The 67115-nt window shown below is 59.3% G+C and overlaps 4 protein-coding genes across 7 annotated transcripts in view; 2 read left to right on the forward strand and 2 right to left on the reverse strand.

Annotated features, from left to right (window-relative positions):
* The first annotated feature begins 205 nt into the window (after positions 1 to 205).
* ADCY1 (adenylate cyclase 1) lies at positions 206 to 38393 on the forward strand. 4 transcript variants are annotated; one of them, XM_037041048.1, is made up of 20 exons: positions 206 to 889; positions 4698 to 4847; positions 8158 to 8276; positions 9777 to 9888; positions 15142 to 15269; positions 16519 to 16677; positions 17449 to 17590; positions 18036 to 18191; positions 21269 to 21463; positions 21614 to 21711; positions 22725 to 22809; positions 25084 to 25173; positions 25571 to 25827; positions 26104 to 26230; positions 27224 to 27340; positions 27873 to 28019; positions 28477 to 28575; positions 31086 to 31200; positions 32712 to 32836; positions 32965 to 38393. In XM_037041048.1, the coding sequence occupies exons 1-20, from the start codon at positions 221 to 223 to the stop codon at positions 33301 to 33303; spliced, it is 3429 nt and encodes a 1142-aa protein (XP_036896943.1). In that variant the 5' UTR covers positions 206 to 220; the 3' UTR covers positions 33304 to 38393. The 4 variants fall into 4 exon arrangements, with proteins under 4 accessions (XP_036896943.1, XP_036896944.1, XP_036896945.1 ...); XM_037041050.1 differs by lacking the exon at positions 206 to 889 and adding an exon at positions 1113 to 1183; XM_037041051.1 differs by lacking the exon at positions 206 to 889 and adding an exon at positions 1132 to 1171.
* A 2346-nt stretch (positions 38394 to 40739) lies between these two features.
* CCDC201 (coiled-coil domain containing 201) lies at positions 40740 to 43536 on the reverse strand. The gene is made up of 2 exons (XM_037041053.1): positions 43426 to 43536; positions 40740 to 41722 (listed from the first exon to the last, which is right to left on the reverse strand). The coding sequence occupies exons 1-2, from the start codon at positions 43441 to 43443 to the stop codon at positions 41243 to 41245; spliced, it is 498 nt and encodes a 165-aa protein (XP_036896948.1). The 5' UTR covers positions 43444 to 43536; the 3' UTR covers positions 40740 to 41242.
* A 10735-nt stretch (positions 43537 to 54271) lies between these two features.
* IGFBP1 (insulin like growth factor binding protein 1) lies at positions 54272 to 58637 on the forward strand. Its single transcript, XM_037041052.1, has 4 exons — positions 54272 to 54748; positions 55879 to 56072; positions 57135 to 57263; positions 57986 to 58637. Exons 1-4 carry the CDS (start codon positions 54388 to 54390, stop codon positions 58106 to 58108), a joined length of 807 nt encoding a protein of 268 aa, XP_036896947.1. The 5' UTR covers positions 54272 to 54387; the 3' UTR covers positions 58109 to 58637.
* A 2181-nt stretch (positions 58638 to 60818) lies between these two features.
* Positions 60819 to 67115, reverse strand: part of IGFBP3 (insulin like growth factor binding protein 3) — a 6923-nt gene continuing 626 nt past the window's right edge. The window contains exons 2-5 of the mRNA XM_037041054.1: positions 64167 to 64387; positions 63537 to 63656; positions 62744 to 62878; positions 60819 to 61974 (exon numbers count right to left, since the gene is read on the reverse strand). Coding sequence (XP_036896949.1) covers positions 62753 to 62878; positions 63537 to 63656; positions 64167 to 64387 — 467 coding nt within the window. The 3' untranslated portion in view covers positions 60819 to 61974; positions 62744 to 62752. The remainder of the gene's footprint in view (positions 61975 to 62743; positions 62879 to 63536; positions 63657 to 64166; positions 64388 to 67115) is intronic.

Consider the following 67115-nt stretch of genomic DNA (forward strand, 5'->3'; position numbering starts at 1 on the left):
GGCGGCTCCGGGCTCGGCTGTCGCAGCGCGGTCGCCGGAGGATCGCGACGGGGGCGCGGGCGGCACCAGTGCGCAGGCGCGGCAGGCTGGAGGGGACGCGCTCGGGGCGCGCGCGCGGGGCAGCAGGCGCCCCAAATCGGCCCGCCCGCCCCGGCGCCTCGCCGCCCGCCCGCCCCGGCGCCCCGGCCGGCGAGGGGCGCGCCCGCTGCATGGCGCTGAGATGGCGGGGGCGCCGCGCGGCCGTGGCGGCGGCGGAGGCGGAGGCGGAGGCAGCGGCAGCGGCGGAGGCGGTGGGGGCGAGCCCCGGGGCGCCGAGCGGTCGGCCGAGTCCGGCTGCCGGCGCGGGCTGCGGGCGTGCGACGAGGAGTTCGCGTGCCCCGAGCTGGAGGCGCTGTTCCGAGGCTACACGCTACGGCTGGAGCAGGCGGCCACGCTGAAGGCGCTGGCCATGCTCAGTCTGCTGGCGGGCGCGCTGGCGCTAGCTGAGCTGCTGGGCGCTCCGGGGCCCGCGCCTGGCCTGGCCAAGGGCTCGCACCCCGTGCACTGCGTGCTTTTCTTGGCGCTGCTCGTGGTCACCAACGTCCGCTCGCTGCAGGTGCCGCAGCTGCAGCAGGTCGGCCAGCTGGCGCTGTTCTTCAGCCTCACCTTTGCGCTGTTCTGCTGCCCCTTCGCGCTCGGTGGCCCCTCCGGGTTCCACGCCGGGACGGCTGCGGGGCCCGCGGCCGCGGACCAGGGTGTCTGGCAGCTCCTCCTTGTCACCTTCGTGTCCTACGCCCTGCTGCCTGTGCGCAGCCTGCTGGCCATTGGCTTCGGGCTTGTGGTGGCAGCCTCGCACTTGCTGGTCACAGCCACCTTGGTCCCCGCCAAGCGCCCACGTCTCTGGAGGACAGTAAGTGCCGCCGCGCGTTCCCCCTCGAGTCTGGGACACACCTGCCAGAGAGGGGCTGGGAACGCTGGAAACCAGGCGCGCATCTACCTGCTGGGCAGGTGGGGAACTGAAGCCCAGATCTTTTGGGGGGCGGAGGCGTTCAAGGTCACTCAGTGAGTTGGGGACACAGTGGGGCTGGCATCCTGGGGCTGGGCTCTTTTCTGAGTCACAGTCCACAAAGCACCTCTGGGTGTGGGACGTGGGGACGGGAGACGGGCGTGGAGAGCGCAGGATTGCCCCAAGGTCAGTCAGCTGGTGAGCAGCCAGGTGGGGCGGGAGCCGGGTCCGGGGTTCTGGATGTCACCGCAGGAGGGGTGGAAACTGGGCGCAGAGCGGGTCCGGGCGGACAGGGCTCCTCGCGGGCTCTGCGCACAGCCCGGGGCTCCTCTCCTGGGTGCGCCTGGGGCGAGCGCGCGCGCGCGCCAGGTTCTCAGAGTCCCCTCCCGGCACTGAGGCTCCCCGGGGGCGTGGGCGAGGAAGGGGAAAGGGATTTTGGCCCTTTGGTGGACCCCTCTCGGGTCCAGAAGGACGGAGTTTGCCAAGGTCGCACATAGCTTTGGTCTCCACGGCCCCCGGTTCACTGGTCCGCGGTCCGCCGCGGCTCCAGCCTCGCTCGTAACGCCGAACTTTGTCACCGTCGCCGTCTGGGCTGGGTGGGCGAGCTGGTGGCGAGGATGCGCGGTCTCTTCCCGCCGGCTCCTCCTTTGCCGTGTGCAGCTTTCGGAGCTTCTCCAGCTTTTCCGCGGGGTGCAGCCCCCCTTTTGTGTCTGCCTCGGGTTTCGTTTTGCCCAGAGGGTGGTGGGAACACGAGGGGTAGGGGAGAGAAGGTGTCAGGTGGAGGAGGAGGTGGGGGAAAAGGGGTGAGGAGGGGAAGCCGGACGTATAAGACACCTGGTGGGGGATGGGAATCAGGCAGCTGGGGCTGGGGCCAAGAGAGGGAAGCCCCCCCCCCCCCGCCGCCCCGGGCGGTGGTGCCCTGGTCACTCCCTCGATGCACGTGGTCGGAGGAGCCACAGGACCCAGTGGAGAGACAATTTTGGACCTGGATTTCGGGGCGGAGAGGGGGCGGGGCTGGGAGGGCCTGGGGGAGAGGAAAGGAAGTAGGGACAAGACAGAGAAGGGAAAATGGCCAGGGCTGCTAGCCCAGAGGAATGGGGGAGGGGGTTGGGTAGGTTCAGAAGCCGCGTTCACAGGCCCCGCCCCCTTGCCGCCTGTGGGTAGCACCTGGCCTTGCTTGACCTTCTGGGAAGAGTCACTCCTGCAGCTTTCCCTCCACCACCCTCCTGTCCATTGTGTTTGGCCCCCACGGCCGGCTTCCTGCCCCCTCGTGGTCTCCCCACCCCCCGAAAACCTCCCCAGGAGGACCGGATGGGAGGCACAGAGGCCAGGTCGCTGGGGGGGCGGAGGGCCCGCCCCCAGTCCTGCCCTGCCCTGAGTGTGGCCGCAGGGGTGGCAGGTACTGTGGGTGGCAGGTGCTGTGAAGGGCTCCCAGTCGGCCACCGCGTTTCCAGTGAAAAATGGCTGTGTAGTCTCCAGCGCCTCTTTCATAAAGATTTTATTTATTTATCTTCAGAGGGGAAGGGAAGGAGAGAGGGAGAGAAATATCAACGTGTGGTTGCCTCTCACGCGTCCCCTGCTGGGAACTGGCCTGCAACCCAGGCATGTGCCCTGATTGGGAATCCAACCACAATCTTTTGGTTTGCAGGCCCCTCAATCCACAGAGCCACACCAGCCAGGGCTAGAGCCTCTTTTAGAGAATTGAGGGTTAAAGGGAAGAGGAGACGGTCTGCCTCCCAGAGGTGGGGCACCCCCTGCGTTCTAGGGGAGGCCTGTCCTGCTCTTAGGAACCAGCCACCTGGACCCACAGCCCCCCTCCCCCGCCCTCCTGGGCAGTGCAGGCCTTTCCCTGGCTGAGCTTCAGCACCATCGCCCCCAGTAAAGAGCACCACAGCTGCCTGCTTGTGGCGAAAGACGAGGGCTTCGCATTGGAAAAGCTCATATGGGAGTCTCCTGCCACTTCTTTAGAGCATGTCCGGATTCAAAGTGGACGCAGGTGGTGGTGACAGTGGTGACCGGTGTAGGGTGGGCTCAGAGGAACCGGTGGCGAGGGGACTGGGCGACTGTCGTGAGGCCAGTGAAGATGGCGGCTCCCATATGGCACCCCTATTTATGGGGCAGGTCCCTGCCCCTGTCCCCTCCCCACCACCCATAGTGCTCACCTGCTGAGAGCACCCCTCCCCAAGCACCCAGTCTTGCCCACACCTGCTGGCAGGTGGCCTCTCCTGCGTTGTCTCCCTCATCCCTGCAGGCGCCCCCACCTTGGGGCTGTGTGAGTGGAGGAGGCTGGGGAGCAGGTGAGCAGCAGTCTCCTGGGGGCAGGGTGGAGAGGTGCAGGGAAGCCCCTGGGTGTGTGAATACAGGCACCAATGGGGGGAGACGCCCCCCTTGCCCACTGGACGCTGACCCTGGGGCAGGTCATGGGGCTCCCTCTCCAGGAGAGCGGCTTAGAGAGTATTCACTGGGTGGCAGGTGCTCAGGGCCCACCCAGCTGGAGTGGAGGGAAGGTGGGATGCAGGTGGGCATGCGGCATGACAAGATTGGGCTCCTGGCTGACCCGCCCCAACTCAACTAGCGATTTCTCTCTTGACCACACTGTCCTGCTTCCCCCAGCCCTTGTGCCCCCTTCCTGGTCTGTCCCTCAGCCCCTCTGTCCCACCCGACCTCAGTGGGGATGCCGGCCCTCCCCCATTCCTGCCCCTCTGGCCAGCTGAGGTCTTGCTTTCTGGAAAGGCCACGGCTGCCTGGCCCAGGATTGATCTTCAGCATCTGGCCCCCTGGGCTGCCCAGGCCCCTCCATGCTCCTCCACCTGACAGTGCCCACCTGAGGCGACAACAGCTGAGAGTGCCAGGCAGGGGCCCTCAGGCACCGGGGTGCCGGGCAGGGAGGCATCTTGGGGGGGTTGCTGCTGCCTCAAAGGAGAACTGAGGTCCCACGTGTCCTATGTTCTGCATGTTCAAGACATTAAGTGGAGGCTGGGAGCTGAAATGGTCATGTGTCCCCTGGGAAGGTGTGTTCTCTGTGTGGAATGTGTCCCACTGGGCACTGTAAGCCTGCTCAGCACAGTTCAAATATTGACTCTGCAAAATGCGTTTTATTGTTTCATCCGTGCTGGCCTTCCACCTGCTGCCAGCGCCTCCGAAAATGACTGGCTTGAGCGTGTGTCCAAACACAGCAGATGGCCGGTCTCAGCACGAAGAGCTCCCCTGGTCACGGGGACCCGGGCCTCCGGCACAGCTGCCAGCCTGGCCAGCAGTGACAGGAACCGGCCCCATGGTGGCTCCCTGGCACCCGGCTCCAGACCTGTGCCCGATGCCCATGGGGAGCGTCCAGCTGGGAGACAGCGCCCAGGGTTAGAGGGACTGGAGGTGTCTGAAGCCACAGGGAAGGTGACCAGGGTCTGCTAGAGAGGACAGGGTCTCATGGGGGTGTTCAGGGTCAAGGTGGCCACTGTGTGTCCATCAGCGGGGGCGGCTGGCCCTCTGTTCGGCTGGCAGAGGGTGTTTGTGCGGCGGTCTCCAGGAGGCTCCCTCTCATGTCTGTCTGAGGTGAGCAGGCCTGTGCTCCGCTCTGGCAGGGTCCAGACTGAGCTGGCTCTGTCTAGCTCACTGATGACAACCCCCTGCACAACAGGTTGGTGTTAACAGGAGGGGCTCCGGCACATCTGCCGAGCGGGGCCCCTGCCTACTGGCCTTGCTCTCTCCCTTCCAGCTCGGCGCCAACGCCCTGCTCTTTGTGGGCGTGAACATGTATGGGGTGTGTGCCAGGGTGCTGGCCCAGCGCTCCCAGCGGAGGGCCTTCCTGCAGGCGCGAACCTGCATCGAGGACCGGCTGCGGCTGGAGGACGAGAATGAGAAGCAGGTGGGTGTGCCCAGCCTCGAGTCCCGGGCCTCTGGGTAAAAGTGTGGCCTTTCGAGGTGTCAGGCACCTGGGTCGTTCTCCTCACTGGTCTCACCTGGGGCTTCATGGCAGAGCATTTCGAGGTGAGACCGTGAGCCAGGTCACTCATTTCCCAGGAGGTCATTGGTGGGTCCTGGGCGTGGGCCAGTCAGCTTGGCGGCTTTGCCACTTGTTGCCACTGCTCAAGCCCACTCCTGCCGAATGGGCCCCACGCCTTCACCTGGGCTTTGTGGGGCGATGCTTGGGCTCTGATGGGGCCGGACCACCTCTCAGTGCCCTGGGGCACCTGTAGGCTCAGGCCAAGGCTCCCTGGCAGGGGATGAGGGTGCTTAGGTGCACGGAGCAGGTATTTGGCAGGGCAGGTCTGCACCTGTGTGGCCACCATGGGCCGACAGGGTTTGTGGGGGGGAACACCGAGGGACCCTCCCTGAAGTTCAGACACCCAGTGTTGGGCGCTGAGTCTGTCCCAGTGGCTAGACTGTATTGCTTGAGGACAGGATTTGGCGTCTGCGGCCGGGATCACCCTGCGCGTCCTGGGCCTGTCCAGGCTGAGTCTGGGGCAACCCCATGAGGAAGGGGTGTCTGCAGCAGTACTAGGCCCCCCCTTGGTTTAGAAGGCAGAGTGCTGTTGTTGAGGGAAGTCACGTGAGAAGGGGGTCTGAGCTCTTTGGCTGCAGACCCTGTGTTTGGATTGGCCTCGCAGCCTGGGCCCCACGGTCCAGATGGGCACGGCCTCCCTCAGTGTCTCGCCATGAAAATACCCCAGATGGACAGTGGAAAATACCACCATCCATCTTCCAGGGCAGCCTTGGGACCGGGGGCTGGGCGGGGCTTGTCTGCCCACCAGAGACTCCACCTCTGGGAGGTTCTCTGCTCCATGTGGGAAAAGCTGCCCATGTTGTCAGTGTCCCTGTGGCTGAGCCCCATGACAGGGCCTTGGTCCTTGATGCTGAAGTGACCCCTCCTCCTGAGTGTCGGGCTGCAGGACACAGTCCTGGCGGGACAGACGAGCTCTTCCTTCTGGCTGGGTTCTGGGCTCTGTCAGCTCATTCAGGCCTCTGCTTCATCACTGAGTCCCTGCTTCATGAAGGGACTCGGTTCTGCCTTGTGTCTGGGAATGGAGCTTTCCTGACTTGGGGGCAGAAGGAAGCCAGCGAGGAGAGGGCACAGTGGAGGCTGGACCCCAGGGCCTACATCTCAGGTCGCCTCACTCTAAAAAGCGCTCCCAGGGCTCTAGGTTGAAGGACACCCCAGGGAAACTGTCCCACAAGCTGTGGAGGCCTGGGAGCCTCTGTCCATTTGGGAACAGAATGTCAGCGTGGGCTCTTTGAAGTGGGAAGACGCCTTGGAGCCTGGATCTAGAAGAAAGAGCGGCAGAAATAAGAGCCTCAGGGACAGGGCCGAGCGGCCGCAGGTAAAGGCAGGTTAAAAATAGATAACAGGGAGACACTGGGAATGATCAGACGCCAGGCAACTTGAAAGCCGCGACATGTGGACAGATTCCCAGAACGGGGTCAGTTACCACAGCCGACTCTGGGAGAGAGGGAAGCCTGGAGTATGCTGGGACTCAGAGGCAGAAAGTGTATGGAAACGGTGTCGTTTTGGGAACGGTCTAGAGATGGAACCACCTAGGAGGCAGACCTGTGGGACTGGTGTTTGTTAGGGCCCGAGTGGAGGTCAGGCTGGGCCACCCTTGGCTTAATTTCCTTTTCTTTCCTGCACTGGTCGGACCGCCAGGGCCGCTCGGACAGTGCTTACCAGTGCGGTATTAGCTGGGGCCTCTTGCCGGGTGTCCCTCCCTCAGACGAAGAAGTCCCCTCTCTTCTTCATTTCCTGAGACTTTCCATCGTGAGTGGGTTTTGCTGAGTTTCTACCAGCAGCGATTGCCATGTGAATGGTGTTGGTGTGCTGTGGGCACGTCGTATGACGGGGACTGATGTTTTGGTGTTGAACCAGCACAGCATCCCTGAGGCAGGTTTTTAGGTCTTGCTGAAAGGCTGACAATTGTGTTACACGTTTTGTATCTATATTCTTCAGGGACATCGGTCTGCAGGTTTCTTTTTCTGTCTTTGTGTGATTTTGGCGTCAGGTAATACTAACTTTACCAAATGAATTGGGATGTATTCCTTCATCTTTTATGGGAGACTTAATGTAGAATTAGTGTTAGTTAATTCTTTTTTAAGTGCTTGGTGTATATGTCCAGTAGAGCCATTTGGCTCTGGAGAGTTCTTTCTTTCGAGTTTTTATATTAAGCATTCAATTTCCTTAATAGGTATACAGCTACTCAAATATTTTACTCATAGTGCTTGTTTCACATTCAGGGAATTGTCATAATTTACGCTTTTAGAGACATTGGTGTATTTCTTCTGAATTTATGTGTGAAGAGCCGTTACTGCTCCCTCTGGCCTGTGATGTCTTTGGGGTCAGTAGTGACGTGTCACCCCTGACCCCCTGCGTCTCGGTCTTTCTGTGCTGATTTTGATGCACTGAGGGGCTGCTGGAGAGGCAGAGTGAGGCAGGGACTTGTCCGAGTCCCTGCTGGGCCCACCCTTCTCGGGAGGACAGCCTCTCTGATTCCATGTGGGGTCTGAACTCCTTTCTTTGGTTTTCTTCCCAAAGCTGGGGGAAGGGGGTGTGAGAACTGAGGGAGGAGCAGGTCTCAGACCCCGTGCGGCCGGACCACCAAGGCTAGTAGGGCAAGTCCGAGGCTGGGGGAGAAAGCTGTGGCCCAGGCGGGTGGCAGAGTCCTGGTGGTGCCCCTGCAGAGCAGCCCAGGCCTTGCTCCTGTCCCCCGGGGAAAGAACATATGACCCCTGGGGCCAGAGAGAAATCAGAGGATGAGGCTGGGAGAAAATGCCACGTAGCCTCCAAAGCTGCTTATCTCTGCAAGAATAGGGCTCCTTTCTGCCCCAGAGATGGGGCCTCTCAGTGGTCCTCTCAGTGTGGGCGAGGGGGCAGCGAGCACAGGGATGGCGACCTGGGCCCCATCCTGTGACCAGCTGCCTTGGAGAAGCTGGGGCACACCGTGGGTGACTGGGCTGGGGCAGGTGGGGTGCTGTGAGCGGCTGGTGTTCTGGGGGCGCCTGCCCCGCACTCCGGGATTGAGTTCCCTGGGCAGTGACTGTCCAGGCCCGGGATTCTGGGGCCAAGAAGGGGCTGCAGGGCTGGGCCCCATTCAGGCCACGCGTGAGGAGGGCTGCAGGCCTCGGGGGTGCCTTGAGGATAGGCAGAGTGGGTCCCATGTGGCATACCACGCATCTCTCTCATCCAGGAGCGGCTGCTCATGAGCCTTCTGCCCCGGAATGTTGCCATGGAGATGAAGGAGGACTTTCTGAAGCCCCCTGAGAGGATTTTCCACAAGATTTACATCCAGCGGCACGACAACGTGAGGTGGGGTGTGCTGGCTGGGGACTGTGGGCCTGGGAGCAGATGTGGTGTTGATGCAGGTCAGGGTGATGCAGGTGGGGGTGATGCAGGTGGGGATGATGCAGGTGGGTGGTGATGCAGGTGGGGGTGATGCAGGTGGGGGTGATGCAGCTGGGGGTGATGCAGGTGGGAGGTAATGCAGGTGGGTGGTGATGCAGGTGGGGGCAATGGAGGAGGTTGGGTAATGGTGGGGATGGTGGAGGAGGTGGGGAGTGGCTGAGGTGGTCAGAGGGATCTAGTCTGAGGGCAGGAGGGGCAGGTGGGGTTCAGCAGCCCCAGGTGAGCACCTGCTTGGTGGGGAAACGGGTCCCACAGGCGTGGAGTGGTGCCTTTCCCGATGACGCGTGCCATAGCCGCTTTCCCAGACTCAGCACCTCTCTTTCCCTTTGCTGGGGGAGGTGAAGCTCTGTCCTGGGGCTGGGTGTGGGCATGGCTTTGGGCTGGCAGTGTCCTGCGTCAGGCTTATCACTGAGCCTGTTGCAGTTGGTGCCAGGCCCAGGGTGGGGGCTCTGTTCCTCTGTTCTTCCGTCTGTCCATCCACGGTGGCGTTGGGTGGGGCTTGTTGTCCCTGTGTTACAAGTGAGGAATGGCCCTCGAGAGAGCCAGCTCACCCCACATACCCTCCTGTTTGCTTGCTTGTTTTTAAAGTCAGTTTGTTAGAGTATTTTATTCTAATCAATGGTGCATTTCCCTTTCAAGTACTTAGAACAGCTGAGTGTTGCCTGTCGGAAGTAACAGTGTACCCACCTGTCACTCAGGCAGGAGGGGGCAGCTCTCTATGGTGGGTCTGGGGCCAGGCCACCCTGCTCGCTGGGCCCCAGGACACAGACGGACGAGAAAACCTGTCATGTCTCTGTCCAGTGCCGCAGACCGGGTCCCTCGAGCTGGTGCTTGCTCATCGAGGGCCCAGCTGTCTCTGTGTATGGCCTGCGCGTCTCACTGCCATGTGGCCGAGCTCAGGCCCACTGCCATGCCCCTCAGGGAGGAACGGAGCTGTCCTCCTAGAGAGGGGCCATTGAAGACTGGGGGTGCCCCCAGTGTGGGGCCAGCATCTGAGCCCAGGCAGGAGGAGCTTCCTGTGGACACTCAGTTCCAAGTAACGCAATCGCACCCTGTGGTCCCTGCCTGCATTGCCACTCAGCTTTGTGGGTGAGGGGACTGGGGTCCCGCAACAGCCCCTGGCTGTGAGTGGTGCGGCTAAGGGGACCAGGGTCGGCGGGGCTCTGTGTGGCTGTAGTGTCTCCTGCCTCTGGGACCACCAGGAATCCGTGCCACCTTCCTGCCTCAGTCTTTTCACCTGTAAAATGGGAACAAGAGAGCTTTGCTCTGTAGCCTGAGCTGAGGAATAAACAGGGAGAGTTGCTTTGAGGTGACCTGCCCAGGGTGAGTGTAGGCAGTGGCAGGGTCATCCCTTTTCTGAGGCAGGCGCGCCGGGTGGATGGACAGCACACCTGTGTCTTGCAGCATCCTCTTCGCAGACATCGTGGGCTTCACGAGCTTGGCGTCGCAGTGCACGGCCCAGGAGCTGGTCAAGCTGCTCAATGAGCTCTTCGGCAAGTTTGATGAGCTAGCCACGGTAAGAGCAGCCCCTGCACCGCTGGCCCTGGACCTGGGCCTGGCGTCACCCCTGTGCCAGCGCACTGCTCGCCAACTCGCTGCTGGGGCTGGGCGTGGGGTCTGCAGATGGGGGAGCGCCCGCACCTGCCCCGCCAGGAAGTCGAGGCAATGGCCCACCTGGTCAGCACAGCCCTGGGCTGCGGACCCACCTGCCCTGACCTCTGGGGGAATCTACCAGAGTTTCCTTTGCAGGAAAGTGACCATCTTCATCCCTCAGTGTGATTTTAGTGCTCTGGCGTTTGGGATGCTTTTTACCACGTTGAGGACATTTCCTTCTATTCTCGGTTTGCAGAGTTTCTGCCGGAAACAGATGCTGGCTTTTGTCCAGCGCTTGATTGCGTCCACGGGACGCTCACGTGGATTTTTGTTGGCAGTCTGCTGACGCCGGAAACTGCGCGGACGTGTGCGGGCTGTGGGAATGACCTTGGGTCCTGGGACAGCCCGACGCTGTTGTTCTGGTGGGCTGTTGGCTTTGATTCGCTCGGATTTTATTTAGAATTCCCCGTTCATGCTCCTGAAGGCTGTTCTCCCGCAGCTTCTCACACTGTTGGTGCAGGTGGGGGTAGAGGGGGCTCCTGTCGTGGATGGGCCGCGGGGTACCCCTCCTGCCACATTTTTGGGGGGAGTTTGTGCAGAACTGGTGTGGTGTCTTCCCTCGCGTGTGTCAGAGTTGGCAATGGATCCGTCTGGGTCGGGAGTCTTATTTGTGACAGTTTCTAACTGCAAACCCAGTGTCTTTAAATAGGGCCAGTCAGGTTACCTCTTTCCTTCTTCCTTGGATGAGCTTTCGTAGTTCCATTTTTCCAGTTGTTACAGCCATAAGAATAAAGTCACTCCCCGTACTCCCCGTACTCCCAATCACCCTGGGACCCACAGACGCCATGGTGACACCATCGCTCCCGTTGCTGGTTTCGGGAGCTTGTGTCTTCCTGGTCTTTCTGGGCACAGGTTTGTCAATTGTATTGATTTTCTTCAAGTGGTTTCCTTTGGTTTCATTGATTTCTCTACTCTATTTGAATGAATTCCTGTCTGGCTTGTTTTACTTTGTTTCTTTTGCTTATTTTGGTCTTAGATTGCTCTTCTTGTTGTAGTTTCTGACACTAGAAACTGAAGCTGTTGATTTGAGATTGCTCTCCCCGCTGACATAGACAGGCAGCTGTGAATGTCCCCTGACACACTGTGGCGGCAGAATCCCCAAATCTCTGCGTTGTGCTTTCGCTTTTATTGGGCTCAAAATACTTCCTGGTTTCCCTTTCAATTTTCTTAGACCCGTGGATTATTTAGAGGTATATTTTTGGAGAGATTTTTTTCAAGGAACCTTTGTGTTTTTTACTTCAAATTTAAGTCCCCTGTGGTCAGAAAACACACTTTTTGACTTGAATCCTCTTAAATTTATGCACCAAAGTTCAGTTTGGACCCTTCCCCTTATTGGGGCAACAGTGAGGGGGCCACATGCCAAGATGCCTCACCCCCTTGCTTATACTGTTCCTCATTTCCTTCGTGTGTGGGTTGTATCTTCCTCGCTGTGCCCTGTCTGCAGGCTTGGGAAAGCACACCCTCACCCTTCCCGGACGCCGCAGCGGTTAGACAAACACGAGCGTGTTTGCCTTAGTCTCCAGAGCGGCGGGTAGTGTGTTTGTCCCTTATCCCCGGCTGGTGGCTGCGGGCGTGCACAGATTTCTGACCTTTCCCCGACTTATTAGGCCTGTTTTAGATCTGTGTTTGCACACGTGTTTGGGAAGCTGGTCATGTCCTTCTGTGCCGATGGGGCAGCACCTGTCTGGGGCTTGGTCTCGCTCTCGTTCTACTGCCCATGGCGGGTTGGGCCTGCCTGGATGTCAGCTTTCTTCACAGGAAAGTGAACGAGATGGACAAAGCAGATGTCTGTCTGGCCAGTTCCCAGAGGCTGTGGAGCAGCGAGGAGAGTTCTCCATATGCTGGCTGCAGGGATGAGCCTGACCCCGGCTTGGCCTCAGTCTGAGGGCCACCTGGGCTGGCCCAGCCCTGACCCTCAGTGTGATACGCAACAGGAACCTCTCTGCAGCTCTGGGCATGACCCCACACTTCAGGGGCTGTTTTCAGTGGGAACATGTCGCTCTGCTGTGTGACCTCAGCTCCAAGGTGGTTGTTGGCACACAGAGGTGCGTGGGACCCAGGATGGTGCAGGTGGCACATGCATGGGGGGCCCATTGCTTGTGTCCCCGGGCAGGTAGGAGGGTGGACGGCAGCAGAGGAATCTACCAGCATGTCGCTGCCGTCGCCCAGTTTCAGGTGCACAACATAGGGTTAGACGTCTGTACTCCCTGGAAGTGACCCCCAAAGTCCGATGTTCACCCGACACCTTCCGTGCTCATTGCATTACTGTTGATGGTCTCTGCGCCCCCACTGTGAACCTGTGTTTCTGGGACTGACCCCCCCCCCACAGCAGGAAATAGACGGTTGACTGAAAAGTGGGCAGACGTTTGGAAGTCTGAGTGCCCGTCATTGGTGGGGGTCACTTGTAGACACCCCACTGCGACTGCCAGGAAATTGTTTCCTCAGCTGCTGGGCCCGAATGGGGTAATTCCAGCTCTCCTGCACCTGCCCACCCCCCAGGTGCCCCAGGTTCCAGAGCTGACCGCCTTCCCAGAATTCGGTTCACCTGTTGGCCTCTAGACCCCCACCTGCTTCAGAAGGGGCTGGGGCACCTTTGGGCTCTTCCTCCTGGGCCTGGACAGGCAGACAGGTCAGGCCTGTGTGTGGGGGGGCTCTCTGCCTGGAAGGGAGGGAGGGGCAGGGTACCCAGAGCCTGCAGACCACACCTGAGAGGCAGAGCACGAGGCCTTTCCGCCTGTCCCGCCCCCCCCCCCCGACCCCGCACCTGGCTGACACTCCTGTCACCTCTTTCCCCTCCTGCCCCATCCCCAGCAAATCCCTCCCACAGCTTCCTCCCTCCTCTCTTTGCTTTGTTTGGGAACAGCTGTCTAGGCAACACGACGCTGCCCCTGGGGACCCCGGGGGCACTGAGTCCAGTACTTATAGGGAGGCTTTTGAACTAAAACATTGACCCTGTGAAAAGCACGTTGTTTGGTCTCTGAAGCCTGGTAGCAGATGTTGGGACACTTGAGATTAATAAAACCAGGGGATGCATTTCACTTCTCCAGTCTGTTTTGGGCCGTGTGGGGCTGGCCAGGGAGGGGCGTGGCCCTGCTCTCAGGACAGCCTGACACCCAAGAGCGGCGGCTTGGTGTCCGTCATCTGGGGGGACTGCCCTGCTGGGGGGGCTGCTGTCTCAGAACCGCAACCAAGAGCGCGGTGGACCCTGGCATGTTGGGATCATTGCCGGCCTGCAGCTCTCTTCTGGGGTGGGGGGGGGTCCCTGGGCTCCCGGAGGGACAGGTCCCGGGAGGTCTCTCGGCTGCTCCCTGGGCCTGGTGAGGCCGCCCACCTGTGATGACAGGGAGAAGGCGCCCAAGGGGTCGCCCCTCATGATGGACAGTGACGATGGGGACAGGTGGGAGTAGACATTCTAGATGTGCCAGGAAAGAGCCTTCTGCTGCCCGCTGGCCTGGAGCCTTGGGTGAGCATGGCCCCCAGGGGCCCAGTGCTGGCTCTGCAGGTTGGATGTCTGCCCTGGCCGTCTGGCCCCAGGCTCCCAGACACTGTCACAGGCCAGGCCAACCACAGCACAGCATGTCCTGGGGCAGCGTGAGAGGGAAAGCCACTGTAGCACGTGGTGATTAAGTGGCCCCTGTGGTCACAGGAGGCTGGGCAGCCAGGCCCCACCCTCCCTGTGGCCAGCTTACCATGCTGGGGACTGCCTTTGGGGTTTGGGAGGAAGTAGACCCAGTGCCTGGGCTTCCCAAGGCCCCACCTGATGGCAGCACATGTGTTCCCCTCGCCCCCTCTGTCTGCATGTCCCTGGTGTCCTCAAGCTAAGGGAGGCACAGGGCTGAGGGGAGCAGATGTTGGGTGGTGGCCTGGGCTATCCCTCAGGACGGCAGTGGGGTCGTGCCCCTGGTTCCTTCTGCATCGTGCGACCGGCAGAGTGTCATAGGACTGAGGCGCGTGGGAGCCTGTGGGACCCAGAGCCGAGTGCTTACCCTATGCCCGGTGGTGGGGGGGGGGGCTCACAGATTCGAGGACACTGGTGACAGCTCGTTTGCGTGTGCACAGGGGACAGCATGAAGTGGGTGTCACGGTGCGTTCTCAGAACAGGGTGTGGAGCTCCAACTCTGTGAGGCCATCTTGGGCACCGTCACAGGTGAGCAGAGCAGGGGCAGACGTGGGGGACAGTGGACAGATCACAGAGAAAATCGGCAAAGGCCATGCTGCTCACCAGCGGTTGCTTTGAGAAATGTCATCATTGTTTCTCATAAGAGGTGTTACTTTTGTTAACACCTAGCATGTTTGCTATTTTGTTTTGGATACATTTCACACGGTTCACACGGATACGCTTTAAAGACTCTCCCAGCTGTGTCTGCTCAGGTGGTGGGTCCCCACAGCTGTGATGCCGACAGGGGAGCTCTAAACTGTCAGGTGCTTGGAGAGGGCAATGCGGAGCAGGCAGGCTAGTGATTTCCCGGGACAAAGCTCCGGCCATAACCCAGTGACAGCTGAGCCTGCCCCACAGCCTGGGACGGGTGTGGGAGGCTCTGACCTCTCTCTTGCCATCCCCAACCCGGCAGCCAGCGGGGTCCTGAGATTCTTACTGTTGCAAAAATGTGAGAGCGGGCTTCCTGCGGCATCCCTGGGTAGGTAGGGGTGAGGTCAGGGTTCAGCCCAGCAGGTGAATCCCTAGGGAGAGCTGCTCCCACGCCCGTGGACTTAGACGTGGGGCTGGGAGCTGTGGGGCGTGCAGATGCGTGTGGCCTCCCCTTCTCAGGGTGGGTGGGGGAATCTAGCGTGTTCTAGAAGCATCACAGGGCGATCCTTGTTGCTGGTCCAGAGGGGCCTCTGCCAGCCCCTCTTGGGGGAGGAGCTGGCTCCCGGCTTAGGCGGGGTCTGCCACTTGGCCCAGCTTGCTGAGGGACCTGTGGATGGATCCCTGCCTGGGGTAGGCAGAGGGCGGCTGTGGGAGAAGTGGGGTACCCCAGGGTGACCCTGCTCACCTCCATGGGGGCCGCCCCCCCGCATATCCCCTTGCGAGGGGTGCTGTGGTCGTCAGCGCTGGGCCGTGCGGGAGGTGCAGGGGCCGGCCCCAGCGCATCCCTAACGTGTCGTCTGCCTGCAGGAGAACCACTGCCGGCGCATCAAGATCCTCGGGGACTGCTACTACTGCGTGTGCGGCCTGACCCAGCCCAAGAGTGACCACGCCCACTGCTGCGTGGAGATGGGCCTGGACATGATCGACACCATCACGTGAGTGCCCCTGGAGACCTTGGCCTGGATGCCCTGCCTGCTCTGCCCTGAGAGACCCTGAGGGCCTGGGCTGCCCCTCTGTCCCATGGTCACCTCTGCCGTGGCTACAGAGAACCAGCCCGAAGGGTGAGGGGACCAGCAGAGGAGGTCCTGGCTGCCTTGTGGAGTGTCCATGACCTGCCTTTGAACTTTGTGGGGACTGAGTTTCTTTGTCCCTGGTCACCCTGGGGGTTGCCAGGTGTGAGTTGGCTCTGTAAGGAGAAGTCACCTTCATAGTGGAGCTGGTTGAGACGTGTGGCGTGGGAAAGCTGGCTTGGACCCCGAGGAGTTCCCTTGCCCTTGGGTTTCTGGGGCAGGTGGTCGGGGCACAGGGCCTCTCTGTGTGGAGTGTTGCTGGAATGCCATAGGCCTGACCTACCCTGTCTCATTCCACCTTGTCTGGTCCTCTGATGGGGGCAAAGAGCCAGGACCTTCTGTTCAGTGAGGGGTGGCCTGGAGCTGGGAGCCTTTTTGCCATCTCCAACTCCTGGCTTCTCCCATGGGGTCTGGGCCTTCTGGGTGCCACCCTTCCCTTCCCTTCTGTTTCTTTGGCTGTTCTGACCCCTGTGGATCAGTAAATGATTTTGGGGGAGGCCTGACCTGGCTCCTGCTGGGAACTCTCTGGTGCTGTTCCCGCCTCCCTGGGTGGTCTCCCCAGGAGGGCCTCTCAGCCTTGCCTGTCAGGTCCCATAGCTGGGCAGGAGTCGGGTCAGTTGGCCTGTCACTGGCTGGGAGGGGGTCAGGGTACCTGGGTCTGTGGTTTGATCTCAGTGTCCACATGGGAGGCATATGGACCCTGGGGCTCCTCGCAGGCCATTCTGGAGCTTGGGGTCACACCGGGTCTGTTCCCAGGGCTCCTGGGCCATGAGATTGTCAGGTGTCACTGTGGCTGTTGCACTGGCCTTGGCCAGCAAGCAGGTGGGAAGGCCCCTGCCAGGTCACAGCACATAGGGCAGCATCCTCTCTCTCTGGGGCTGACTGGGCGGGCCAGGTGCAATGCAGTGTGACCTGGCCAGTGGTCGGGAGCTGGGGGACCTGCCTGGGGTCACAGCTGCGGCCTGGGCTGACCAGGCTAGGAGACCCCGTGCTCCTGGCCATCCAGGGGCCCCCGCTGGCCCTGCAGCAAGGACGGCACGAGGCCTGGACCCGAGCTCGGGGCCCTGTGGGACTGATGACCAGGCTGCCGCCCATACCCGGGTCTGTGTTGCAGGTCCGTGGCTGAGGCCACTGAGGTGGACTTGAACATGCGTGTGGGGCTGCACACAGGCCGGGTGCTCTGCGGCGTCCTGGGCCTGCGCAAGTGGCAGTATGACGTGTGGTCCAACGACGTGACCCTGGCCAATGTCATGGAGGCCGCAGGCCTGCCTGGGTATGTCTCGGCCCCGAGGGGGTGCTGGGACTGGCAGCCTGTGCCTACAGCTGCTGGCTAACCAGCTAACCCAGACAGGAAGGGACTGAAGCGAGGGCTGCACCCCCCCATCCTGGGGGCTGGGCGCTGTCCAAGGTGCTGACTCTGGCTCCAATTCTGCTTCTTTCCTTCCCTGGGCAGGGTCCACGCCCCCAGGGTGCCGTCCCCTCTGGATCCCCACTCCACACTCTCCAATCACAGCCCCCAGCTTTGGCCTTATGCTCGTCACACTGTGCACAAAGCCAAGGCTTGACATTTCGTAAAGTCACTGAGAACAGTTTGGGAGGGTGGCCGGATGTGCCCGTGGTGGCTGTAGGTACGGGCTGTGGTGTCGAGGGTGTCAGGGAGGCCAGATACCTGCACACCCACATTGTGGGGACTTGGGGAGACCCCATGCCCCTTGCTGCCGATGCTTTGCCAGATGCTGGGGCCGGGGCCTCCTGGCCTGGGGGCTCGGGGACAGGCTTGTGTCTCTGTCATCTCCCCGCCACTCCTTTCCCCACCTGCCCTGCTGCAGGCCTGGTGCTCTCTCCTTTCCTCTCAGTGCCTCTCATCCCCCCACCCCCCGCTGCAGCCATCCTGCAGTCCCTCCCTGCCTGTCCCCAGCGTTCCTCATACCGCTTGCCCCTGGCCAGGGACACTTGTGCCACCTCCCGCAGGACCTCAGCCCCACGTGGACCCCAGGCCTCAGGGCAGGTCCTGCCATGACTTCGAGCTGCCCCCTGTCTGCAGGAAGGTGCACATCACGGAGGCGACGCTGGCCTGCCTGAATGGCGACTACGAGGTGGAGCCCGGCCACGGGCAGGAGAGGAACAGCTTCCTGAAAGCGCACAACATCGAGACCTTCTTCATTGTGCCCTCGCACCGGCGCAAGGTGCTTCCCCGAGCTGCCTCTCCAGTCTGGGGCTCCGCTCATCAGGGAGACCCCGCCTCCAGTTCTGGGCCTGGCTTTGGCGTGTGTTGTGGGGAGGGGCCAGCATTCTGGGTCACCTCTGAGCCATGCGACCTCAGTGGCAGGGCTGTCCTTTATCCTCCTGGGGCCTTCATTGTGTCTTGTACAAAACAGGTGTGAGACCCCTACAGGGGCCAGGCCTGTGGGGGCATGTGGATGGAGGGTCATGTGCACACGGCAGGGCTGTGGCTGTCTTAGGTGGGCCACCCAAGGGCACTGTGTCCAGGGAGTGTGATGTGGGCAGGATTGAGGGTGACCAAGCCACTTCTGGGCTAAAGGAAGGGGCAGACGCCCCACCCCCTGACAGCCACGCTGTGCCGAGAGGCAAGGAGCCTGAGCTCACAGCGCTTCTGCTGTGCCTGCACAGATATTTCCGGGGCTGATCCTCTCAGACATAAAGCCAGCAAAGAGGATGAAGTTCAAGACCGTGTGCTACCTGCTGGTGCAGCTCATGCAGTGCCGCAAGATGTTCAAGGCGGAGATCCCCTTCTCCAACGTCATGACGTGTGAGGACGACGACAAGGTAGGGTGGTGCACCCTGTGCTGCCTGCAGCCTTGCTAGTGCCGCTCAGGGCTTCATGCTGGCCTTTGGGTTTTCATGGCCTGGCACCCCATGTGCTCACCGGTAAATCACACTAAGATCCGAGCCATTGTCTGAATCTGCCCTGGGTCATTCATGCGTCAGGGGTCTGTGGCTGTCCTTTTGTCCCTGCCCTCGGTCTCCGACAGACTGACTAGGGCTGCCCTTCCATGGGGGTGGGGTGGGGTGGGCGGGGCGTGTCTCTGGCCACCCCCTCTTGTGTGCTCTCCTGTCTGGTTGATGGAACTCAGCCTCCAGCGCCGACTGAGGCTCCCTCTGTGGGTGGCCTGGTCTGTGGCCTGGCTTCAGGGTTTTTGGTTCTGGGGTTGGTCAGAGTCCCCTTTGGATCTCCTGTTCTCTGTTGGGGTTGGAGGCAGGGTCCTGGGGGAGAGCTGGGGGTTAAGTTGGGGTGCCCACGGGGTTCCTGAGCATCCACTCTAACCACATCTGCCTCGTGTCTGTGATTCTGGCCAGAGGCCCTGGTCCCCTCCAGGGGAGCCCTGGATTCTGAGGCAGGACGACTGTGCCAGGCAGCCGGCGTGAGCGCTGGCCACCACCACTGGGAGAGCTGCTGCCCGTGTCCTGCCCACGGCATCTGGGCTTGCCCCCAGCCCCTGTTGCAGCCCCAGGCCTGCCCCTCCATCTCGGAGTGCTGGGCTGCCCACCACAGATCCTGGCCCTGCCTCCCGGGCCCCTGCCTCTGAGGCTCTCTGCCTTTGAAAGGAATCTCACCGCCATGCTTCCCAGGCTTTTCAGAAAGAAGGATCCTCTGCAGACTCCCTGGGGTGGCTCATTGCCTCGGGTATCCGTGGCGGATCTGGCTGTGAGCCGAGTTTGTGGGAACTTGATCTGGAGATTCCTTAAGTGCAGTGTGGACAGCAAGTCTGTCAGCAGGTCCGGCTTCCCCTCTGCCCGGCCCCAGGGCTCGGCTTGTGGTTTCCAGGTGCCCCAGGAGTGCACGTGTGTGGGTTAGTAGCAGCTGGGCCCTGACAGGTCTGGCAGGTGTGTCGACCCAGGACAGGAGCCTGGGTGCAGGGAGTGTCTGGAGTCACCTCTCTGGAGGTCCTTGCCCCTCCTGCTGCCCCTCCCACCGGTGTCCTCCGCCCATGCCCCCAGGAGCACCTGTTGCTCTCAGGATCCACTTACCTTGGTCAGGTGTGAGGACAAGGTCAGGCTGCATCCCTGGCTCCTGGGGCTCCTGGGGCCCCAGCGGCTGCGGGGCTGGGTGTGGAAAGGTTTGCACACTCCAGGGGGTGGCCTCGGTGCCTCTGTCACAAAGACCGTCGGCCAGACTGGAGTGGGGCTCTGGAGGGCCCTCTGTTCTGTCCCGTGTCTGTGCGTCTGTCCCTCAGGCAGCACCACAAGGTGTGGGCTCCTGTGGTTACACAATATACTAAAATCAGTGGAGTGAGTCCTCCCACTTTTTCCTTTTAAGAAAAATGAGCGATTCTCGTCCCTTTTCCTTTGTGTGTAACGTGTAGAATAAGCGTGTTTGCTTATAAAACAGCCCTGCTGGGATCTGATGGAGACCGGGGCGCGTCTCTGTGGGGACAGTCACTTGGGGAGCCGTCGGATCTGTGGATATGGCGTGTCTCCCCACGTACCACGATGCCTTCGGCCTCTGTCACTGGCTTTGCTTGCAGGTTCTGTGGGTGTTTTGTGAGAGTCTCGCCTAGCATCCCGCCTTCTTGGTGATGGTGAGTGGGCCTGCCCCTTAACGCTGGTGTTTGCAGGCTCGTTGCCTGTGCGAAGAAATACCGCGTTCTCCCTCCTGCATTCATCTTGTGCCCAGGGACCTTGTGGAGCCCACGTGTTAGTGCCAGGAGTTCTGTTTTATTTTGAACCTTCCTTGGGATTTTTCTGTGGCTATCACTTCCATGGACGGGGCTACCATTTGTAGATGAGGATGGTTCTAGTTCTTTCTTTCTGACCCATGGGCCTTGTATTCCATTTCCTAGTCTTACTGCAGTGGCTGGGATTCTGCCCCAGGCGAACGGGAAGCGGGGGCAGAGAGGCCTTTACTGGCTGACTGCTGGTGGCTGAAGGTGGTCGTCACCTAGCTGGGGGGCCCCTCCGTTCCTAGTTTCCCAATCCACCCAATCCACTGAAGCACACGTGGATGTTGAGCCTCCTCAGAAGCTTTTTCTGTGTCATGAAGTCACGGTGGGAGCTCTCTTCTTGTTTAACCCGTTAGTTCGGGGGGCCGCACTGGTACTGAAATGCATGCACAGACTTGCATTTCCGGGAGCCGCGTGGCGAGCGCTGCAGGTCGCAGACTGCTGGATTCCACCTGCGAGTGTCCCGCCGAGGACTCTTACACCTACATTCACGACAGATACGGCCTGTAGGGGTCCTTTTTTGTCTGGTTAACATGGACGATGTGCAGTGAGTTGGGAAGAGCTCCTTGGGGGACGGGAGTTCATCCCCCTTCAAAGGTTTGGTGGAATTCTCCACTGGAACCCTCTGGGCCTGGAGATTGCTTTTCCAGGAATTTAAAATTATGATTCTTTGTCTTTTGTGGGTGACATGTGGGACAATGGCTTCTGTGTCTGTTGGCAGTGCTGTTTGTGGGTTTCCCTTTTACCCTCCTTGTGGCTGTGGGGCCCAAGATCATGTCCCCTTCCTGAGTTTGTTGATGTCCTTTGCTTCATCACTTGCTGGGGATTCGTCAGTTTGATGGATATTCTCAAAGAACCAGTTGTTGTTTCATTGCTCTGTGCTGGGTGCTGCCCCCCACTGTGCTTGTGTTGGGTCCTGTCCCCATGGGTTCGCCACACAGTTGCTGTGTAACCCCCCCAATGGACATGGAGCTCCCGTCACCGATGATGAAGTGGCTCACCTGGGGTGTGACCGCCAGCAGGTGGTGCAGCCAGGACCGCATTGCAGGCCCCTAACCCCACCTGATGTCGGCATGCGCTGGGAGCAGGAGCAGTCGGGGGAGGGGTGTGGGGGGTGCTGAGAGCCCCTTCTTCAGAACGTGGTGACTTGACGGCGGCCCTTTCCTTCCCTGACGGCTGCAGCGCCGGGCCTTGAGGACAGCTTCGGAGAAGCTCCGGAACCGCTTGTCCTTTTGCGCCAACGCTGTCCACGCTGCCCCAGGCACCCGAGTCAACAGGTACATCGGCCGCCTCCTGGAAGCCCGCCAGACGGAGCTGGAGATGGCGGACCTGGGCTTCTTCACGCTCAAGTATAAGCAGGCTGAGCGGGAGCGGAAGGTGGGTGATGGGCACAGGGGCGGCTGGGAACTTCGCACGCACACCCGTCTCCGATCTGGGTGTGGGTGCTCCTCTTCCCACGGCTGCTGGCCCCAGGGACAGCCCCTGGTGTCTCAGGAATGGCCGTGCTGACACCGGCTCTGTCTGCAGTACCACCAGCTGCAGGACGAGTCCTTCACCAGCGCCGTGGTGCTCGCCCTCGTTCTGGCTGCCCTGTTCGGCCTCGTCTACCTTCTGATAATCCCGCAGTGAGTGCGTGCTCCCACATCGGGCAGGGTGGGGGGCACTGGGAGTGCCTCTCTCTCTAGGTTCAGGGAGTCAGTGCAGGAGCCCTCCCACCCGCTGTGTTCATGGGCAGCACAAGCCGCACACCGGCTCTGCACTGACCCAGGGAACTGGTCTATCCAGGCCAATGGCCAGGGGTGGCACTGGTCCTGCTCAGGTGCTAATTTCCAGGCTCGCAAATTTGGGACACCGAAGATCCCGTGTCACGGCCCACACGCAGACACCATTGCTTCGGCATCTGGGGGAGAAAACTCCCAGGGCAGCGGTGGGCGCCTTGGTTTTTCGGTGCGTGGCACTTTCAGAGATGTTAGAGGGAAGAAAAGTGGCCTCTGAGGAGGAAGAAAAGCCCAGTGATTTTAGGAACACACAGTTGGCCCTGGCTTGTGTGGCTCAGTGTATTGAGTGCTAGCCTGCAAACTGAAAGGTCACTGGTTTGATTCCCGATCGGGGCACATGCCTGGGTTTCGGGCTGATTCCCCAGTAGGGGGTCGCATGAGGCAGCCTCCTCTTTAAAAAGAAAAGAACAGGCAACTGTCAAGCCTCACAGAGAGGAAGACTCAGAACATTTCCAGTTTTGTTTATGCACCACGTTTTCCTGGTGAACTCTCCGGAGTGGAGTGCTTCCTCTTTCTCCTCTGAGTTTCCAGGAAGGGCTCCTCCCAGCCCCCTGCTCCTGCCCACACTGTAAGCACGTCGCACACCTGGGGGGCCCACCCAGGGTTTCAGGCTTTTCCTGGAAGAGCTGCTCCTAGAGGAAGCCTAGGCTGGGCTGCAGCCAGGTTCTCAGGACTGCACCTTCCTTGCAAGTGCCCAGGGGACGCTGTCCTGGAAGGGAACCAGCCTGCACACATCTCCCAAGACCACTGCTTCTTCCTGGGGACAGGGGGTCCTGCTAGGGTTGGGGGTAGATTCCCAGGCAGTTCCTGGGCACGGCTCTCCAGGCCCCGCCCGCAGGGCCACCTGTCCTCTGTCCTAGGAGTGTGGCTGTCCTGCTCCTGCTGGTGTTTTGCATCTGCTTCCTGGTGGCCTGTGTTCTATACCTGCATATTACACGGGTTCAGGTATGTGTGTGCATGTGTCCTGTGCCCGAGCCTCACCTGGTCCAGGTATATGTCCTGTATCTGTGCCTCACCCGGTCCAGGTGTGTGTCCTTATATGCGTGCACCTCACTTGGGCAGGTACCTTTGTGGTCCCCCCCGGCCCTCTTGGCGGGACAGGTGGGGTTGTGCCGGTGTTGGTCCGCTCCCTGTCCTCCTGGCAGGGAGCAAGTGTTGCCCGGGCGGTGGGAGCAAGCTGAGCCCATCGTGTGCTGGGTGCTGTGTGGAGGCCAAGGCATAGGGCCAGGTGACCAACAGGGACTGAGTAAATGAGAACAAAGTTCAATGTCATTCTGGGACGAAGGGCCCCTTGGGGATGGGGGCTCAAGCGCCGGTTTGTCACATGTTGGTATCATAGACTGCACAGTCCCCACGGCTATGCTGGTGTCCACCGTGGAGCCCAGGCTGACTGTGTCTGAGCTCCGGGGTTGCAGGTGGTTGTGGGGGGGAACCCTGCCCCAGCACCCCCGCCCCCAGACTTCACTGCTGTTGCCCTGCTGCCCCGCTGCCCCCAGCCCGTGGCTATTTTCTGCAATAGTTAGAACCAGTGGCTCCTTGAAAAATTAAATCTGGTTTTCCTCATGGAAATTGGTCTCTATTCCTAGGTCACCTCTTGCCTTTTTTAATTAAAAAATGCTATTTATTCAAACCACATTCCAGCTCTTCGACTGTCATAGGTGGAGTGACATTTGGTTTGGTGAACCGGAATTTCCCATGTCAAATAAGAATACTACACTTACACAATTTCAAGGAAAAGCATCACACATGCTAATTTTTGAAGGCTGCATGTCTGCCCAGCAGGTGGGACCTGTGTGCCCACCGGCGTACGTGGTTCTCCTGCAGGGCCTAGCTTCATCAGCCCCTTTCTTTCTGAGCGTCTGCTGCTTCCCACCCCCTCCCCATGGGCTTGAGCAGGGTTCTAGGCAGCGTCAGGCCTTCCCTCCAGTGGCAGGTCAGGAAGCACAGCAGGGAGCCTGTGGTACCCACCCTTATACTCCCGGGAGCAGGCCCTGTGCTCAGCTCGGGAGCCCCGCCGGGCATGTGAAGAGGGCTGTGAGGTGTGGATGGACAGCAGGGCCAGCCTGGGAGGGGTGGGGGCCACACTGTTCAGCAGAGGCCCAGTGCATGCCCAGGAGGGGAGACATGTGTGGGCCAGCTGTGCTCATAGGGTTCGCAGGTTCCCGGGACGTGAGTGCACTGTGGCCTGGTGGCAGCTGGTGAGCACTTTGGATGGGCACCTTCTTTGCAGCCAGGCCTGGTGGCCTCTGTGACCTTTCAGCTTTGTGTTTCTATCACTCCCCCACCCCCACTGGGGTCCTGAGCCAGGCAGGGAGGAGGAGGGCGGGGGTCCCACCATGAGCTTCCTGCCCCCGTGTGGCATGTCTCCCACGCAGCAGCGGGCCCTGCCCTGTGCTCCTCGGACCCCAGTGCCACTGGGGCTATGGCCATGTGCTTCACCGGTTCGCCTGAGGGGCTCAAACCCAGCTGCCACATGGCGTCACCAGAAGAGTGTCAGCCATGTTAGGGCTGACCGTCCACGGTGTGGTCTTTGCTTTCATCTTACTTCCAATTTCCAGAGTGCGAGTCTGAAAAAAAAACCTCCGACTTTTATCCATGGAATTGTTGACCATTGAAAAATGTATTTAAAGTAGTCGATTTATGCCCTGGATGGTATAGCTCAGTGGACTGAGCAGAGGCCTGCAAAGCAAAAGGTCCCAGATTCGATTCCTAGTCTAGGGCACATGCCTGGGTTGTGGGCCAGATCCCCAGTAGGGGGCACATGAGAGGCACTACACATTGATGTTTCTCTCCCTCTCTCCTTCCCTTCCTCTCTCTCTAAAAAATAAAATAAGTAAAAAATCTTTAAAAAAAAGTCATTTTAAAATAAAATGTCAAATAACATAAAAATTATACAAAACTTGTGTGAGGAAAATGATAACATTTACTTGAGCATGAAGATGGCAATAAATGAAAATTCTCACCATCTGTAAGGTAGAAGGACTCACATTGTGAGGATCCAGTTGATTTCGGTGCCAAAGTCACAATGAGGGGGGCGGGGGAGGCATTGCTCCTTTTGATTTAAAGATGCGAGGTTTTTCAGCCAGTTTGTCACCTGGGAGATTAAAAATAAGAAAACGGCCAAGAAATCTATGGAGGGTGAGTAGCGGCTGAGACCCCGGCAGCACTGAGGGCGCCGGGAGCCACGCCCCAATTTCTGAAACGACGCTACGCTGTCAGTGTTTCCCAGGCTGCCTGACTGTCCAGATCCGCACCGCGCTGTGTGTGTGCATCGTCATCCTGGTCTACTCCGTGGCCCAGGGATGCGTGGTGAGCCTGGCAGACTTGCCTCGGGGCTGGGTGCGGGAGCCGGGTGGTGCGGGGCTCCTGTGGAGAGTGGGGAGGTTGGACATGGGGATCAGACCTGCCTGGGGGTGCCCGGGAAGCCGGGGGAGGGGTACTTCATCCAGCACAAGAAACGCACTCTTCTCCTTGCAAAGGGAGACCTTTCCCTCTGTCATGAGCAGAGGGCAGAAGATGGGGGAGGGAGAGGAGGGGGTGGGGTGGGAGGAACCGGGGGGGGGGCAGGGCAGTTGTAAAGCTATTGGGTCTTGGGTCAGTGGGTTTGCAGGTGTGGAGGCCTGAGGCTGCAGGGGGCTTGGGAGGAGGGGCAGCTGGGGTGTTGAGGGAGCCCCTCCCTTGCTCCTTGCCCTCTGTCCTCCTCTAGGTGGGCTGCCTGCCCTGGGCCTGGAGCTCCAGTCCCAACGGGTCCCTGGTGGTCCTGTCGCCCAGAGGCCGGAACCTAGTGCTGCCCGCATCACCCTGTGAGGCGGCACCCCACGCCCTGCTCTGTGGCCTTGTGGGCGCGCTCCCGCTCACCACCTTCTTGCGGGTCCCCTCTCTGCCCAAACTGACCCTGCTGGCTGTGCTCAGTGCATCCCATGTCCTGGTGCTGGAGTTCAGTGGGCTCTCCAGGGCCGTGGGGTAGGTGTGCTGCTCCCTCCAGGACAGACTGGCATGGCGTTGGGATGTCTGGGCCGAGGGCTCCATGCTCTGGTGGCTGGTTGGGGCCTTTGGTTTGGTGGCTTCCGCACTTTAGCCCAGGGTCTGGGAAGGCCTCTGGTTCTGGGGTTACCTCTCTCGGCTTGGGTCAGTCCCAGGGGTTGAGGCAGGTGTTGTGTGTGAGGGGCACTCTTTGGACATGGCTTGTGTCAGATGACAAAGTCAGCATGGCTGGGTTTCCCTCTCGTCTTCCCCAAGGGATGATGCCGGCTCCGCACGCAGCTTCGAGCCGATCCTGGCGATCCTGCTGTTCTCGTTTGCGCTGGCCCTGCATGCCCGGCAGGTGGACGTCAAGCTGCGGCTGGACTACCTGTGGGCTGCACAGGCAAGACGTGCCCTTCTGCTTCCTGGGGGGTGGCAGGTGTGGGTCCTGGCTGGGTACCAGCCAGCTATGAAGGCAGTGCCATCTGGCATGAGCAGTGGGACTGGGACTGGAGGGAAGATGACACAGCAGGGCTGGCGGGACAGCTTCGGTGACCCCTACTGAGGGTCTGAGTTTGGTGGTTTTGTGAGTAGTGAGTTTCCCATCTCCAAAGGCATTCAAGCAACTGCTCGTCTACTTTCCGTAGACAACTGCCTGGAGCTGGTGTGACCCAAGGGCAGGCTTATGTTGTGGGAAGGGCTCTGTGGACACCTGGTCCCCAGAGGTGGCAGAGAGGGACCCTGGAAATGGGGTGAAGCTCCCTATTGTCTGTCCTTTGAAAGTTCCAGCAGACAGGGTAGTGACTTTCCCAGAAGGTCACGGGTCCTGTGGGTGGCTGTCTCCTCAGTCTGCGTCTCCTCGGGATTTGGGTTGGAATGGGCCTGGTGTGGGCCTTCGGTGTCTCCGTGCTCGGTTCATTGATGAGAAAGGAGCGTGTGTTCATGACGTCGGGGAAGGTGCTCAGCAGACACGTCACTTGTGGGGCCCGTTAGTGGTGCCGAAGCAGACATTGTTCACAACACGTGTGGCAGTGCAGGGGCCCCTGTGGGGAGGGGGTGGGGCTCAGCCCCAGATGGCAAGGAAAAGGTGTTTAGCCAGGAGCATGTGGGGCAGGCTGACGGACACTCACACAGGGGACACATCAGGGGTAAGGGGGCAGTTTGGGCTAAGCTGACGTAACGGGAGTCCCGCTGTGGATGGCCCAGTGGTCTGATGTCATTGGGAGGGTGGGGGGGGGGGACAAGGAGCCTCTCAGATGTCCCGCGTGGTCAGACATAAAGGACAGGCCTGGCTGAGATGGCGGGCAGGGATGCCCCCAAGTCAGGACTCAGCTGGGAAGGGGGTTCTGGGTGTGGCCACGCAGGGTGCTGAGTGGGCTGAACGCGTCCACCGCAGGCAGAGGAGGAGAAGGATGACATGGAGCGAGTGAAGCTAGACAACAGGAGGATCCTCTTCAACCTCCTGCCGGCCCACGTTGCCCAGCACTTCCTTATGTCCAACCCCCGGAACATGGTGAGTGCAGCTTCAGGCACGCCACCCCCAGGCCACCCCCAAGGGCAGGGAGGGCTGGGCTGTCAGGAAGCTCCTGGGACAGACAAGGTACCCAGAATGATGGCTTCCCTTTGATCCAGGAGAGCGCACAGTGCCCCTTGTCCCTGAGGAGGGACAGTGGCTTCCGCAGCTAATGTGTGTGTTGTTGGGGCTGGTCAGAACTTCCTCCGGCTGCAACTGCCCAGTGGAGCCCTGGGGCTGTGGGGCTGCAGAACGGGGCTGACAAATGCTAATTTGAGAGGAAAGAGGCTTGGCCAGCTTTTTGGCTCCCAAGGCACAAGCCTCAAGGGTCAGCCTGACCGGCGTGGCCTGGAATAGCTCCCGGGCTCAGTCAAGGGCCGTGGGCTGCAGAGGCCTCCCACTGCCTACCCTTGCTCTGTTCTGTACTGGCTGTGAGCTGACCACCCAAGCGGCTCAGACCCTCTGAGCCCCTCCCGTCAGCAGCAACGGTCCCCAGCACCAGCTCCCCAGCTGACCCGACCTTTGCCCCCAGGACCTCTACTACCAGTCGTACTCCCAGGTGGGTGTCATGTTCGCGTCCATCCCCAACTTCAACGACTTCTACATAGAGCTGGACGGCAACAACATGGGGGTGGAGTGTCTGCGGCTGCTCAATGAGATCATCGCCGACTTCGATGAGGTGAGTGAGGGTGCTGCCGGCTGCCTGGAGCCGGGTGTCTGGGCTGGGTGAGGCCACCTCCACCCTGGGCGGGACCACCTTCTCTGCAGTGGGGCGCGTGCCCCACGAGGGACAGGGGAGCACGTGTGTCCATCTCCTTGGGTTCTGATAGGACGGGGTAGGGGAGTGCCTCTGGGCAGGCACTGGGTTGTGAGGCTGGTGCTGTGTCTGTCCCTCACCCTGGGGGGCCGGGGGAGGGGCGTGGGCTGGAGCACAGGCCATTCTGTGGCGCCTCCAGCTCCTCTTTCTCAGGCCCCTGCGGGAGCCCCTCTGGCCTGCGTTTCTTGGCTCAGCCCAGACCTGGCCTGGTGCCCAGAGCAAAGGAGACACAGGGCTCAGTGGTGGCTCCGGCGTCCGATGGTCACGGCGACTTGTCTAAAATGTAATGTAACGTTGAACAGTTTTTGTTTTCAACAAGCTCATGGACAAGGACTTTTACCAGGACCTGGAGAAGATCAAGACCATTGGCAGCACCTACATGGCTGCGGCAGGGCTGGCGCCTGCGGCCGGGGCCAAGGTGGGTTGTGCCCAGGAGCTCCACTCAGGGCTGTCCCCACCCCCAGCTGCCTGGGACCCTGGACAGGTCCCCTGTCTGGGCCTCGGCCTGTCCTCTGCATAGGGTTAAGGCAGAAGCCAGTGGGCCACCTTGGCAGTGGCCAGCTCTCTCCAGACACCACCTCCTTTGGAAGGTCAGCACGGGGGGCTGGTCACGGGGCTTCACCACAGTCCTGCCCTTCTCCACCAGCCCACGCCCACTGAGTGTCCCCTTCTCCAGTGCAGACCTGGGCACGGAGTCCTCAGGCTGTCTGTTAAAAAAAACAGAAAAAGGGAGATGCAAAAAGAGGGCGCAGTGAGTGGACAGCAGTTGCAGACATGGCAGATGCTCGGCCAGTCACGCCGCCGACGTGGCAGGCACGCCCACTCACAGGCAGGCCGGTAGAGTGGGTTCAAAAATAATACTGGGTTTCCCACAAGAAACATGTTTTATAAAGATGCACAGAGACACGTTAAAAACAAAAGGGTGTAGAAAGGGCACGTTGACAGGAATAAAAACCCGAGCAGCTGTCCTGACCTTGGAACCCACCTCAGATGAAGGAGCGTTGTCAGAGAGAGAGATACAGGGTCGCCCAGGAGGGTGGTGGAGTCGCCTCTCCAAGACGTAACAGTAACAATCATCAGTGTGTTTGCACTTGACAGGGAGTCAGACAGAAGGTGGGCAGAACAGCCAGCAGAGTTGCCGGGAGTCCTGCTGCTGTAGCTGGCGGTCAGTGCCAGGAGGATGCCGGGGCCGAGCATCAGTGGGGGGAGTTGAGCCAGTAAGAGATTATGATGAGGTTGCAGGATGTGAGGTTGACCTACGAAGGTTGGTGGCCTGCCCGTATACCGGGAACGAACAAGTGGAACTTGAAATAAAAACAAGACTGTTTACCCACGCACAGCCCCTGAGTAAAAACCAGACGTAAATCTGCAATCGCGCACAAGGGCCACAGGAGGAGGCCCACAAAACTCTGGTGAGGAAGGGTCTTCTTCCCGCTCAGGGGCTCCCTGCTGCGGAGGCGCCCTTGCAGCCCCAAGCTGATCCTGGGTTCCAGGCGATCCCAGCAGGTTATTCCGGGATGTCAGCCAGCGGGTCCGGAGTTGAGGAGGAGCTGGAAGACCCAGGACAGCTGCCTGACACTGAAGGAGAGGAATGGGGCGGGGCGGGGGTGGGGCTGACTCCACCTGATTAGAGGAAGCAGGTCAGTGCGGCCCTGACGAGAGGGGAGACACAGGGATTGGGGGAGGGGACAGGGAGCCCAGAACTGGACCCCATGAGTACAGACAAAGGAGCAAATGGAACAAAGAGAGGCTCTTCAACAAACAGTGCTGGAACAACTACACATCCATCCGTCTGTCTGTGTATCTATCGATCTGTTTTTAGAAATGCATCTACACACAGACTTGACACTCTTCACAAAAAGTAGCTCAAAGTGGATCATAGACTGAAATGCAAAATGGAAAACTGGAAAACATTGGGAAGATACCGGAAAACCTGGGGGACTCGGGTTCGGCGACGTGTTTTTTAGGTGCAGCACCAAAGGCATGGCCCATGAAACAGAGCATCGGTCGGCTTGACCAAATTAAAAGCTTGAAGTTCTAATCTGTGAAAAATACTATAATGAAGAGACAATCCACTGACCAAGGGAAATTTTTTCAAGTGAAACTGTTCTGTATTATACAATTTTTCATATACTGGTCAAAACCCATGGAACGCAGAGCCAAGCCTAGTGTGGACTGTGGACTGTGGACTGCAGCCAACGACAACGATGAATTGAAAGTATCTGATGAAGCGTTAGTGGTAACTAATGTATCACTGCGTGTCATGAGTTAACAATGAGGGCGGGGAGGGCATCTTTGTTCTGTGGCTTCAGTTACCTGCAAATCTGACACTGGTGTAAAAACTGTTAAATTAATTTTTTTAAAAAAGCATTAGCTCCCTGAATTTGAGGGCTAGTAAAAAATCCTCTAAAAAAGAAAAGTGAGACATCTTGGCATCTTTAAAAAAATGTAGCGTTGTCATTGTGTCAGAAAAGAAAGGACATTTCCCCACCAGGGAATGATGGCCAGCTTGGTCCCATGTGGGAGGGAGACCCCTGCTGACTTGTTTTCCTTGTTTGTGGCCTGGTGACAGTGTTGTCCTAGCAGCACCTGGGACATCTGGTGCCCACTCACAGGGGCTGCCCGCTTGTCTGCCAAGGGCTGGCCTGGGCTGTGCTGGCCCCCATCTCAGCTTCCTGCCTGTTGCAGGGGCCGCTCAGGGTGTCCTCGGGGATCTGGCGGGGAGCGCAAATCTCTGGCAAAGACTGGCCTGCTGCCCCCAGGGGTGTAGGAATGGGCCAAGGTCAGGGGGCTGCCATGCTGATGTGGGGTCCTTGATCCCAGTGGGCCCATAGGCTGGGCCCCCACACCCAGCAGCGGCCCTGGGGACGGCCCTGCCCCTTGGTCCTCATTCCCCCAAACATGATGCCCGTGTCTGCTCTTGTCCAGGCTAAGAAGTCCGTCTCCTCCCACCTCAGCACGCTGGCAGACTTTGCCATTGAGATGTTTGGCGTCCTGGACGAGATCAATCGCCAGTCCTATAATGACTTCGTGCTCCGTGTGGGTACGTGCCTGTGGCCTTCCTGCCACTTGGCCAGCTCTGCCTTCTGGCACTGGCCCCGGGGGTGTGGCTGGGCCCTGCCCCTGGGAGCGGGATGAGCTGATGGGGGAAGGCGACTCCACCAGAGGGACAGCTTGGGGGCTCAGGGACAGCTGTCTCTGGAAATGGGGTGTCGGTGCCGTAAACCTGGAAGGGTTCAGATCCGGCTTGGTAAACACCCAGAAACCTGTTTATGTCTTGACATCTAGTTATACCTCTGAGTCCACAGGGAGCTGGAGGAAAGTGCTCCGTTTCCATCAGCCAACCCCAAACACGGGCGAGGTCCTGCGTGCAGGGTGGGGGGTGGGGCCTCGTCTTCCTGGGTGCCCCCTCGCCTGGGAATGAGGAGAGGAAGCTCTGAGTGGTTTGCTAGCATTTACAAAACCATAGGGTCAGTTTTGTCTTAAATTTGATTTTTTTCTGAGACGAAGACAGGACCAGAAAAATTCCTACTACGTCTGGATAGAATTAAACCGGGGATTTAAGGTTGCTTTAGAATTTACAAACAGACCCAAATGCTGGGATTGAGTGTGAGGACAGGAGCAGGTGACCCTTAGAGTGGGCAGAGTTCAGATGGACTTGGACCCAGCTCTGCTGCAGGAACCCAGTCCCTCCGGGTCTGGCGGGCGGTGCGCTGGGTCCCACCCCCACAACTTCCGGGTCTCCTCTTCTGGCCCCGGCTCTGACTGACCGATGTGGCACAGGAAGCAGATGAGGGCCCGTCGGGGATGCCGTCCCTCTGTTTCCACAGGGACCCCACAGACAATCCTGGCCATTGTGCCTGATGTCTGGTCACACAGGGGCTGGACGCTAGTCTCGTCCCCCTGGCCTGGGGCATCCTGATTGGTGGTGGGGGTTCCCTGCGTCCACCAGTCATGTATGAAGTGGTCACCTTGGGGTGGTCACTCTTGGGTCGTCTTCTGGCTGCGGTGGAGCTCACGCTCTCCAGTCCTGCCCCGCCCTCCCCTGTGCCCCAACCCCACTGCCCAGGCTCGGGGGCACCGACCAGGCCCATGTCTGAAATGGTGCCAGTGCCCCTGGCCACACCCAGAAAGACCAGCACAGGAGGGCGGAACAGGAAGATGGCCGCAGGGCCGCTTTTGTTTTCCTCTGGGCAGACCAGACCCTGGCCTGTGCAGACAAGGGGACCTCGCCCCACTCAGAGCGTCCTCAAATGCTGTGACCCATCCTGGGCCCCACACCCAAAACAGCCTTGAGGTCCCACCCGGGGACACAGGCAAGGTACCACCCAGGGGGATACACGGAGGTCCCACAGATGAGCAGTCAGCCTCTGTGGCCAGAGTCTGCATGGTGGCTGGCGCTGCTCTCGAGGTCAGGATGGTGCCGCCCCAGGAGGCGATGGTCCTGCATTAGGAAGGGGTGCCACACCAGGTAATCCCCAGAACCTGTGATCCAAAAGGGGCAGTGCATCCCCTGGAAGCATCTCTGGGACCCCCGTGGTGGTTGTCTTCCAGGCATTAACGTTGGCCCCGTGGTGGCCGGTGTGATCGGGGCTCGCCGGCCGCAGTACGACATCTGGGGAAACACCGTGAATGTGGCCAGTCGGATGGACAGCACTGGTGTCCCTGGTAGGATCCAGGTCAGCCACCCCAGTCCCCGAGGCACAGGCCCCAGGCCTTTCAGGGACAATGGTGTCCTCCTTCCTGCAGGTGCAGAGAGTCCCGCCCCTCCTGCCTGTGAGCCCAGCTGCTGCTCTCTCCCCTGCAGGTGACTGAGGAGGTACAGCGGCTGCTCAGGCAGGGCACCTACCATTTCCTGTGCCGTGGCAAGGTCAGCGTCAAGGGCAAGGGTGAGATGCTGACCTACTTCCTGGAAGGCAGGATCAACACAAACGGCTCTCACACCAGGTCCCTGAACTCTGAGCAGAAAATGTGTCCTTATGGAAGAGCCGGCTTCCAGACCAGACTGCCTTCGGGCCAACCCCCTGTGGCCCCCATGGTCGGCCACCCGGTTGGAGGTGGGCTGGGGGCTCAGCAGGGCTTAGGGCTTGCTGCCCGGCCCCCTGACCCACCCCCACCCCCAGGATCAGCTGGGAAGGAGGCTTAGTGGAGCTCTGCTGGCCGCTGGGGGTGCAGGGCCAATGCCCAGGGCCTCCGTTACTCTAGGACCAGCCCGGCCAGCAGCCAGGCTGGGGAAGGGGCCAGCCCCATTGGTGCAGACAAGCAGACATGAGGCTGCTCCATCCTGTCCTCGTGGCGGGGGAGGGTGGGGACTGGCTGCCCAGGTTGGGCAGGTGAGTGGAGGGCTGCAGGCTCCCAGGAGAGCAGGCCTGCAGGAGCCCAGAGTGGCTAGGAATGAGGCCTGGGACCAGACCCAGAGTCGCTGGGCCCTGGACAGACGGCTTGGGGAGACTGAGGAGCCTGGGCCCGCAGCCCAGGGCAGAGGCTGCTGGCTCTCTTCAAGAGTCACTTTTTGCCAAGAACCAGAGGCCGGTCCCCTGCAGCCACATCCCTGCCTTGTGACCAGTGCGTCCCAGTTATGTGGGCTGTCCCCCAGCTCTGTCCTGCTCACCGTGCCAGTGGGTTGGCGTGGCCTCCCGCTTTCCAAGTGGCCTCTTGGGCTCCTGCACGTGGACTGGGGTGCGCGGCCTCGCTGACTCTGCAAACAAGTGGAGCCCACAGCCTGAGGAGCTTCCTTGCCCGAAGGTGTTTCTATGGTGGAACCAGCCCCGGGATGTGGTTTCAGTGTCTACAGCCATAAAACTGGGTCCCCTCCGTGGCCAGCAGGGGCAGTGACAACTTCCAGGAAGTAGGTGGGTCTGTGGGTGTGGGATGAGGTCTCCTGCGCGGGGAGGCCGTGACGCCCCAACTCCACAGCATGGACGGGGCCAGGCCGTGTAGGTGCGCAGCAGTGCGGGGTGGGGACCACCTTTCTCTGGGCAGCGATGGCCATCGCTCTGTTCAAAGCTGGTGGGGGGACAGGACGTGGCCCCTGAATTGGGATGTGGCCTCCAGTGCTGAAGTACACTGGAGGGTGCTTTGCAGAAGGGGTTGAGGGTGCAGCCATGCAGTTTGGAGAGCCCCCCTCTCCAGGGGGCCCATTCGACCTTGTGTCCCCTTAGAGGTTGGGGATGTCAGCAGAGTTGTCAGAACAGGTCAAAGATGAGTGGACGCAGACAGTGGGAGGTGAGGATGCCCCAACCACTCCCGTCAGGGCAGTGGAGGTCACCCCCCAACCCAGTGAGTGGGGGCAGGGCACCCGGGTGAGTGCTGTACACTGGACACACCAGAAGTCCTGTGAGACTCTCAACGGTCACCTTGCAGGGTGGGGCCCCAGTCTGCAGACCACCCCTGTGTGCTCTGGCTCGTGAGGTCCCTGGGAACCACCCCTCAGCCATCAGCAAGGCCACCTGCTTCCTGGGACACAGGGCCGGCAGCCACACCTGTGTTGGGGAACTTGGGAAGCACCTCCTCGTTCATGATAAGACTGTTGTGTTGCCTTATTTATTTTTAATCTAGTACAATATCCATGCACAAATGTTAGGGCCTTTGAGTGGGACCCTCCAACACTCAGCTGCTCTGTAAATAGTGTGCCAGGAGCTGGCACCACCCGCTAATCCCCCCAGAACGGAGGAGAGCCACCCAGTGCGTTTCCAGCACATCACGCCCCCCTTGGCAGTGCTCTGCCCTTTGGAGCACCCCCTGCCCCTGCGTGACTCCTGCTTGCCCGTGCCCACCCTCAGTAGAGCAGAACACAGCCCTGAACTTCCAAATGCTTCTAGGGACTGTCGCCCCCAGGCCGGCCCCTCTGGCTTTTGTGCCACAGACCCGGCTGGCTGCACCTGACCTGTCTACCAGCTCCAAAGCCACCAGGGCTGCCAGGCACCTGGTGCCACGGAAGCAATAATTGTATCTAAACGCAGAGACAAGTGGGGCCTGAGAAGGCCACTGGCTCAGAGACAGGCTGAGTGTGTGATTTGGCCCGGATGGGGGGCGCTGTGGGACGACACCCCCGCCTCCTGGCCTGCCCTGTGCACCCGGCTTAGGCAGCCCCTCTCTGGGGCTGTCTGTGTGCACCGGGATTGGGACCCCTTGCCGGGTTGTCTTCAGGGCTGTCGCTCTGGCCAGGACGCCCGTCTCTAGTGATAAACAGGCTGCTGTGCGCCCTGGGTGAGGACAGGACCCGCCAGCCTCCTGACCTCACATTCCCGTCCCCTTGTAGAGTACCATGTTGTCCTCATGGCCACCTTGAGGCGGCCTCCTGCTTCTACTGCCGCTCCGGCAGGATGGGTGGTCAGCCTGGACTTTGGGATTTTCCCGGGACCTGTCTTGGTTTCAGCATGCGCCCCCTCCTTCTGCACGAGAGTCGCTGTGACCCCGAGGCACAGGTCCTGCCTGAGGCACTGAGCCTGTGTGGCTCGTGAAGCAGGTGCTGCCCAAGCATGTGTCCTGCTGAGCGGTGCCTGTCACAGGGACAGACACCACACCTGAGCACGTTGCGGAGCAGATGGGGGGACCCACAAGGTCGCTTTGGCACTTTTGATCCTGAAAATGTGCAGACCTGCAGGTTCTATGGCAGTGACCCCCAGAAATGGACTTGCCCTGTTTTGTAATGGTTTCCATTAAAAAAAAAAGGTAGAGAAACAAAAGAATCAACCTTCCCAGAGGCAGTTGGTTTGGAAGTATCAGTTAAGTGTTCAGTGTCGGTGAGGAGCAGGCACTGTGGCTGGAGGCCAGAGGGTGTGCGGTGTTCCTGGGCCTGGATGCCCGTTTCCGGTGGCTGGAGGCTCTGGAGTTCATGTTGAAAGCCTGATGCAGTGGTTGGTCCCTCGCTGTCATTTAACACTCCAGGTTCTGCAGCAAGTGGGCCATGAGAAATGTGACATTTTCTCACGGGCATCTTGGGCCTGCACTTGTCTTCCTGGGCCCTTGGGCTACGGTGTGGGTGACACAGACCCAGGATATTCGGGGGCTGCATGGGAGCCTGGGCTCAGCGGCAGGACCATCTCTGAGCCGCTGGCCTCAGGGCCGATCATGGGGACTCAGGCTTCTAAAGTTGGACAGCACAGTGTCCACCCTCATGCGACACATGCTGTGAGGATAGGCCATGGCCGGGTGCCTGTGGCTGGCACAGTGGGCAGTGGGGCAGTCAGGTCGCTGCAACCTCCATGGGCCCTGGCACCCCCACACCCACCAAATCACACCTGAACCAGGTGGTCTGAGGCCAGTCTCCCAGCTGGACCCAGCCCCACTGAGCCTGAGGAGGGTGGGTAGGGGGTAGGACAGGGCCTCCGCTGAGAGGGCAGGAGGGGCTCTGTGGGGCTCAGCTGGAGGGGAGACCCGCTCCCAGCCGCAAGTCTTCCCAGGGTGGCACAGGAGCCTGGGAGGCGATTTTCTGTGAGCTGGTGGGAGCTGCTGAGTGTGGACCTGGAGACAGGGTGGGCCCTGCGTGGGGGGAATGGAGCAGAGGGGACAGGGCTGGTGTGGCCAGCAGGGCAGCGGCTGTGATTTGACTCCCATTTCCCCTCTGAACCCGCTGGGGACCCTGTGGGCACAGCTCGAGACAGCCACCAACATGGAGGCGCTCCAACCTCATTGCACATACATGCCCCCTCCTCTCCGTGGCAGGGCCCCACAGGGCAGGCTGGTCCCCACAGCCCCAGGCCCCACGCAGGGAGATGGGGTTGTGTCCTGAGGGCTGAGCCCTGTCCCGCCTTTAGCAACGGGCCCCTTAGGATGGAGCATGTTCAGCCTGGAAACCCCCTCCCATGTCTGGTCCCACTTTCTGTCCTGAACCAAGTCCCAGGGCACAGCCTGTCTCTGCCTAAGGAAATGTTGTCTGGAAGTCCCGCTGGACATCAGACGCGGCAGAAAGGGGTCCCAGATGCCTCCAAATCACACACACCTCTCCAGTTACCGGAACCCAACCCAGCTCCTGGTCAGAGCCACGCCACGTCGTCGTCACCTTGCTGGCCTGGGGTAGGTGGTCAGTGCCCTTTCCTGGGCACTAGAGGGCGTCTGAGAGCAGGGAGTTCCATAGGTGGAGACATGTGGGGAACACCTCCTATGAACCTCTGCGACTTTCCCAGGCCTGAGCCCTGTGGTCCCCACTGCTGACTTCAGGGGTTTTGGTTTCCAAGGCAGACTCTCACTGAAAATTGATGTTGAAAAGGAGGGTAACCTGGACTCACCCCAGGAGATTGGTCCAGTCCTTTGGGCTTCCCAAGTGTGCGTGGGTGGTGAGCGGGAACAGCCACTTGGACACTGCGTCTGGGCTCCTGGCATGGCGGGCACTTGGCCCCCCCGCAGCCAGAACTTGTCTCTTGCCTCCCACCAGCAACCCCCACGTAGCCCCAGCACGAAGCACACGTCTCAGGGGACTGTCCCCTCATCCTGGGAGCCCTAAGGGAACCCCGCTGCCTCTGCCATGCAGCGGGCGCCACACTCCCAGCACCGTCCTGCCGAGGGGAGCGGTTTTGCCTTCATCCTTGTAGAAACCGTGCACACCCAAGCCATTCGCACGCGGGCTGCATGCTGTGAAGTCCCCGATGGTGTGATTTCAGTTTGAGTTTGGAATCACACAGCATGCGCAGCGAAGGGCCATCTGCTGGCTGGCCGCAGAGCGCCCCGAAAGGGCGGGTCCTGGAGCCTGCGCCTGAGCTCTGGTCCGAGCCCGCCCACCCGTTCACACTGGTCGTGAGCCGCCTTGCACAAGTGAGCATTTGGAAGTACCCACCCCTTTGCGGTGGACCCCGCTCACCCCATTGAGGCAAAGCCCGAGTCCGCTGTGGGCCAGCTGTCCTCCGTGGGGACAGGGTGCGGGGGTTGTCTGTGTCCCTAGGAGGGCCTTTCCTCCACGGGCGCGGTCTCCCACCAGGACAGCTCCGCGGGGCGCGAGCACGGATGCCGGAATGACGGCTCCACATCACCTCCTTGTGATAGATTTGTGTGATCAATACGGGTCTATTTTTACGCCAGCAGGACACTGCAGAGCACCTTCCAGTCTTTTCCGAGATTGTTAAACTGAAACAAGTCATTGAACAATCTGTCCTGTTTTTATTTTAAAAACAAGCGAATGGACTGAACTGTTAAATGTGAATGTACGTTTCTTAATTGCAACTTTTCTACTGAGTGTTTGCACTATACTTTCTGGAATCTTATTTAACAAAAAGTAAAGGAAAAAATTGCTTGACTAAACTCGTGGCCATTTTAATGGAAGAACGAGTGGGTGTGTTGCAACATGCCACCTGTCTGGCTGGGACAGAGGGACAGACTCAGTGATACCCGCCCCCCCTCCCCCCCCCCACCGCTGGGCTCTGCCCTCCTGTGATGACAAAGCCCGTTGAGTGATGGTGGAACTGAGGGTGACACTGTGTGTGAAGGAAAGTGCAGATGGGAACTTAGGGGAGTGTGGTTAGGTGGCTGGGGATGTGGACATCACAGTGGGGTATGACAACCAGAGCAGGACTTGGGGGGGTCCTCATCAACAGGCTGACCGGCAATGTTGGCTCAAACCCTGACTCTGCAGGCCAAGGTTGGGCCAGGTCACGCTCAGCAGAGAAGAGGGAGCGGTCAGGGAGGGTTTGACATTGGCTGGGACACAACTGATACCTGTCCTTGTGGGGAGCCTGTCACACCCCTGAACCAGGAGCAGGAGAAATGGGGCTGGAGCAGGGACCAGTGACCCAGAGCTGGTGGCTGGGAAGGGCTGAGGCCATGTGGATGGGGTGGGGGGGCACACTCTGGGGACCCCAAGTGTGGTGGAGGCGTTGGCCCATTCCTGGTTTTTCCAAGTATGAAACAGGTAGAGACAGGCCACCTGGTGGGGCGTCACACGCTGACCGGAACCAGTTCCTGGGCGAATGCCGTGTCGTGGATGTATCGCTGGGAAGGACAGGCAGAGGAAGATCTGCCACCCCACATATCACACGGCCACAGCCAGTTTTCCTGCCCCTTTCCGCTTTTGTGTTTCTTTCCAAAGATTAATATATGTATCCTTTTAAAAACAAATTTCCCCTCTTTATTTTTGTCAACACCGTTGCAGAGGCCCCCACCCTCCTTTGAATAAAACAGCAAGCTGCAGAGGTGGCCACTCCTGCGTGAGGAGCTAGCTCAGCAAACACATTCCCACCATGCACAGGACTCAGGGACCGTCCCCTCCTGTGAGGACCGTTGTCGCTCTTTCCACATTGGGGACCTGGAGGTGGCCCTTCCAGGGGGACCAGCTTTGAGGTCCACACTCCCGCAGCTTGGGAACCCCCACCCCTGCCTCTCAGCAACCCTGACTTCGCCTGCCTGGGCCACCTACTGTGCCGCCCAGCCTGAGAGTCTGTTTGGGGGGCCCTATTTTGGGGTGTTTCATGTCTGGGTTCATGCCCCTTTGATTCTGCCCCAGCAGCAAGCTTGGCCTCTGTTCCTGAGAAGCACTAGGCTGCCCCACAGGCATGGATGAGGGGGCACAGACATAAGGCTGCTTTGGTTTTTAGATGGAAAATCACACACATGTAGATGAAGTGGGGACATGAGAACATGCCCAAGAGTAGAGCCCAGCTCTGTGCCTGCAACCGTGTGCATCCCCAGAGAGACGCACCTGGGTGCTGGGCCTGGTGGTCCAAGCTGTTTCCTGTGCACCTGAACCTCCTGGGCGCCCATTCCTTCTTCCCCACAGGGGGCAGGGGAATGGGATGGGCAGGAGGGCCCCTTCCTCTGCACTCAGGGAACAAACCCAGTACTGCAGGCCCCAGGGGCCCTCAGGTTGAGAACCCTGGTTCCGGGTTTTTCCTGGTATGACATTCTGAACTCACGACCTGGGATCCCCAGCCTTCACCAGGTGGGCGGGGCCATGAACTCCCTGGTCTTTACCTGCAAAGCATCAGTGAGGCCCCCCCCCCACTGAGCCACAATGGACTCTGGGAAGCAGGTGGTGGGTGGGGCTACACCCCATGGGTGGGAAGGGTGACTCAGCTGGAGCAGCCAGGACCACACTTGGATCTGAGTAACAAGGTCTTTATCAACAGCCCCCCTCCACCTGAGTGGCATGATGTGGTGGGGGGCCCTCAAGGGGGTACCTGCAGCAAGTCCTGAGGAGGGTGTAGGGTGTACAGGCGTATGGACAGATGAGTAGGACAGATGGACAAGAGTCAGGCTGAGCCCCTGCACCCCCTGGTCCCCTACGGTCAGTCGTCTAGCACGGTGAGCTCGTGCTGGGTGGCTTCCTCGATGCTCCAGAGCAGGCGGGCCTCCCACTGCCTCACGCGCTCGGTCTGTGGGAGCAGTGGGCTCACTGAGGGGCACCAGCAGGAACAGCAATGCCTCCTCTGCGGTGCCGACCCCCTACCTGTCAGCTCCTGGGCACCCTGGTCCAGGGTTCCCAGAGCTGATGGGCGGGCAAGGGTGCCCAGGGCAGGTGCCTGACTGCCGGCATGTACCACCTTGGTCATCGGAACCCCAGGGATGGGATGAGCTCCGCCCAGCTGGAGCTCTGAGGGGTCTCGGCTGCCAGCGTGTGTGAAGAGCGAGTGGCCTCCCTGGCATTCTCTTCCCAGCAACCCCCTGGATAGGAGGTCACAGGACACTGGGGGCTGAGAGCCAAGCTCAGAGCAGCACAGGGGGTTGGGGACCCTCCCACTGACTGACTGTTATGTTGGGACCCTTGGTGCCAGCCAGAGTGGGGAACAGGGTGGTGGCCGCAGGGGGTGCAGAGGATGAGGACAGTGAGGGACTCTCCGGGGCTTCTATGTCATCTGCCCTGTCCCCAGCAGTGTTCTGAGGAGTCTGGGGAGCGAGGGGATGGTGGGACATGTATTTTAACAGTATAAGCAAAGGTCCTCCTCCTGGGAGCAGGGGAATCCCCAGAGAGGGGCCCAGATGTTAGAAAGGCCAGTTGCCCAGCGTCCTCTGGCCTGCAACTTCACCAAGCCCAGGCCAAGTTCCCTCAGTGAGGGAAGAACTGTGATCTTGCTCCCAACTGTCACAGGCCACCTCCTGGGGGGGGACCCAGAGCTCCCAGGGGACAGGGACAGGCTGGAAACAGGGATAGGCTGGGGTCAGGGTCTGCCTACCACAGCTGCCAGCTTCTTTGGGTCCCGGTGCCTCCGCCCAGCGGTGTTTGGGATACCGGGCAACCGCACGTTTCCCGTCCAGCTCCCTGGGGCCTCTCCCTGCTTCTTGCGTTGCTGTTGCCGCCGTCGCCGCTGCTGGGTGACCTCAGCTGGCCTGGGTGGCTCTTCCTCAGGAGCCCAGGGGTCCTCCTCTGGCTCTAGCTGCTCACTGGACTCCTCAGAGGCCCAGATGGTAGAAAGCCGTCTCCTTTGGACGGGGGATGGCAGGTCCCAGGAAGACCGTGCAGACAGTGGGGACCCATCAGCGGGGCCCCCTCCCCGGCGGTAGGGAACACGGCCCAGGGGGCTCCTATGCCGGTGCAGGAAGCCTTCCTCAGGGGTGCTGTGCTTCGGAACCGTCCCTGAGGACATCCGTCTGGGCGCTGAAGGGGGGCCCTCGTCCTCAGAGGAGCTCCACTCAGAAACCTGTCAAAACAGAGCTCAGAGGTGGCGTCCTGGGGACAGGAAATGGGGACAGGGGTAGGGCAGGGAGCTAAGCCAGGGGATGGTCATAGAACCCCTAAGGCACAGGTGGCAAACACGAGGCCCTGCTGGCCAAATCCGGCCTCCACCTTGTTTTATCTGGCCCGGCACCTTGCTTCTACCTGGTAGCAGCGCCCAGCTCCTTGCCCCTAGTTAAGGAGTAGTTACATTTATACAGTCCTAAAATTACATTCTGTCCTTTAAAGGCAATTGTGAGGCTGATGTGGCCCCCGGTGAAAACGAGTTTGACGCCTCCGCCCTAAGGAAAGGATTTTTTGTAAGTGTTTTGGGGGAAGAAAAGTAGAAACCTTGTGAATGAGATCAGCTTAACTTTTAACCTCAACCTGAAAAAGTGACAATGCGGACACACTCTGCAGGTGTCTGTCTGAACGTCCATCTGTCCATCGGAGAAGTCCCTTTGGGCAGCCGAGTGCCCTCCAGGGGAGTGGCCCGAGTGGGGCCGAGAGGTGGGGACCCACCTGCAGCGCTGCTCCCAGGGGCATGAGGCCGAGTCCCTCCCCTTCTCCCAGGACCTGCTCTGCACTGGCCTACCTGGGCCCCGGGCTGGTTGCATGCTGGTACTAGGGGTACACCCCCATGGGGCGGGAGGCAGCGTTCTGCACACTCGCAGACGGGGCCTCAGAGCAGGGCCCAGACACATGGAACACACCAGCAGGGAAGGGCTGTCTCATCCGCACCGAGCTCACCAGCCAGCCAGTCGGGGAAACACCCAGAATGAGAGTGAGCCTGCGTCCCTGCCTTGTGCCTTATCCTAAAATAAGTGATGGGGCTGGCATACTGGACTCTTTAAACACTCACAGGTTACTCACAAAAAGAGAATTAAAAAAATCGTACACCACATCACCTACCAAGAAGATTCCAAGGATATGAGACTCAAAAGTGAAAATACAGAGGTGTGAACCTGTGGGGTGGAAATATGGGCGACTGCCCTGTCAGCACGTCAAAGTCAGCTTTCTGATGGAAACCCCAACACGGAAGCCATGAAAGAGAAGAGCTACATGTAATTAAAAACACCTCCGTGAAGCAAAGCGGGAAAGTGCCACTTGGGAAGAGAAGGAAGACAAACCGCGGTTCCCACGGAACCGAAGGAGGGGCCTGGCTGCCTCCAGCCACACCCAGCTGCCGCTGGCCCTGCAGGGACCCTGAACTGTTTCTCATCTATGGCGTTTTTAAAAATCATAAGAGCTCCACGTTTTGGGTAGAATTCTCGGGAAAACCGAGGAAAGATAAGAATCTGAAGAAATTCTAGAAGCAGCCCCAAAAGGGGCTGACCAGTGCAGTGTCGCCTGGGGCCTGTTTCTCACCAATTCTCGGGTGAAAAAGGAAAAGACGCCCCTACTGCTCTGAATCCGGACTCCGAAGCCCCGGACCCAGGGGGTGGTGATGCGGGTCCCTCCCAGCGGGGCCGAGGCTCGGGGTGAAAGGTCGGTTCTGGCCTTCACCTGCCAGCCGTTATCTAGTTCTGCGCCGCCTCTCGCTTCGGACCCGCGCCGCAGGACGGTGGGGGAGGGGCGGTCTCTGGACAGCCGGGTCCCGAAGCGACGCGCGGAGCCCGACCCGGACCGACCTGGCTCCCCTCGCCGGCCCTGCCCCGTCCACCCGCGACCCTGCCCCTCGGGACCCACCTGCGCCCCGGGCTCCATTCCGCTCCCCGCGGCGACGACCACCTCCCCCCAAGCCTGGCGCCCCGAAGTACCCGCGGCGTCCGCGAAGCAGATCGGTGCAGGCGCGCTGAGGCTCACCTGTGCTCGGCTTGCACCTGTCGAGCCCCGTGGCCGCGCAGGCGCAGAAGGCGCGGGGCGGGGCCGCGGGCCCGGAGGGTCTGCACCTGGCGGGTCCCCTTTTGACTCCAGTGTGTCGGGCCACAGGGAGTCAGGATGCCCGTGGACCCTCAACGCGAGCCACGTTGTACGCTCTCTGTGGGCCCCTCAGTCTTGGCATCACCCGACCCTGAAAGAGCTGGAGGTCGTCACCCCAACTCAGCCCCCAAGGCCATGGGGCCAAGACGTCCGGCCGCGTTCTGAGGGCAGCGCCAGGGCAGGGCTGCCGAGCGCACAGCTGCATCCCAGCCTCCCTTCGGAGGGTCTCAAGTTCAAGCCGATGGGGCCCCTGCAGGGCCTGTGGGAGCCCATCTGGCCCAGCTCCGTCTCTGCCTGTGGACTAGACCGGACCGACCTGGGAGCATCAGGGGTGGGTGTGGGGGTGCTCCCAGGTGTCCAGCATTAATGTTCCCGAATCATAGGCCCTCCCCCCAGGAGCATGTGGGGTGGGGGCGGGGCTGGAGTGAGAAGGCGCAGAGAGCCCGCCCTCTGTGAACGCTGCTTCTCGCAGGTCCCTCCTGGTGTCCCCATTTCGGTGACGGGATGGGGGAGCCCAGAGCAGGGCAGGGCGGGGCTGATCAAGGTCACGTCGTCGTGGGACCTGGCCGACCTAGCCGAGCAACCAGACTGTCTGCCCCGCTAAGTCCCTGAGTGCCCCAGTCCTGGCTACTCTCTAGTGTGAGAAAAAGCGATTTAAGACCAGAACTTGGCCATGAAGAGGCTGCGTGATTTTGGCAGAGGGATCTCGTGTCCCTGCTCTCTCCTTTCTGTGAGTCCAGCCACATCCAATTTGCTATCCCTATCCTTGGAGACCGAATCCTGCCCGACTGAGGCCCGGGGAGGCTGGACAGCAGGGGGCCCTGAGCACTGTCCTGTCCAGTCAGCAGGGTGGCCCAGCCTGTGTGCGCCAGCCCTGGGTAGGCGGAGCCTCCCACTCCTCAATCTGGGCTCAGGGGGGCGGGGCACAACCCTTCTGACTGCGGGTCACTGGGGACCCAAGGCTTGGAGGCATGCAAGGCCTGTGAAGAGGGGTCCCACATACAGGATGGGGGTGTCAGGAGTTGACAGGCCCCCCTCATTTCCGGCCTCTGCCTGCCCCGGAGGTGGCGTTAGCTTTAAGAGCCCACTGGTACCCTTGCCCAGAGCAGGAAATGCATGCTGATTCAACACCTCTGGGTTTGTGCAAGGGCAGGGACACTATGACACCACACCACGTGAGTGCTCATGTGTGTGTGCATGCACACCCATGTAGGTGTGTGTCTGCAGGTGCATGCTTACAGGCCAGAGGTCCATAATGTTAAACAACAACAGGCTGTACAGCTGACAGTCTAGTGTGATGTCATTTCAAAAATTACACATGCACCACACACGCACAGCACAGGCACACACAGACCCACACGTCTAGAAAGGGACTGAAGGAAATGGTAGCACTGGGAATATCTACATGGTGGAATGATGGGCAAATTTTAACATCACCTAAATGCATTTCACTCTTTCTAAAAGGAAAGCGCTCACCAGGACAAAAAAAGTGGCCCAAATGAAAGAACAGATCAAAGCTCCAGAAAAAATACAACTAAGTGATGAAGAGATAGCCAACCTATCAGATGCACAGTTCAAAACACTGATAATCAGGATGCTCACGGAATTGGTTGAGTATGATTGCAAATTAGAGGAAAAAGTGAAGGCTATGAAAAGTGTAATAAAGGAAAATGTACAGGGAACCAAGGACTCAAGTCAAAGGTTTTGACTGGAAGGAAAAAAGAAACATTCAATCAGAACAGAATGAAGAAACAAGAATTTTAAAAAATGAGAAGAGGATTAGGAATCTCTGGGACAATTTTAAACATTTCAACATCCGAATCATAGAGGATGCCAGAAGGAGAAGAGGAAGAGCAAGAAACTGAAAACTTATCTGAAAAAATAATGAAGGAGAACTTCCCCAATCTGGCAAAGGAAATAGACTTCCAGGAAGTCTAGGAAGCTCAGAGAGTCCCAAAGAACTTGGACCAAGGAAACACACACCAAGGCACATCATAATTATATTACCCAAGATCAAAGATAAGGAGACAATCTTAAAAGCAGCAAGAGAAAAGGAGATAGTTACCCATGAAGGAGTTCCCATAAAACTATCACCTGATTTCTCAAAAAGAAACTTTATAGGCAAGAAGGGGCTGGAAAAAAGTATTCAAAGTCATGAAAGGCAAGGATCTCCATCCAAGTTTACTCTCTCTAGCAAAGCTATCATTTAGAATGAAAGGGCAGATAAAGTGCTTCCCAGATAAGGTCAAGTTAAAGGAGGTCATCAGCACTAAGCTTTTATTATATGAAATGTTAAAGGGATTTATCTAAGAACAAGAAGATCAAAACTGTGAACAGTAAAATGACAACAAACTCAAAACTATCAACTGAAACTAAGAAAAAAACAAACTAAACAAACAACTAGAACAGGAACAAATCAGAGAAATGGAGATCACATGGAGGTTATCAGTGGGGAAGGGATGGGGTGGGAGGAACAGTGGGGAAAGGTTCGGGGAAGAAGCATAATTGGTGGGTATAAAATAGACGGGGAGAGGTCAAAAATGGTATAGGAAACAGAGAATTCAAAGAACTTATATGTACAACCCCTGGACATGAACTAAAGAGGGGGGATGCTGGAGGGTTGGGGGTGCAGGGCAGAGGGGAGATAAAGGGGGAAAATTGGGAAAACTGTAATAGCATCATTAATAAAATATACTTAAAAAGGGAAAAATGCAAAAGTGTGCTCACCAAAGACACTCTCAAGAATGTTCACAGCAGCCAGTTTACAATGGCCCCACCCTGGAAACCCCCCGACTACCCGTCAATAGTAAGATGGGCCCTGGGACATTATACAGTGCAACGCTGTGTAGCAGTGGTTTTCAGGAAGGCAGGTTTGCCTGCTCACCAACATTTGGCAATGCTTTGACATAGTTTTGATTGTCACAACTAGGGTGGCATAAGGCACTGGCATCTAGTGGGTAAAGACCAAGGATGCTGCTAAACAATAAGAAAATAAGAAAATTGAAGTTAGTAAAGAATAATAAAAAAAAATAGAGCCCTGGCTGGTGTGGCTCAGTGGATTGAGCATGGGCCTGCAAACCAAAGGGTTGCTGGTTTGATTCCCAGTGAGGGCACATGCCGGTGTTGTGGGCCAAGTCCCCAGTAGGGGAGCGCACCAGAGGCAACCACACGTGGATGTTTCTCTCCCTCTGTCTCCCTCCCTTCCCCTCTCTCTAAACATGAATAAATAAAATCTTTAACAAATAGAGCTCGCCAGGCACAGCCCGTCATTTTCCAGATGGAACACCTTGGGCAGCAGAGGGGACACTTTGTCCAAAGTCCCAGAGCACATCAGGTGGGGGCTGCCTGGACATGGTCCTGGTGTCCTGTTTTCTTGCAGAGCCAGGCCGCTCCAGGGTGTCCTGAACCTGTCCCCCGACCTCCTGGCACACAGGTGCTCTGAGTGCAGTGACGGCTCTTCTGTTTGTGTTTGTGAGTGGAAACATTGTGAAACCTGCTGCATGTGTCTGCAGTCACATTCGTCTGGCACACAGTGTTGGCTGGCATGGGGCCCTTCCCTACCGCACAGGGCCGCCCTCTGGGGAGAAGGCAAGGGTCTGGGTGCGGGGCCCCTTGGGGGCTCCAGGCTCGGCCTGCAGCGAGAGCTAGCTTCACACCTTCCTGGACGCTAAAGAGTGCAGGAGTGGAGGGCATACCCTCCAGTGTCCTCCGTGGGTGGGGCCGTCGTCACCCAAAGCCGAAGCCGAATGAAGACACTGCAGGAATGGAAAAGTGCAGCCCGGCACCTCTCACGAACACAAATGCAACACGCTCAACAAAGTGTCCGCAGCTCAGGCCCCACAGTGTATGGAAACAGTCACATGCTGTGACCACCTGGGACTCGCCCCAGGTGCCCAAGGCAGGCTCAGCACTCAAACGTCACTTAACGTGCCCCGTCCTGTGAGCAGGTGAGAAAATGTCATGTGAGTGCATCGAGAGATGTGGAAAAAGCATTAAAAAAGTCCAACAGCCATTCATGATGAGAACTCTCAGAACACTAGGGATCTAGGGGAAGTTCCTCGGGACTCGGGGAAGAACATCTGCAAGGGGCCGCAGCCACATCAGACCTGCTGGCGAGAAGCATGGAGCTTCCCCGCTGAGCTCGGCGTGAGGCGAGGAGGTTGCGGCCGTGTTTGGCTTTGTGCCGTGGGTCCCAGCGAAGGCCGGGACACGACAAGGAAATGAGAGGTGCACAGACGGGGAGAAAGGATGAGAGCTGTGTTCGCGTGCAGGTGCCTTGGCGGTCTGTGTGAGAAGTCGGGGAGAATCCACGGAGAACCTGCGGGAACTGAGGTGGCCCTGCAAGGTTGAAGGGGACAGAGCTAATACACAGAGTCCGTCCCTTCCAGACAGGCTAGCAATGAACACGTGGATTTGAAAGAAAAAACAAACATACGACCATTTACAGGAGCACCCCCACGTGAAAAACTGGTCTGTAAATACAACAAAATGTGCGTGAGATCTATCTGAAGGGAACGCATCTAGACGTGAACCAGGAACTGAACACATGGAGAGGCCTTCACGTTTGTGGGCAGGAGACTCAGTGTGGCCAGGACGCTGGTTCTTCCCAACCTGGTCGATAGATTTAATGCGACCCCCATCGAAATCCGGGCAAGGATCTTATCGATGTTGACTACGGGTTCTAATGTTTCTGTGGAGGCCAAAGACCCAGAAGGGCCCACACGATGTTGATGAAGAACGAAGTTGAAGGACCGAGACTGTCTGACTTTAAGGCTTAGTGTAAATCTATAGTAAATAGAAAATTCTCCAGCATGGAGGGTGGTATATAACAAATCATGAGACAACTAGACCCATGGGGCGGTTTGGGGCACCCAGAAAGAGACCCCATAAATATTGTTAACTGATCTTGGATAAAGGAGTAAAGACAATACAATATAGTCAGACAGTTTCTTAATAAACGGTGCTGGAACAACTGGACATGCAAAGAAAAGAATCTTCAGAACCGGCTGGTGTGGCTCAGGGGACTGAGTGCTGGCCTGTGAACCAGGGGGTCATAGGTTGATTCCCTGTCAGGACACAGGCCTGGGTTGTGGGCTGGGTCCCCACTAGGGGGTGTGCGAGAGGCAACCACACAGTGATGTTTCTCTCCCTCTCTTTCTCCCTCCCCCTTTCTCTAAAAATAAAATCTTTAAAACAATTATGTTCAAACAGCCCTGGCTGGCGTAGCTCAGTGGATTGAGCGTGGACCTGCGAACCACACAATTGCGGTTCGATTCCCAGTCAGGGCACATGCCTGGGTTGCAGGCCAGTTCCCAGCGGGGACCCATAACAGGCAACCACACATTGATATTTCTCTTCCTTCTCTCCTTCCCTTCCCCTCTAAAGATAAATAAATAAAACCTTTAAAAGACTTTGAAAAATTATATTTAAACAGTCTTCACACAGACCTTTGTAAAAGTTAACTCGGAACTAAATGAAAGCTGTGAGACGTTAAACTCCTAGCAGATCGGCTAGGAGGAAACTGAGGCAACCTCAGTTGTGATGATGGTGTTTCCGATGCAGCACCAGCCACGTGCTCCATTTATAAGCCAGCTTCAATAAAACCATAACCTTCTGATCTGCGAAGGAAAATGTAACAAGGGTGAGGAGACAAACCCCGACCAGAGGAGATATTTGCCGAAGTCACGTTAGACTGTTAACCGACATGCCAAAAAATTCTCAAAACTCAAAAATAGGAAAACACACAACCTGACTGATAACGGCCGAAAGCCCTAACAGACACGTCCCCAGAGAAGATACACAGAGGGCACAAAGCCAAATCCAGACTTGGACCCCGAACGTGGCGGGTGGGGAGCTGATAGGACTCTTGTGCCTTTGTGGTGGCCGTGCCCTGTGGGGTGGCTGGTGATGTGGGCTGGATGCCCCCCGAGGGACCAAAGACTGCAGTGAAGTAGGCTTCTCTCCTTTTTATTTTATTTTATCCTCACCTGAGGAGGTTTTTTTTTTTCATTGCTTTAGGAAGGGTGGGGTAGGGAGAGAGGGAAACATTGATGTGAGAGAAAAGCATTGATTGGTTGCCTCCTGTGTGCACCTGGACTGGGAATCGAACCTGCAACCTTTTGGCTACAGGACAATGTTCCACCAGCAGAGCCACGCTGGCCAGGGCAGATCTCTTCAGTGTAGGAGACTCTTTCTCCCTCTGATGTAGGAGGCTGGCTGACCCCGCTTTTGGGGCCAGGTCTTTGCCCACCTCATCCCCTCACCCCTGTGCCTGGTGGGCCTACCACAGCCAAGGTGAGTGGACAGGGGTCCTTCTGCCCCAGGCGGGTCCGCTGAGGTTTGACAAGGGACCCTGATGTTTGGGGACAGATAGGACTGTGGACACATTCAGGGTCTTGGCTGTGCTGACGTTGACAGGAGCTACGTGATTTTTCCACTTTGGTGTGAGGCTGGGCGTGACTTCAGTCTTGGGGGGTAGACTGGCCTTGGCACAAGAGACGTCATCCACCGTCAGCCCAGGAGCAGTGCAGCCAAATGTAATTTTGTTTTCTTCCCAGGTTAAAAGCAACTTCCCCCGGAGGGGGGTTCCCCAGGGTTGCAGCATTCTCTCCCTTTGAAAGTCCGGCTTTGCCCTTGACCCCAGCATTGTTTTCCAGAGTGTGTATTGCCTAATTTTCCACTCCCTGTGAGGGAGCAGCAGGCCCTGGAGGCAGGGCTGGCAGCGGTGGGCTAAGGCAGACCCCATAGGGTCTCAGCTCCTGGGGAGCCCTGCCTCTGCTAGGAGTGGTGGGGACTGCGCAGGCACACAGGGCTCACTGTACCTGGAGGGTGCTGCCCCCATTTCCCAGGTCAGAAGACTGAGGCCTCGGGGCGTTGGATCCAGGTGCCGCCCCAGGCAGTCTTGCTAGAACCCACCTTGGGGCTCCTATCCTGGGTTTACTCCTCAGCGGCCGCACCGAAGTGCCTGCAACCTCTCAGGCGGCACCAGGGGCTGCCTGGGCTTCGTCCTTGGCTTTTTGGAGCGGGGACAGTGGTTTCCTTCCTCTGCCGAGGGTCCCTGGGGGCAGGAGGCATTGGGGTCTCCAAGGCTCCATCCAGGGGGACACAGCCAACGGGACTCAGGGCCCACATGCCGCACTCCCCGAATACCTCCCCTGGGGACTCCCCTGCCCCCAGTGCACCCCGACTGCCCCGGAGCTCGCAGGCACCGGGCCCCCACCTTGGACACCAGCAGGCTCAGGGTGGGGAAAGCTGGTGGCTCATCCCTGCCTCCTGAGAGGGGCCTGGGTGGGGGTCCCTGGCCCCCCAGGCAAGTGCAGTTTGCCGTCAGTCTGCGCAGGGCCCCCGCTCTCCGCACCTGCCCGGGGTGCCCAGCTCTCGGACTCCACTGGGTGCTCACATGGGTGGGAGTCTGCCAGTGCCCCGAGCACAGTGCTGGGTGGGGCAACTGAGAGCCCCCAGCCCCGTGGGAGATGCAGGCCGCCCGCTGCAGGCGTATATAGCTCTGCAGCGCAGCCCTGACCCAGCCTGGCCCAGCTTCGGGATGCAGAGGGGCCCCTTGGCCCACCCGGGAGCACTGGACAGGCATATCAGAGAGGAGGACGTCCAGTGATGGGGTGCACAGGGCAGAGGCAGCTCTGGGTGTCCCAAAGGCTCAGGGACACAGTGGAGCCTCAGTCAGGAGTGCACAGGGACCTGACTGTGCAGGACGCTCCAGGGCCCTGGGCCCCGTGGCCTGAGGCCTCCCCTCTGTCTCCACCCCAGGGTGTTTGACTACCCACTCGACCTCTGACCTCTGCTGGTCCTGGCTGCATGGGGACCATCCCCTCCACATCCCGCCCAGCGGTCCCTCCCTCACAGCACTGGCTCCAGGCCCCTGTCCCTTGTTATAGGGTTTGTGATTGTTTTTCCCCTCTAGATTTTGGAGGGCAGAGTGAACTCTTGTGGGCAGTGGATTCCCAGCTCTGTGTTGTGTCCAGACAGTGGTCAGCAGCGCCTGGCCTGAGGGCCTCCGGAATGTGGGGTTCCCTAGCAGGTGTCGTTCTCCAGGCCTGGGGCTGGGTAGTCTTCTGAGAGCTCCCTCCTACCTACCCGCTGACTCAGCCCAGCCTGGGCCCAGTGGCCGGCTGCCTATGGGAGGGCCCGAAGCCCTCTGCCCCCACCCCCGGGCCCAGTCCTCCAGCATCCATGCAGGAAGAATCCTGGTCATTCCCAGACACACCTCCAGCTCCTCAGTTCCCTGCCTTCCCCAAGACTGTCTGCCCTCCCACCCTGAACCCCATCCGAGACCTGCCCTGGCTGAGTCTTCTCTGGGAAGCGCCAGGCATGGCTGGGGCCAGCTTTCTGCTGTCCACCACCACGCCCTAGACCCTCTAGTGACCCTCTTAGCAAAGTTCCCGAGACACTGTGCTGTGACAGGTCTGGACCCTGCCCCCTGCCCCTTGCTCTGTGCTTGTCCCATGCTGGGGGTCAGCTGGTCTGTCTGCCTCCATCTGATGTGGGGAGGGAGGGTGCAGGCAGCACCTGACCTGCGCTGTGCAGAAGGGGGGACCGGGCCCCTCGTTTAATGGGTGGACGGTGCATTCGAGCGATGGAGCGATGGACAGACCTGGGCGACAGGGAGACAGGAGGCAGGGATGCTGAGGCTGGACGCTGAGCGAGAGTCCACAGGGCTGGGTTTAGGGGACCATGGTATAACTCCAGGGCACAAGAGTCCAATGGGGTAGGGGTTGCCCTGTCCCCACCTCAGGTGGCCCTGGGAGCCAGACCCCAGGGGCCTGGGTTCAGGGTGGCCTCAGAAATGAACACAACCTCAGCCACCTTCCTGCGCCTCAGCCTGCCCTGGGGAGGCCAATGACCCCACCGGAGAGACAGATAGGTGGCCCATGGGCCACCAGGAAGGGTCCCTCCTTTTATGTGTGGGGTCAGAGAAGGGAGCAGTAGGGACAGATTTGAGGCTGTGTGTCTTGCCGTATGAAGCAAGCAATGGAGACACTGGGCCATCGGCCCTGGACAGGGGGTCCCACTGTGTGAGGAGACAAGTAAGACGCGGAGGAGGGAGGCCGAGAATTCCTGGACGCGCGCACAAGTGGGTGACGGACTGGCAGGCCCACGGTGGGTGGCCCTGCTGCTGTTAAGAAGACACTTCTGGGTGACACTGACTTTACACTGAGGAAGTGGGAGGCAGGGTGGGGACTCGGGGCACAGTCTTCTGGAAGCAAAGCCATCCGGGAACTCACGGCAGGCCCTGTGACGCCCTGGCAGAAAGCGTCAGTGCACGCCTCAGCTGACACTGGACTTCGCTCTGGAAAAATAGTGACGAACATGACCCTGGACTTCCAACTGCATCCCTTTCTCGACCTTGTTTTGGTTGTTGCAGGGGAGAGAGGCTATGACCTGCTGTTGATGAGCCCAGGGCCCAGGTGGCCGTGGCTGGGAAAGGACCTGGGTCCTTCCTGGGACGGAGGATCGGAACACCTGATTATACAGAATGTCCGTGTTCACCGGACAATGAAAACCCTGGAGGCTCGGGTGCGTGCGGGGGGCCCGGGGCAGCAGCCTCCGCTCTATCTCCTCGTTTCACACCCTCCCACTGGGGCCAGGAGCACATGTCAGTTTCTCACACGTTCTTCTGGAGTTTTAATCCGTCTGCGAGAAAAGTGACACATGCTTTCCCATCACCTGTCGAGCACACACCTGGAGGTTCTCCCAGGTGTGTGAGACAAGCCGGGAGACTCCTCTGTCAGTCAGGGCGGGGCCGCCTGCTTTCAGGGGCTGGGCCTGCGAGTGGCTGCTACTCTCGGGGTGGGGGTGGGGGGGTGGGTGTGGCGGGGCCGCTCCTCACTGTCTTGGAAAGCACAGTGACATTTTCTCACAGCCCAGGAGAATATCCAAGAACTGGGAATTTTAACTAAAGAGAAGGTCTTGCTGTTTGATTCCCATGAGCCTTCCGTCTGAGCTGCACAGTCAGGAGCAGTTTGGGGTCTGGGTGCTGGCCTGTGGCCTGGGCCCCTGTCCCTGAGCCCCAGGCCCTCTGCTCCCCGGAGGTGCTGTCACCAAGGTCCGATGCTGGGTTTCAGTGAGACTGAGGGGGCCTTGCCCCGGGGACGGACAGACTGTCCATCCTTCCTTCCTCCCTCCTGGGCAGGGCTGGGAGACTGAGCGTGGTGGGCTGGGGACAGCTTCCTGCAGAAGGAAAGCACTTCTGGGCTTGGCCACCAAGAATGGCCAGGCCCGCAGATGCCTCGGTCCTCTGCTGCTCCCCCAGAGCCTCATTTCCCCACTTGAAACTGGGGCGAGGGGTGAGGATGGGGGTATTTTTTTGGCTTGATCGCTGGGCTGGGCTCCTGAACAAAACAACATCACCCTCCTCCACCTGGCTGGGTGCTCCTGGTCTGACCTGCACTCTGGCCCCAGGTGGGAAGGAACCCACAACAGGACAAACACAGTCTGAAACCTGGACACAGACCCTCCTTCTGCCCACGCTTGGCACCGGGCCTCCAGCGTAAGAGCAAAACAAACTTATTTTGTACACAGTCCTCTAGCACGCCGCTCTGCCAATTATTAACCTCTGGGGACAGGTGACCCAGCCCGTGCCCTTCATAAGGCGAGCACGGCTCCCAGTGAGCAGACAGCTCCCAGTGAGCAGCGATCACCGGTCCTTGTCTGCCTCCACCCAGTGAGCAGCCAGCAGCGATCACGAGCCCCTGCCCGCTATCCAACCCAACGATGCCCGAGCTCCCTGCCGTCCGCATCTGGCCGCTCCTCCTCCTGTTGGTCGTCAGGCTTGCCGTGGCCGTCGGCGCTCCCCAGCCCTGGCGCTGCGCACCCTGCTCGGCTGAGAGGCTCGCACTCTGTCCGCCCCTGCCCACCTCCTGCTCTGAGCCCGCCCGGCCTGCCGGCTGCGGCTGCTGCCCGATGTGCGCCCTGCCTCTGGGCGCTGCCTGCGGAGTGGCCACGGCGCGCTGTGCCAGCGGACTCAGCTGCCGAGCTCTGCCCGGGGAGCCGCGACCCCTGTACGCCCTCACCCGTGGCCAGGGCTCCTGCATGCCTGAATCTGACAATGCTGCACCCAGTGCAGAGGCCACAGGTACCTCGGCCCCTTCACCTGGTCCCCTCCCCCGGGATGGCTGAGCAGGCCTGGGGCTCCACCGAAGCCTGTAACCAGTGAGGCGCAAACCGCCCAGGCCCAGAGCTCGGGGCTGAAGCCTGTAAGGTGCCCCATCATTGCATGGCCCTGTGGGAGGTGCCCAGGGGCAGGGTGGGGAGATGGGGAGAGAGCCCAGTGCCCGCAGCACCCCCAATGGTAAGGGTGGGCAGAGGCAGCAGGCCGCCTCCAGGGCCCCTGGTCCCCCTCTCTGTGGGGCATGGGTAGCCGGGGCTGGGAACCCGTCCTGCCGCGCCCCCCCACCCCAGTGTTTGGAATGTCCTTTGTAATATACGTCCTGCGGAGACAGCCTGTGCTTCCCCGATGTTTACAGAACATACCGCGAGAGTGTAGGCTGTAGCGTTTGATGTGCCTGCGCGGCTCAGAGCCTGGCCCTCAGGCCCCTTCCTGGAGGTGGCGGGACTCATTCACGGTGGGAAACAGGAAGGGCTGCCTGCCCCCACTCCCCACCTTCAGGCCCCACAGCAGTCCCCGCGGAGGGGACCAGGGGACGAGGGGCTTTCCTGCCGGTTTTGTGCCCAGAGTGGAGGAGATGGGGCCGTCCTCCCTGTGGCCCTTGAAGGCAAGGGCTTTGCCAGGCTCCCTCGAGAGGGCCAGTTCTGGGGTGCTCTGTTGGGCGCCCATTCCCAACCCTCCAGATCTGCAAGACAGCTGCTGACCCTCCCCCTCATGGAGGGGTGGGGGAGGCAGAGCAGCTGGGGTAGAAGGGGGACAGCCGCCAGGTAGACCCTCTCTCCAACAGCCCAGCACCAGCCCAGGTGGAATTTCAGAAACACTCTCGCATGAACGGGGAGCTGAGGGTTGGGGCCAGGACTTGCCATCATCTGCAGCTTCCTCTGGGCTCTCCCCCACCTGGTGCGATGCCCGTGCCTGCCTCTCCCTGGCCTGGGACTGAGAGTCACAGGGCGCCCTCGCAGGACCTGAGGTTCCGCATCTTCCCAGAGCAGACGGGTGTCGCTCCCCCCAGAAGCCATCTGGGGAAAGGAAGCCCCTGCGGGGGCAGGTGCATACATGGCAGGAGGGCTGACCCGCCCCTGCTGTTCTGTTTTCAGACGCCGAGGACCTCTCAGCCCCGGAGACCAGGTCCCCTGATGACCCAGGAGCAGCTGAGATGACCCAGGAGCAGCTGCTGGGCACTTCTCACCCAGTGAAGCCCTCTGGCAAGGACCCGCTTGTGCCCCGGAGGACCTTCAGTGACCAGGAGAGCGTGAGGGCACACGGGGGCACCAACCTCCAGCAGTGGAAGGTGAGGTGGGGGCAGTGCCGCCTGGGGACCCTCGCGGCCGGCAGACATTGCTCAGTTTAGCCCAGCCGAGCTTCGGAGGCTGGGACCCTTGGCCGACTCTCCGGGAGAAGGAAGGGGGAAGGGCAGCGCCTCCCTGCTGCGCACTTCCTTGTGGGGGGGCGGGGGCTGCGTCACCTCGTGTCTCCGAGCTCGTCTCCAAGTCAGGGCACTGGATGAGACTGTGGAGAGAGCGCTGGGTTGTCCGTTCCACTGTCAAGTCCAGGACTCCCCGTCCCTCCCCCGCCGCCCTTCCCCCACCCCGTTAAAGATTTTAGTAAAATATACCCAAGACAAAATTCAGCATTTTCACCATCTTGAAGCATAAAGGGCTGCCACATTTGGCACATTCACAGTACTCTGACACCCGTCACTGCGGCCCATCTTCAGAACATGACCTTCCCAGATGGAAACAGCCCGCCGCTGATTCACCTCAGCATCCTCAGTGCCGCCCGGTTTTAATTCCGCCGCGTGAGGGCGACAAAGAGCCACAGCTGGGGTTGCTGGGGCTGATTTGGGGGGTAAAAGCAATCATTCCCCCAGGGGCACACCCATGAAAGGGAGGGGCTGGGCCGTGTTCCAGCCGTGCCAGAGTCTCACCTGAATGTGATGTCCAGTGAGGAAAAGTTCACTCTTAACTCATCCCGCAGGCGAAAGCCTTCACCCTCCCCTGACGGCTCTCTGGAACTAGCCGTGGGGGCGATGACACCATTGTCAGTGGCTAGAAATCTCTGCAGCTAAAGTCTCCATTCTGCCCTCCCTCTCGCCAGGCAGCTGGGGCCACACTTGCCCGTGGCGGGGAGAGAGTGTGGAGAAGCCCTCGGCTCCCATGGGGGCCTAGGGGTGCTCAGTGTCAGTGGGCATGGGGTCCCAACCTTCATCTTAATCCCCTGACAGAGCCCAGATGCCTTCCAGCAACAGGCGGGCAGGAGGAGGTGGCCCTCGGGCACACAGCTCCTCTTTCCCAGCCACCGGGCTGGGCGCTCCTGTTTCTCGCCAAGTGTCCCAACCAAACCACTGTTCTAGGGGCCGTGCCGGCAGGAGCTGCACAGTGTGCTGGAGAGGCTGGCCCAGGAGCGGCAGGAGGCCAGAGGTGGACCCTACAGGTTTTACCTGCCCAACTGCAAGAAGAACGGGTTCTATCACAGCAAACAGGTGTGTGTCCTTGCCGAGGGGGTCCCACCCCCTGCAAAGCCGCCCTTCCCTCACACACAGTGTCCAGCCCCAGGCACGCTCCTGAAAGCCCCACGGCTGGTCCTAAGAAGCGAGGTCCAGCCCGCTGGCTCCAGGAGCTGGCAGCCCCGGCACACCTGGGCAGGTGGGGCTTTCGCAGGCCCTGCCCCTTCTGGATCCGAGCTTCTCACCTATGGCCCAGCAGGAGGACACAGCTCTGCTTAGGAAATTTAGTATCTGTTTGACTTCCCTTATTTTTTTCTCCCCATGAAGGGGAAGGACTCTATAATTAAACCCAAGAGCATTTCTCGAGTTGCCCGTTATAAAGGAGCTCGGACAAACCGAGACTCCATGTGAGGGGCCCTTGAGGCCTCAGCGAAGCACAGGGTGTTATGGGGGAAACTGAGACCTAGGCCGAGCTTCATGACAAAAGCTCTGTGGCCCCTGCAGCCCTGCCCGGGGGCCGGGGAGCACGCTGATTCCCACACATGTGGAATCCTTAACTCACTGGACACTCGACCTTAGTGCCCATTTTGCAAGGAGAACCAGGAGGATGCTGGGTTTGCTGCAGCCACAGTCATGGCCAGTGGGTGGTGCCTGCGGCCTAAGCTCCCCACGCTCGCTCTCCGTGCAGTGCTGGGTGGCAGGAGCTCCGAGGCTCCCTGCCTCACTGGCTGCTCTGACCCCACATCCTGTCCTTGCAGTGCCAGACGTCCCTCGACGGAGAGGCGGGGCTCTGCTGGTGCGTGGACCCCCAGAGCGGGAGGAGGATCCTGGGGTCCGTGGAGGTCAGAGGGGACCCCAACTGCCAGCAGTATTTCCACTGAGCACAGAAGCAGCACAGCCTCGTCCTCGGTCCGACGGGATGTTGAAGTGCACAACCTATTTATACTCCAGAAGACGCCCACTGATCTGCGTGTGTGTTTGTATATATAGGAGCCACGTTCATACTCCACATACTGCCTGGCATCTAAAGCTGCGGTTTATTTATTCACTGTAAGTTTATTTTTCTACACAGTAACTTGTGCTATATTAATTTATATTCACGAAACACTTTTCACCACGTTGTATGTAAATAGTTTTAGCTCTTTAAAGGTCTGTGCTTCTGTTTGGAAAGAACTGTGGAAAATCTTGCTCAGAAAATGCAGAATCAGATGTGTGGCTGTGACTTTGTCAAGCTGTTCAGTGACTTACTCTGTGTGTTGCACCAAAGCCACTCGGTGCGAGCTTTCAGGGAACAGCCGATGCTGTGGTCACAGCGAGGTGTGCGATGTTGCAGCACATGAACACGTGCATTGGATACATTGTCAAACGTGCTTGCACAGTGTAAACAAATAAAGTCTTATTCAAAACATTGTTACTGCCATGGACTTTTTAAAAAAAGATTTTTATTTATGTTATTTTTAGAGGGAGGGGAAGGGAAGGAGAGAGGGAGAGAAACACCATTGTGTGGTTGCCTCTCGTGCGCCCCTTACTGGGGAACCTGGCCCACAACCCAGGCATGTGCACTCTCTAGGAATCAAACCTGCGACCCTTTGCTTCGCAGGCCCCCCCCTCAATCCACTGAGCAGCACCAGCCAGGCTGCCATGGACTTTTGTGCACCCTCCTTTCTGCATGCAGATCTGCCTCACAGAGGTCACCCCATGACCCATGGCTCCCACTGCCCAGTGGCGTCCCTCACCCCCAGGCTGGGTCCCCTTGCCACCTCCTGCTGCCCTAACTTGTCCGTTTGTCCAGTCCCTTCTACCTGTGGTTTGGTCAGGGCTTCTCCTGTCCGATGCAAGACAGGACTCTCCTGAGTTGGCTCCCTCACCCTCTGCCTGTCCTCTGCAGGGCTGAGTGGCCTCCCCTAGGTGGGCACCTAGGGCACCTCCCCTTGCTAGGCCACCCTGCTGTGTGCACAGCTGAGCCCCTGGCCTCTGTGCCTTGGATTCCTTCTTCCTTAAACAGTCACCTGCTTGCTTTTTCTAGCTCAGCCCCTGTCCTGGGTTGTGGGGGATGGGGGTGGGAAGCTGGAGCCTCTAGTCACCTGGGTCACCTCTCGGTTCTCACAGCTCCTGCCCCTCCCTGACCCCCCTCCCCCTCCAATTGCTGGGCTGCCAGCCTCCCCCTGCCAACCCCCAGGAGCACCCTGTGAGCTTAGAGCTCCACATCAGAACATCTGAAGGATTCGGACACAATATCCTCAGAATCTGCTGCGAGCAAACGGACTCTGGCAACCACAGAAATACAGTTCACCTTCCCGGACGAGAAGGCCCAGGTTCAGCCCGGGAACTGCTGAAAGTGCAGAGAAGGGGAGACAGAACAGGGTACCCTTGGCATTCATGCGACCAGCGAAGCGTGGCGGGTGCTTCTGCCCAGTTCTGTATGTGGGAGTTGTGGACACAACACAATTGCATCCTGCTCACTCCCCGAGAATTCTCCTGTGTTACTAGCATCAGAGGCATGGAGTGGTGGCCGGGAGTTCTGTTGCGTGGCATGTCTCGGCCCAAACATTGGGCGTGCTGCACACTGGAGGCCATGCCTGCCAGATGTGTGGAGGCTGATCGAGGGAGAAGGCATCTCTGTGGACCGCTGTCCCCCGAGAAGCCGTTTAGGGACACCGCCATTGTGGCCACGATGTGCCCACTGGCAGCCGAGTCCTGGAAGGTGGAGTGGTGGTGCCTGCATGGTCTCGACCCAGTGCAGGGACAGTGCCTGGGACACACAGTGGGGGGGGTGTGACAGGTGTACCCTGGGGGAGCAGGGGAGCCTGAGCATCTAGCTGGAGGCTCAGGGCGGTCGATGGGGTGGGGAGAGCCACAGGCAAGGCTCCATGATCACTGGAGAGGACAGGAGCTGAGCTGAGTGGCCATGGACGTGAGCTCACGAAGGCCGGCTTGAAGGGGGCATGCAATGTTGTGTCTGGGAAGGCTAGTCGGGGGCTCTGCTCCAGTTCCTGCCCTGGATCCCCACACTGGTGGGCCCCCTGCAGTCTGCTGGCTCCTGCTCCCCCTACTGGTTACCCCCCTTCCTCTGGCCTCACCACTTTGCAGGTGACCCCCACCTGCCCCCAGCACACACTGCGCTAAGGACCCAACTTAGATGCTTTGTTAAGGGTTCAGGAGGGACTCTAAACAGGTGTGACTCCGTGAAACAAAGCATGTCCTTCAATGCCCCAAAGTTGCAGGGTCAGAGCCCCACCCCTTCCCCTGGGCGGGAGGAGGGAGGCTCCTCCCCCTGCCCTTGTCCTCCCGGTAAGCCGAGACCGGGAGGGGAGGGCACCGGTCTGCGTAGCGCAGCCCTCTGTGCCTGCCTGCCGAGTGGTGATAGACAGGACAACGTGGACAAAGACCTGAACTGCAGTGAGGGCCCTGGAGATGCACCTGCTGATGCACGCCCCCCTCCCCGCCCCCAGAATGTGACCTGGCGGAGGCGCAGTCCTGAATTTGCTGTGAGGCTCCTCCCCGAAGGACCCTGGAGCCGGTTGCCGACACAGGGAGGGCTTCTTCACGGTAAAACTTTATTGACCAATTATAAATACATGGTGACACAAATTTTTCAAAAATACTTTTTTTTCTGAAAAGAATTTAAAGAAAATAAAGAAAAGCTAATAGGTGGGCAGAGTGTCTGGAGACCCCTCTGTCCAGAGGAAGGTGCTGTGCTCGCCCCCCCTCCCCCGCCCAGAGCAGCCGCTGCTTAGAAGCTCTAAGACATGGACTGTGGCTGTGGCTGGTTCTCATCCGAGACCCACTAGCGGCACGTTCGGGTCCTGTTGCATTGGGGCTATGAAGCCCACACCGGTGACAGTTCACGAAGGCGCTTCTCGGGGAACAAGAAGGGACATGGGGGTGACTCTGTGCTCCCATTCGTCTCTGGCGAGACACAATCACTACCAGTTACATGGAGCTGGGGTGGGGTGGCAGATGGGAGGGGTGAACACAAACCTTCTTTGCCTTCAACGAGCTTATCCTAAAAAATAACCTTGGTCTTGACTTTTTGAGTGAGAAAACACCATTTTCTGTCGTCATCTCAAGCACCGTGCTATTAGTGGGTCCCTCGGAAAAGGGAGGGGTGGAGCTTGCCACCCCGCCCCCAGCCATCCCCTGCCCTGAGGGGCCTCCAGCCAAGGCCGAGTCCTCAGCGGTCTGCCTGACCTGCCCACCTCTACAGGTGCCTCAGTTCCTGAGAATATCCTTGGTCATTTTTAAACAATGTGAACAACTCAGCCTCATTGTCCCCACTCTTTCCCAAGCAGGACGGGGCCACCTGGGAATAGGAGGGATGCAGGGCTTTGCTCCCAGTGGGCGTGTCCAGGTGTGAGGACCCGGAGTGCAGGGCTGTTATCCCAGAGGGGCACAGCGTGCGCTGCCATGTCAGCAGGGACACTCAGGTGCGAGGTGAGGGTCTGCCATGGCAGCCTGCGCGGGGTCCAGATGTGGCCCGGCTGTGCTGTGCACGCGTGTATAAGCAGGTTTGGAGGAAGCAACAAGAAAAATCACACGGTTTCATTGGCTGCTGCAATAAGCAGAGTGGGGGGCCACGCAAGGTCACCATGTAGAACCCCAGGCATGTCAGGCATCTCTCTCTAAACTTTGATTAAAAAACAAAAACAAAAACTTTGATTCACCACAAAAAGAAACCAATCGAGGCTGTGGCCAGCTGCTGACTGTGTCTTTTGTGCAAAAAGGGCGCATTGGAGCTCCACACCAGCTGAAACAGATGGAAAAGGCAGCGCTGAACCACCTCCCCCGATGCATGAGGCTGCGCTGGCCGGGGCAGCCCCACCCACCCCAGAGCGAGGCCCCAGGAACCCCAAAACTAGTCACTCTCTCTGACTTGCAAGGAAAGAAAATATAACTAAAGATGCAATTTTCTTCTGGGCACTACATTTGCCTCGGGGAGATGAAAGGAAACATATTGGGAACATATTGGTCTTTTCCCCACCAGTAGCTCCCTCGCTTACAAACACGAATGGTGAGTGTGATAGCATGCTTCGAAAGGACAGTCAGAAATCTCATCGTGTGTGTTAGATTTAAATAAACGTTGCTAACATTCTGCAAACCACAGATGATCAGATTATCCGTGAGGAATCTTACAGGGAAAAAAACACGCATCTTTAATGCAGATTCGTACTCCTTAACAGGTCCTGGGGATTAAAAGCATTACCTGGGAAGGTGAGGGAAACACTGGGCTCGCAGGGAAAAGCTGAACTCCAAGGGCCTCCCCCTGAGTGTGTGTGTGTGTGTGTGTGTGTGTGTGTGTGTGTATGTGTGAGAGAGAGACCAGTTCTCCGTTCTCCGAGACCATGAGAAGCATTTTGAGGCAGGTGGGACCCTCTTCCTGCTCTTGTTTAATTGGGTTGGGGCCCCCTCACCTTCCTCAGGGGTCCACCTTTCAGCCGTCTCCTGCCTATAGCCCTGTCCCTTTGGAGAGGGACAGTTGGGTAGGTGCCCCCACCCCAGCCACTGGCCCCACTTACGTGGTCACGTCACTTGCTCTCTGCACTGTCACACTGCACGTCCCCTTTGCCCTTTGCACTGTAGCCTGGAAGAGGCTGCCCGTACTTGTCCACACACCAGCAGAAGCCACGCTTCCTGCCTTTGGAGGGGCGGCACTGTGGACCGAGAGAGAAGGTGGCGTCAGTTCCAGTGTCCATCTCCCATATGGAGCCCTGACGCCTGACGCATGGGGAGGTGGTCCAGCCCCTGTGCGTGTTTGCATGGGGGGTTTGTGTCCCTCAGGGTCTTGGGTAGTCATGGGACCTGGGTGCTGAAGGAGGGGATGACAACATCCTGCCTGCCTTGTGCTCGTCACATCTGCCTGTCAGAGCTCACCCCATGCTGTGAGCGCACTGGGTCCCAGTGTGAGTTTCCTGAGTAGTGATGGACAGAAAACAAGTGTGGCAAGCAGGCCAAGGACCCATGGCCACTGGCGAAGATAGTCCTGTGACGGGGCCACTGTGACCATGTGCTGTTCTGTGGCTGATTCTGCAGACACCCAGACAGCACGGTACAGTGAGAGAGCAGACACTTGTCATTGTGACCTGCGGAGGGACTTGCTATGGCTTCAAACACCTCCACCTGCAACGTGCCACTCCCAGGAGGGCCTGGTGGTGGGGCGGGGTCTCAGGGCAGCGGTGCCCTCAAGTCACTCTGTGGGGCCGCCCACCATGCTCAACACCACTCCGGATGCAGTGCTAGGCAGGTGCTCATGGGGCTGTGGCAGCTGCCCCTCTGCGAGGGGCGGGGGGGAGGGGCCTGCAGCACGCTCACCTGCTTCTTCTTGTAGAAACCCTTCCTGTCGCAGTTGGGAATGTGTGCGCCCCTGGGACTCAGTGTGTTCAGGAACTTCAAGTGGCTCAGCGTGTCCTCCATCTCCCGGCGGCAGGGCCCCTGGGGAGGGGCGGGGGGCTGGTCACCCAGGGGCTCGGCCACCTCATAAAGCCCCATCCACCCCGAGCCCTCCCAGCAGGACCTTCAAGGTGCCCTTCCAGTATCTGCTGCTGGATCCAGCTGTTGATGCCCCCATGAGGGCGCCAACCATGGCGCCATCTCTCTTGTGTCCTCAGACAAGGCCTGGACCCAGGGACATAGCCCCCAAGGCCAGGACACTCAGAGGCCAGGTGGACAGAAGGAAGCTCATCTATGGGAATGTCTCTCTTTAGCTTGGAGACCACACACTGTTACCAGCTGTGTTTGACCTGGGCCCCTGCGAGGTCCCCCCTGGGGAAGGGGCACTGTCAGGTTCCTGTCCTGTATGTGAGGAGTCATGGCAGCTGCCCCCACACGCTGGATGGGGTGCACCCACGGGGCTCCTCAGTGAAGAGCAACTCCGTGCCCTGGGGTGCCTGGGTGCCCCCCTCCCTCACTGCCAGTCCCCAGAGGACAGGGGCTGGCTCTCACGTGCTCCATCTCCCGCTCAGAGGAGAAGTTCTGGGTGTCCGTGCTCTGGGCCTCGTAGGTGACCTTGTAGCGCTGGCTGTCTTTGGCATGCCCTTTCTTGATTGCGTCCATCTTGGTGTGGCCAGGGTGGAGCTTGGAGTCGGGGGCCCGGTGTGTGCCGGGGAGCACCGGGCTCCCCACAGTTCCCGCACTGTAGTCTTCCTCCGACTCACTGCCGTTTCCTGGAAAGATGCCGGAGGAGACAGTTGTCAGCAGACCTCTCAAAATCCAAGGATTAAGCCAAGTCACGTTTCAGTGGAAACATTATTCAACAACCCCAAGTATGCTCAAGAACACACCTCGATAAGGTGTTATCTGTCACACCAGTAGCAACGGTAGCGGCTTTACCTCGAGAAGTGAGCTCCCAGACAAGCTTTGATTGAGTGGGTACCTACGCAGCGGGCTGATGTCCCCTCCTCCACCAGGAGGGGGCAGAGCTGAGCCCGGGCCGGCCGATCCTGAGTTGGCAGTGCTGGGCGAGGGGGCCCTTTGGGAAGGGATTCCGAATCCAGCACTGGCCCCGGAGGGCCGCCAGGCCAGGGGCTCGCTTTGCACCATCGATTTGAGCTGCTCTGCTGCACGTCCGGACTCGGGAGGCGTGTTTGCTGGTGTTGAAGGTCCCGCCATCACGGCTCTGACTCACTGTCACCCAGGGGCGCTGCTCCGACCCTCCGTTCTGGGGCACCTTCGCAGGTGAGTCCCTCCCCACCACCGGCGTGTGAGGGACAGGGCACAGATCTGTTACGGCTCACACTCCGGAGGGGTACCTCCTGCAAGTCCCTCCCCGAACGGCCTGGTAAGTGGAGAACAACTCTGACCCCAGCGAGGGGGGGGGGAGGGGCAGTCTGGATGTGGGGTTGCCACCATACGGAGCACGTGCGTCCTTTTTTCGGGACAGGGGCTCGTGGGTGTGGGTCCGTCCTCTCGCCTGGTCCACACAACCGACCAGGTAGAGGCCATATGGTCACTTCACCAGAACCAGCAGCGACCCCGCGCCTCTGAGCCCTTTGCTCTGGGGAATCTAGCCTGGGGGTCCAGCGCCTGCAGCGGCGGAACTGTGCCCTGCCCTCCCGGGCGCATGCCAGGCGCGGAGGCAGCCTACCAGTGCCGGGGAGCGGGCCACCGCCTCTGGTGCTGGACTCCGGGGAGCAGCGCGGCGCAGGAGACTGCGCCCCAGGGCGGGGCGGAGTTGGGGGGGGACCTCGGGGAGCGCCTCCGCTTTGGGTCTCTGTGTCCCCACCGAGGAAAGCGGCCCCACGAGGGGGAGGACGTGTATCCTTCCCAGGGGCCTGGTGAGGGGGAGGCTCAGCGCCCACGGGGCAAGCTCTTAACTGGTTGGATTTGGTTTCAATTTCCCTTAATCTTCGTTTCTTTTTCTTCTTCAGGGAACTCCTGGGGACCTGGAGATGCTACGAATATGTAAATAAGCATATTTGCATTTGTTTCCCAAGCGCTCTGAGTAATTTCTTAGACTTGCCCGCCCGAGGATTTAGGGGTGAAGAGGAAATCGTTCCTTTTAAGCAAATTTAACTTTTGACTGTCACTGAAATTTACCTCGCCCGACCCAACACAGGTTTTAGAAGTCAATATTACTATATAATTTTGTTAATAAGCCACATGCCTCCATACCAGTAATTAACGCACCCACTAAAGTGACTAAAAACAGTATTTTGGGGGACTTCTCAGACCACTTTCTGAACGGCTAGAAGCGGCGCAGCAGCAGTGGGGCGCCCACACGGCTCAGGGGTTGCTCTCCGGGAGACAGACAGGCGGGCAGCTGGGATTTTGTCTCTCTACCAACCCCAGAACAGCGGGTCCTCAGGGAGAAACGGGGCAGCGCTGCCTCGGAAGGACACCCCCCTGTGGAACACCCCTCCCCCCATGTGGAAATCCCCTCCTCCGAGAGGCTGCGGCTTGCCAGCTCTGCGCAGCTCTCCCAGCCTTGGTATGGGGGCTCCACGCTCGTCGCTAAGCGAGGCTGGCTAAGCCGGCTCCACACTTGGGAGGGTCAGACGCGGACTCCATTAAACTTCTCATCGAAGGGCCTGATGCACTGTGCTTCACCTGACCGGGCGGCCTCCTCCTCTGGCCCCCTTAACCGGGCGCATCCCTTCGGTGTCAGAGTATGGCAACAAACAGCCCGGGGCGCAACCACCTGTGCCTTCCTTTCACCAAAGTCCGCGGGTCCAGGCGTCCCGCCCCGGCCCCCAGCTCCTGGCGTCTGTCTGAGGCGCCACACAGGCAGCAGGCAGGGGGTGTAGAAAAGGGGAGGATGACAGTGGTAGCAACTGAGGTTCAGCCTCCGCCCTCCTCCTTGCCTCTGGGGAGACCTTGCAGAGCTGCTTCTTTCTGAGGGTCAGGGTGTCCAACCGCAAACACACTCACACCTGATTCCCACTTGGCTCGCTTGGGAACACCCCCGGAGGGGACACTGCTTTGCAAATCCTAAGTCCATGCAAATGGGACTGTTTTGAACACAAGTGCTACTTCCTACAACGGGCCTGCCCACCTTCCACTTCCGCAACCGGCCCCACCGCCTCCCTGCATCCTCGTCCCCAGCATCCTGGGTGTGGACACGCTGGGTCCTAGTTCGCGGGAGGCGAAGCAGGCAGCGGAGTTCACGCCCACATCCCCGGCAGGAGAGTCTCCTATGTCCAGGGTCCCCCGTTGCCCACCGACCTCGGTGTTCTCTCCTTCCCTCCCTACAAAATCTTTGACCCATTTTCGCCCAAAGAGCTTTGCGATTTACAGGCGCTCTGCGATTTACAAGCGCTCTGCACCCAGAGAATGGACAGGCTGCGAAGGGACCCTCCCGCGAGCGCGCTCGCCTCCTGAGGGTTCAGTCTCCTTACGTCCTACACTCGGGGCGGGGAGAGCAGCGAAATCTTCGCGCCTACACTGCCTTTGGCC

The sequence above is a fragment of the Sturnira hondurensis genome, unplaced genomic scaffold (assembly GCF_014824575.4).
Source record: "Sturnira hondurensis isolate 20B ecotype Veracruz unplaced genomic scaffold, ASM1482457v3 Scaffold0002840, whole genome shotgun sequence".
NCBI lineage: Eukaryota > Metazoa > Chordata > Mammalia > Chiroptera > Phyllostomidae > Sturnira > Sturnira hondurensis.

What these genes read in the sequence shown, in the direction of transcription:
- ADCY1 (XM_037041048.1), top strand. Translation starts at nt 221, where the DNA reads ATGGCGGGGGCGCCGCGCGGCCGTGGCGGCGGCGGAGGCGGAGGCGGA. An exon ending in AGGACGAGAATGAGAAGCAG is followed by an intron (nt 4,848 to 8,157) that starts GTGGGTGTGCCC and finishes TCTCTCATCCAG; the next exon opens with GAGCGGCTGCTCATGAGCCT. An exon ending in TGACTTCGTGCTCCGTGTGG is followed by an intron (nt 31,201 to 32,711) that starts GTACGTGCCTGT and finishes GTTGTCTTCCAG; the next exon opens with GCATTAACGTTGGCCCCGTG.
- IGFBP1 (XM_037041052.1), top strand. Translation starts at nt 54,388, where the DNA reads ATGCCCGAGCTCCCTGCCGTCCGCATCTGGCCGCTCCTCCTCCTGTTG. An exon ending in CCAACCTCCAGCAGTGGAAG is followed by an intron (nt 56,073 to 57,134) that starts GTGAGGTGGGGG and finishes CCACTGTTCTAG; the next exon opens with GGGCCGTGCCGGCAGGAGCT. An exon ending in GGTTCTATCACAGCAAACAG is followed by an intron (nt 57,264 to 57,985) that starts GTGTGTGTCCTT and finishes CTGTCCTTGCAG; the next exon opens with TGCCAGACGTCCCTCGACGG.